General features: G+C 40.4%; 2 protein-coding genes across 3 annotated transcripts in view; both read right to left on the bottom strand.

The window, feature by feature from the left end:
- Positions 1–13,642: 13,642 nt before the first annotated feature.
- On the bottom strand, positions 13,643–47,028 carry LOC124552236. Of its 2 annotated transcripts, none has more exons than XM_047126515.1 (7): positions 46,777–47,028; positions 45,686–45,859; positions 39,707–39,915; positions 36,341–36,494; positions 30,883–31,151; positions 28,467–28,691; positions 13,643–17,072 (listed from the first exon to the last, which is right to left on the bottom strand). In XM_047126515.1, exons 1-7 carry the CDS (start codon positions 46,826–46,828, stop codon positions 17,019–17,021), a joined length of 1,137 nt encoding a protein of 378 aa, XP_046982471.1. In that variant the 5' UTR covers positions 46,829–47,028; the 3' UTR covers positions 13,643–17,018. The 2 variants fall into 2 exon arrangements, with proteins under 2 accessions (XP_046982471.1, XP_046982472.1); XM_047126516.1 differs by having other exon boundaries at positions 28,467–28,682; positions 46,777–47,026.
- A 24,972-nt stretch (positions 47,029–72,000) lies between these two features.
- The window catches only part of LOC124552388 (centaurin-gamma-1A), a 321,735-nt gene continuing 321,646 nt past the window's right edge, over positions 72,001–72,089 (bottom strand). Inside the window, exon 18 of the mRNA XM_047126650.1 lies at positions 72,001–72,089. This exon is cut by the window's right edge and continues 4,145 nt beyond it. The gene's annotated coding sequence lies outside the window, so the exon portion shown is untranslated.

The following is a 72,089-nucleotide window of genomic DNA, read 5'->3' as shown; positions in this document are numbered from 1 at the left end:
TTGCAAGTGGCTGCACCATACTGCACGTGGTACCGACATTGTCGTCGAGTGGAGGCACGGTCAGCTGGGGCGTTGTTTGCTGCCTGCAATGTGGTGCCATGTGCAACCTGCGGCTCAGCTCTGAGAGGAGGAGCTGTGACCTCAGCTTTGCACGAGGTCAGGTGGCTTGCATTGTGTGCCAGCCAGTTGGGTGTGCCACTGAATGTAATCTGTCAGCTAGGGAAAGTTTTTTCATCCAAAGGTTTCACCTCAAGCGAGGTCATTGCGAGCTGTAGCTGGAGCAGAAGTGTAACGGTCTACGACGTCTGTACAGTCGTGTTCGATATTAACGTGCAGTCCATTAGCGAATGTGAACAGCACCGTAATTGAGGAAATCCCTCAGCAAGCTAATTTTCTTAAAGCACTTATCAGACGTGTTGCTCACAGGTGCAAGCAATCCACTGTAGCAGTACTGTTTTTCCCGGATCGTACTTCAGCGGAGATAGGATAATGTCACTGATTAAGTAAACGTGTTCTACGAGGTGACAAATTAGCATCACAAATTTTGAGTTGTCATTTGTGGTGCCTATTGAAGCAAACACGCACTCAGCCATCGCGAACCACACTGACATTCGATTGGGTTGGGAACGTGGGAGTTTAGGATGCTTTGTAGCTCTACAATGTCCTGTGAAGGCCTATAATGGCTGTCCAGCTGAGTCAAATAGCAAGGCAAGACTGGTGCCGAAATTGTTATTCGTGGTGCAGTTAGAGCTAGAAACACGGCATCAACATCATACAGTGGTTGTAAATATGAAGTCATTGGATCATTGCAGAAGACACTGTTAGCATCACCACCACCTGTACGATAATGGAATGCGAATTGTCCTCGAAGTTGGTTGGCGCGTAAGTTCCCTAATAAAGGGTCTAATGATGGCCACTGTCAATTCACAGTTAGTCTGTCTTGTGAGGCGACATTTGTGCAAGCTGCTTGTTCAGTATTCCACACTGTTTGTTGAGAAAAGCAATGAGAATACTGAACCGTATCCAGTGTTGATGAATTTGGAACGGTAGAGCTTAGAGTAACAGCAGTTGGAGTAAATTTCGTGTCCATTGTTAGTGCGCAATAACATAACACGTGACAGTATTTAGTGAATAACTCTGTGTCCACTGCAGCCAGGGTCACCAATGTAAAAGTCCACCCCGGAATGAGATAGAGATGACAGTTGAATATGACATTGTACAAATAATAACATAAATTTTTTCATTCGAAGGGCACATACGAAACACGTCACACAGCTCGGGAGCCATAGAGCGAACTGTCTTTTACGACCAGCGATACTCTTTGCAGGGATGCAGTTGATCGTCAGAGAGGTTGCTGCCTTGTGGTGTTCCCACAAAGGGAAACAGTCTTTTGAATTGTGTTGCACTCTAAACCTATACATTTTTTAATTGGAGATTTCTGTGACAGACTGAACTGTTGTAGCATAACTCAAAGTCTAGGCTAGTTTGTAAGCTGACAGTTTGGCTGTGAGTTGGCAAAGCCAACTAATGTGTTATGATGACCTTTTTTGCATCCATGAGCAAAATCCCTATTTTTCCACTGCTGTGAAATGTACTGAAGTGTCTGAATTTAAAGACATTAACAAGAACTCTTTTGGACCGAAACTCCCTGTTCCCAAGTTAGTTTGTCGGATTTCAGTTTTCTAATATTTTAGTGTTGTTGGTAAAATTTAACATTGGTTGTTCTTAAGATTTGTACCTCCACCATGTGCAGATCATCACTGCGTGTATCAGTGTGTCATTTTGTTGTTAACTAATCCCTAAAATCCTTTGTACAGACCAATAGTCTGTTACTGGAACTTGTGATAAGTATGATAAATATACTGCTGAGTCAGCTGAAACAAGTAATGTTGTCAAGCAATTTAAGTATACACACGCTTCTGACAAACACCCCTTGATTTGCAAAATGTATAGGATTTGTGCACACAATTACAGATGCATAAGTTTAAATTTTTGTTGTGAACTGCAGTATGTGCAGACGTATCCATTCAGGACTAGGTTTTTTTTCCCCTTCGTTTATTGGACTTCCACAGAAATTATGTGCACTGAGAACTCTTTTGTGATGGTATAATTGAAAGTACTATGCAAGAGCACTCTTACGTTGACTTCAGAACAGTTCTGTCACAGAAAAAACATAAAAGTGCTTGGTTGTATTAGGGCTTTCACCCTTTGATTGTCTACTGAAAAATGAACTGCAACATGCTGATGATCTAGCACAAAAGCTGTTCAAAAATGACACTAATTGTTCTACAAGGACAAAGAACACTGTAAGCCCCATAATAAAAAAATTGAAAACTTGAAACATTTTACTCTTTGAAACAGTAACAAAAACCTGAAATTATGCAGTGGTCCACAATCTGGATCATTGGCAGTTTTGCAAAGGAATTTACTGAATAACATTACAGAATAAAATCGTCTGTATTTATTACAAATAATCCTGAAAGTAAAAGTTATGGAAATCCTTTATAAAGGCAAAAACTTCTTTTTCTAATTTACGAATACATATTTTAAAACAAGACCAAAGCACATACTAAGTTCATAAATGAAACATCTAGGACGGTTATTTTACAATGTGGAGCACATTACTCATGCTGGATTGCTGTAATTGGTGTATTATTTTATGAAGATACTTCAAGTGCAACAACAAGGGGCTTTTAAAAGACTAGTCATTGAATCAAATGGTCCTGAAATGATTCATTTGAATCGAGAAACAATCCATCAAATATTCTGAAAACCCAATTCCAGCTACTTACCATTTGTTCATTAATCAAACAATTGGGATTTGAATGTTGAGAATAATGAAAATAATTTTAGATTTATTAGAAGAGTAAGAAATTTACATTAACAGCCATTCAACTCACAAATATTTGATTAATGAACAAATGAAAGTAGCTGGCACTAGTTTTCCGTAATATTTGATGGATTTTTTGTCAATCCAAATGACTAAGACACTTCAAGAACATATGATTTAATTGAATGTCTTTTTCAAATCCCCTTGTAGTTACACCTGGTTTATATTCATGAAATAATACACCACTTACAGTGACCTTGACTTGAGCAGTACTGTACTTCATACAGTAACCAGTCTACAATCTTTTTTGCATTAACTTAATATGTGCTATAGTCTTGTCTTAAAATACGTATTTCTAAATTAGACAAACAAGTTATTGCATGATGTGTAGGCATTTCTATAAAAGATTTTCGACAACTTTTACTTTTACAGTTATTTATTATGAATACAGACAATTTTATTCTCTGATGTTATTCAATAAATTCCTTGTAAAAATTGCCAATAATCCAGATGTAGGCCATTGAATAATTTCAGTTTTTTTTATACATGTATGCTAAGTTATTTACTTCACCAATACCTTCCGTGTAATGCATGCAAAATTCGTATGCTCGGTTCACATATCTGTGCTCCAATTCCCTCTAGCAGGTGCTGCGTCTTCTTCTGCAGTGCAGACAGTTCAGCTTAACACCACATTCCCAGCTTTATACCTGTTGGGTTTCTCATTGGCATTAACTTTTTAATTGATTAAGCTAGAGTTTCAGTTGACGATTTACGACTGGTATGTCACGGCCGTGCTGTACATAATGTACTATGGTAGGTATCAGAGGTTCACATTTTATTACTCGTGACTATTGTTTTATTGTTATGACTGTTATAAGGCTCCTGAAATATCTAAAATATGTAAAAATAAATTTTGTTTATTTATTGGGTCATCAGATGATAGGATAATCCCAAAACATGCCATGACAAGAAACAAAGTAAGTCACAAAAAAAACAGTGAATGTTGTTGACCACCATATAATTTTTAAAGTATATTTGATGATGACTGTGATAATGGTTGCATTCCTCTCTAAGGATTTTCGATCCAATTAAGAAGTATTTTTCTGTCACTGGTTTTCTGTTTTATCAGTTCAAACTTGAAGTGAGCCTGAACAAGAAAGTAGTGTTGTGAATGATATAATGTTATATGCTGCTTCTGTGCATGTTTGTTGTGATTGAAATAGAACAAGGTTTCAGTGTGTCACATAAATTATGCAGCCTTTAGGCATACTGTAGCTAAACTACAGGCTGTTATTTTTAAATACTGAGCAAGGCAAAACGGAGGTTAAGGCACTACACTCACATTTAGTAGGGGCGGGAATCAAACCCCTACCTGGCCATGCTGGTTTATGTTTTCTTAAGGTGATTTCGAGGTGGTTCCACTGAGAAGGCTATTAATTAACAGTTAACTAAATTGATGGAAGTTAAAGAGTCCATTAAAATTTTTACAATTAACTTGAAAGTAAATCTGTTACTTGAAAAGTTAATTTAATCATTAATTAATAAACAGATTAACGGTCTTGTGCCCAGCTGTGCCAACAGCTATCTGTCCAGTGGATCACGAAATGTTAAATTTATGTTAGGAAAAACACACATTTATTTTTTTGTGTGTGTAATAAACTTCACAAAAGTTAAACTAAATATACCCTTAAATGTTCTTCCTAATGTAAAAGCAACAATTAATATTGAAGTTGTTTTTTATTCACCAGGGATGAGGCAAGTAATACTACAATTGTAATTATTAGCACTTTACATGAAGTTTCTATATATTTGTTTGGCACTTTTTTCCTTCAATCCGGAGTTTCGTGGAAACTTACATTCCAGTGTAATAAGTTTTGAATATCAAAATTTACCATCCCTTCAAGCATTTCACTCATATGTGCACAAAGTACTGTGAATGTGATCATCCCATACGCTACAGCCACAAAAGTACCCCGGCAGAGAAACCTGTTTTCTTGCAGCCAGTATTTTATATCTGTAAGTTGTAATTTTTATGTATGAAAGTGTTAAAAACAGTTATATCAACTGTTCACTAATGCAAACACCTAACACAGTCAACTAACTGTTGTAGCAAGAAGTGTTAGTAGCTTCATATTTTGTTAAAAGTTAAGTTATACCTGAGCTTTCTGGCTACTTATCAGAGTTCTTCATAGATAGCTGGGTCTGATGTATGGTATTACACAGGTACTAGTGACAGAAAATTTTCAAGCTATGACAAGTAAAATGTTTCAGTGCACAGCTTTTTCTAGTCAGCATGAAAGAGAAATTTTATTCCTCCACTGAATTAGATGCTGCATTATTTTTTAGTTCATTAACATGATGAAGCTGTCCAAGGAACTGACCGAGTGTGATGTGCACATAAGGTTTTTTAGACTTGCCGACTCGCCATCCAATACAGATAATGATAATTATAGGCAGAAGCATCATCAGTGTAAGATCCCGAGAAACACTTCCTGCAGGTGTCCAGATTTGGTGACTATTTTACCTTCGGAATATTTTAACAGGGCACTGTTATTTAACTGTACAGTTGGGTTGCATGCGCTAGGGAAGTAAAACTAATGGCTGCAGTGGGGCCGGTCATCAGATACGACTTCAAGTCACTGCTGGTAGTGATTGAGGGGTCTCTGACAGCACAACAGTACACCACAGATATTCTGCATCCCCACGTGTTACCTCTCGTGCGACAGTGTCACGCTGCCAGTTTTCGACGGCACGATGTTTGTTTCCACACGACACACGTGTCAATGTCTGCACGGTGTCGAGGTACTCCTCGGCTAGCGAGATCCGCAGATCTGTCCCTGATAAAACGTGTGAGACCAGCTCTGATGTCAACTCCATCCCAGTGGGTGGGATTTCGAGGAGCAGTTGTGGGGCAGTTTCCCTCAGGAGAAGATACAATGGCTCGATGACACCCTTCCCGACAGAAATAGTGCACACATCATGTCAGAGGGTGGTAAGTGGGCTGATACTGCAAACTTCTTTATAAATTTTGCAGTTTTGTAATCACTGAAGTAACATCACCTACCCTGTCCTAAGCCACGAAGTCCCTGTTCTGGCACTCTACTTTCTTTTTGTGACGCAGAATATAATCGATCTGATACCTTTCAGTGTTCCAGATCTCTGAAACGTATACAACCATGGTTCTTAAACCGAGTGTTAGCAGTGATAAAATTGTGCTCTATGCAAAATTCTACCACATGGCTACCTTTTTTAAAATTTTTTTTACTCATTCCACTTATTATTTTTCTCTTTCTTCCTTTTCCTATTATCAAATTTCAGTCCCCATCATAAATTTTCCTATCCCTAACTATCTGAATATTTTCTCGTATCTCATACATTCTACAGTTTCTTCAGTATCTGCACCTTAGTGGGTGTTGACTGTGTCATTCTTGGCATTCGCTTCACTGTTTGCAGTAGCGAACCTGCAGTCCTATTTACTTGTTAATTATTACACCCACTCCTGCATTGCCCCCGTCTGATTTTGTATTTGTAACCCTGTACTCACCTGACCAGAATCCCTGTTCTTCCTGCCATTACCATTTCAGTAATCACCATTATACCCAACTTCAGTGTATCCATTTCCCTTTTCAAATTCTCTAATCTAACTGATTAAGAGAGCCAACATTCTGGTCCACAGAATGCCTGTACTGTGTTCCCTGATAGTATCCTCTCATCTAGTCTCCACCTGTAAACCAGATGGATGATTATTTTAGCTCTGGAATATTTTACTTAACCGAACGCTGTTATTAATCATCCAGCTGGGCTGCGTGCCACTAGCCTTTCGGATTTAGAAGAGGAAAAGGAACAAGAGATGCTATTGGCCTGTTAAGAACTATAGGGGAAAGATATATGGGGAAAGGTAGAGAAATCTTTGTTGTTTTTATAGATTTAGAAAAGGCTTTTGACAGAATTCAGTGGAACAAGCTAATGGATATTTTGAAGAGGAAAGGAGTAATATTGGAAAGAGAGACAACTGATACAGAATCTACTTTTACACCAGAAAGTAAGGATAAGGATTGGAAATGAAATGTCAGAGGATGAGGTGTTAGACGAGGTTGTTGCCTTTCCCCACTGTTGTTTAACGGATACCTTGAAGAGATTATTGCAAAAGGATTAGATGGGAAAAGAGGAATATGTATTGGTGGAAAGAAAATAAAATGTATAAGATTTGCTGATGACATGGTATTAGTGGTAGAAAGTGAGCGGACAGTGAATGACATGCTGAAAGATCTCAATGAAGCTTGTGTAGAATATGGGATGCAAATAAACACAGCAAAAACAAAGAGTGAGGTCATCAGTACAAGACACAGACTGTCCAATATTAAAATAGGACAATCAACCATTAACCAAGTAAGTGCATTTAAATATCTCGGAAGAACAATAACTGAAGACTTGAGATGTCACCAGGAGGTGAAAACTTGAATTGCCATTGCGAAGGAGGCATTCAACAGAAAGAGGAGACTCTTATGTGGCAGATTAGATAAAGGTCTAAGGAAAAGCCTTGGCAAATGTTTTGTCTGTAATGTGGCACTATATGGGGCAGAAACATGGACACTGAGACGAGAGGATGAAAAAAGGTTAGAAGCATTTGAGAGGTGGATGAGAATGGAGAGAATAAGCTTGATGGAAAGAGTGAGTAATGAAAGAGTATTGAAAAGGGTTGGAGAGGGATGTCTGCTGAAGGTTGTAAGAGAAAGGAAAAAGAATTGGTTGAATCATTCATTGAGAAGGGAGAGCTTGCTAGCAGATGCTTTGGAATGATTGGTTTGTGAGAGAAAGAAGGAGATACAAGATGATAGACAACATAAAGGGAAGAGGAAATTATGCAGTCCTGAAGAGGATGGCAGAAGACCGGACAGCCTGGAGAACTACCATGTGAAAACCTGCCTTTTGGCCGAACACTGATGATGATAGGAAATAAAACCGATGGCTCTAGTTTTCTTTGCTTTCAGCCATTCACAGTAACATTACGGCAAGGCAGTACTGGGTAACGATGTGAGGCCAGATTACTCAGTCACAAAGCCTATTGGCCTTGCAACTACTGAAAAGGCTGCTGCCCGTCTTTAGGAACCACACGTTTCTCTGGCCTCTTCACAGTTACCCCTCCATTGTGGACATACCTACAGTACAGTTATCTGTAGCAGTGATGCATTCAAACCCCATCACCTCAGCAAGGTCCACGGTTTATGGAGAAAGATGACACTCTCTCTCTCTCTCGCTCTCTGGTCCACTGATTGAGCCCTGCTTTGGGTATCAGATGAGCAGTGGACCGGGGTTCGGGGTATGTCATCTGTCTTACGTTCTGATTACAAGTGGTCTGTTATTCCTCTTTCTCTCTTCCCCTTTTTATTGTCAGTCTCTTCTAAATCTGCTCGCCATCCACATGTCTACATCTGCCAGAGCATATAAATTACAAATACTATACAGAGCATAATAAATTACAAACACTACATTTCTTTTTCTCTAAGTACAACTAGTACAAAACACACCTTGCATCTCTGCCAAAATTTGGCAAGAAATAAGTTGATGAGAGTTATTAAAGTTTAAAGTTATTTAACTTATTCGAGTCTAAAGAAATAGCTGTTTCACAGTTTGGCTATAACCAGTAGGATGTTAAATGTGTAAGATTTTTCCTTTTGTATTACAGGTTGCCCGTAAAGGACAGAATTAGGTTTGAACTTGACAAACTTCAAACATATTCTAGATAGTTTTTAAGATTCTAAAACTAAACTGTTAATCGTACATGTTAGGGAATTTTGTGATGAACACAGTTAGGAATCCTAACATAATAATTGCAGTTTATTTAAGTGATGTAAGTTGATTGTGTTCGAATATAAGCCCATAAAATGGTACCACAAGATGTGAATTTGGCCACAGTTCTATGCTGTAATGCACGAAAAGCCATCAGAAAGGAGCACTTGCTTTGTGTTGTGAAGAATACGGAAATCAAACTGACAGGTTTGTGACATTACCCTTGTTCTTCTACACGATGATGAAATTTAAGGTGATTGTAAGAAGCTGTAGATGATGTGTTAGTACATTACATGAACTCGCTCGCTCACTCGTGTGTGTGTGTGTGTGTGTGTGTGTGTGTGTGTGTGTGTAAGGGGCAAAGGGGGGGGGGGGGGTAGAGGCGAGAGACCACATGCTCAAAGTTAACAAGAGATATTTTGTTGTTTGCTTTTTGTAAGCAATGTAAATTGAATTCATGCCATTTTTGATAAAGGCTAGCAATGTGACATATTTGATTTGTTCAAGTAATCAGTATTGATCCATAGCTGTGGCATACTCATTTATAGGATTGGGGGGGGAGGGTGTTTCTGCACACATGTATCAAGATTTTATGCTAAACAAGTTACAAACAGTAAACATTAGTAAGATGAATGCAAATCACTGGATTGCCAGAAGAATTAGGAGTCTCCTGTCAGAAAAAATATACTACAGTAGATTATCGATTATATGAATGCCGATCAACTGGAACATACATTAACCGAAAGCACTCCAGTGGGCAAATTCAAATTTGTGCAGACGCAATGTAAACATAAACTGTATAAGCTGATACTATTGTCCAAAACATACAGATATTATCAGTATAAGATAAGTAGGTACATAAAGACACATTTTTCTCAGTGACCTTCCACTGCCACCCATTCGCGGTTGTGGTTGTAGAAAGGCTTAGGTCTCCTGCTGTCAGTACGGGAATTTTGTTGCGGAGGGTGGAAGTGGGTGGCACAAATTGTTTCTTCACACATGCTTATAATTAGTGTCTAAAACGTTTTGAGTGGTGTTTCATGTGCCAATCAGGGACAAGGATGTATTCAGAATTTTCTCGAATGTATCTTTTGAACTGGATTTTTCTAGGAAGTTCCAAACCTTTTTAAGACACATGTGGCTGAAAATTATAACATTACTATCAATCACAACAATTATAAGGTTAAGTTCTCCAAAAAATTGATCAATTTCCGAAATCAGACATCTCTGAATGTCATAGAATATCATCTGAACGTTGTAGAACATTGCGTGCGTATGCACAACCGCACACACACACTACAACTAGCTGTGGCCACTCTGGCCAGACTGCAACAGGACTGCGTCGAACAGGAGCAACACTCCAGAATGGGGCAAGGATAGCAGGGTAGCTGTGCGGGGAGAGAAATCAGCACTACCAAGCAGAGCATGCAAGGTGGAAATGGAGGGCTGTCAGCCGCAGCATCGAGCGGCTGTAGGGAACAGAGAAGAGGGGAAACATGGTGCAGAAAGGAAAGAGCAGAGAAGGTGAAGAGACTGCAGGGTGCACTCGCAGAGTGTGGCGCACGAGGAGAGTGAATGGAGGTGAATTGTGAGGGGGTAACAGGACAAAAGGATAGAGGTGGCAGAAACAGTTGGGTGGAGGGTGTGGGGCAGTAGGTTGAGGGCAGGATGATTAAAGACCAAAGAATGTGTTTTAAGGATAACTGCCATTTGCACAATTCAGAAAAGCTCGTGGTGATGAGTGGGGATCACTGTTAATGCCACTTCCCATATACCAACATCATTCATGCCTGTAGTCTTGCTGCTATTAAAAATTACCTCTCCCAGTGTCCTTCAGGCTCCATACCCACTACCTGATTTCTCATACACCTTACTAACTATATCCTAATACCCAGACCATTTAGAGGAAACCTTCCTAACATCCCAGAACTCCCAACCCCGGATCTGGTACAGGTTCATTGCTGCTACCTTCATGATCTGGAATCAGGGCCAAGACACCCTATCCTCATTTCTTCACAACCTCAACACCTTCTCTCCCATCCGCTTCACCTGCTCATCCTCAAGCCAATATTCCACCTTGCTGCATGTTGATCTCCTCCTCTCTGATGGCTCCATCCATACCTCTGTCCACGTTAATGCTTCAACCGCCAACAGTATCTGCATTTCAACAGCTGTCTTCCTTTCCACACGAAAAAATCCTTCCCACATAGCCTATTGACCTGTGGACAATGTATCTGCAGTAATGGGAGCACTCTTGCCCAGTATGCTGAAGGTCTCAAAGGCCTTCACAGACAAGACACTAACCACCAGGCCTAATCCACAGACAGATTTCTTGTGCCACTTTCCCACACTGCACAAATCTCCCACCATCCCCACAAACCAGCTACAAAGAAGTGCTCCCTTTGTCACCACCCTGGACTGGAACAACTGAACCACGTCCTTCGTCAGGGCTTTGATATTCTCGTGCCCTGAAATGAGGGACTTCCTACCCAAGATCGTTCCCACCCCTCCTAAAGTGGTGTTCCGTTGCCCACTCAACCTCCACATCATTTAGTCCATCTCTATGCCGCTCTCAGTCCCAACCCCTTGCCACAGGGATCACATCCTAGGTACAAGACCTGCCCAATCCACCCACGCAGCACTTCCTCTTCCAGTCCTGTTACGGTCTTACCCTACTCCATCAAATGCCGGGCCACTTGCGAGAGCAGACACATTATATACCCACTCTGCTGCAATCGTTGATCAACTTTATTTATTGGCACGAAACGTCCAGCTGTCCACCAGGATGAATGACCTTCCTGGAACTGTGGCAACGAGTGATGGGGACCGCCCAGTGGGACAACACGCAGCTGAGTATAACGTACTCGATTTCAATGGTTGCTTCACAACCTGCGCCATCTGGATCCTCCGCAACACCACCAGCTTTACTAAACTGTGCAGATGGGAGTTAGCCATTATCTGCGCCCGAAGTCATTCCGGCCCCAACCTATGGTAAACTTGCTGTCCCCACACCCTTCTCCCAACTATTTCTGCCTCCTAACACCCCCCCCCCCCCCCACCACCCCTACAGCCTCACAATGCTGCACACTGAGCCTGGCAACCCCGTACCGCCAGCCCTCATCCCAACACGCTCTGCCAGGCAGTGCCGATTCTTTATCCCTCTCCCTTCCCAGCCTCTCTCTGGACTGTTGCACCCATTTGACACATTTCAGTTGCATTCTGACGAAAGCAACCACAGATAGTGGTCATGTGCTTCTGAATGTGTGCACATGTGGTGTACTTGCCTGTGTGTGACGTGAGCGCATTTCCTCTGGAAGGTTTTGGGTGAAAGCTTATATGTAACTGTCTTTCCATAGTGTGTCTGTGGCTCAACGTGTCATCTTTACAGTGAATTCCTCGTATTGTTGTTGGTATTCCAATGTTTAAAAAACAAATATGTACTTACATTAAAAATTAAATTTCTTATTAAGTAACTATTGATTCTGAGCTGTTTTATTTAAATTATAATATTGTATCGTGTAAGTTATTAATTAATTTAGTGTGCATTATATACATCGTATGTTTAATGGAATATACATCTACATTATCTGGCAGGGAGAATGGTCCTCAAGCCATCACTATTGTGATATATTCCGACCTGGCAATGCCAGGTATTGCAATGTCAATTTTGATCTGACGACGATGCATGCCACCTGGGGGGATAATAGATGTACTGATAACGGTTTAAATGATGTCCGCCAACAGAGACCGCCTCGGAATACCTCCCGGGGTGCCATCTGTGTCTACACTTTAATACAGCATGCTCACGGTCAGAAGGCTCAAGTGTGTTGCACACGTGTAAAGCAAGCAGGAAACAGTGCCATAGAGATACACTCGTGCTTCCTACAGCCAACAGAGTGAGTTCGAAAAGGGTCAGACTGTGACTTTCCGAGTGGTGGGACGGTCCTTTTGGAGAAATGCCACACAAATTGGACACGCTGCATCAGTTGTGCAACAATGTCGGTATCAGTGGTCACGTAGATGAGGTTCTATATGTCACTGCACTACAGTTGCCTTCCAGGATAGTCTTACTGTAAGGGTAGTAGTGGCAGATTTTATAGATACCACAGTACAGATAAGAGGGGGATCAGTTTGAAGACGGAATGGTGTGTCGTGGCCTCCTGCAATAAAAGCAGATTCTGCGTGCACGCACGTGATATTATTTTTTTTTTTTTTTTTTTTTTGCGTAGTGGGGTGCAATAAGCTGCAACTCTTGTCCACATTCGGTGTTTCTAGAGGAGACGCTAACCAGTGCTTGGTATATGCAGCAGGTTGTTAGACCTGTTTCCCCCCACAGGAAAGTGGTGTATTGTTCCAAAAGGATAATGCCCACTCAGATACCGTCTGTGAAACTCAGTGTGCTCTGCAAGATGTGCAACAACTTCGCTGGCCAATACAATCTCCAGACTTGTCTCCAATCAAGCACGTGTGACTCGTCAACCAACTCTTACAGAACTAAGTGAACAGGTCGAGGAACTGTGGCATAACATATCCCAGGAGAGCATCTGCCATTCGTACAATTGACTGGATGCCAGAGTAAGCAGCTTCATTGTTGCCCTTGGAGGCTGGTGTTTCAGCATGGGTAAGTTTCTAGTACTTCAGAAGCACTTGTGCTATTGATCTGTAAATGTAATCATTTCATGTACTCCATATACAATGTTGCAACAATAAATCTTGAGTGAATCGGAAACTGCTAATAGCCTGTAGTAATATTTTTCTAGCAATGTATAAGCAAAACACCACTGACAGTCACCAATGCATCAATCTCACAATTATATATATCGTATCTCGTACAACAGTAAACATCCTGTGCTGAAGGCCAACAGCACATTACAGCATCACAACCTACATACCACCACTAATTTCTGTTCTGTATAACTGAGATTTAATTTTACTTTTCAGAAACAATGTCATTACTGTAAAGTATGTGCACATACAATTAAAAATTAGCCGTCACAGCACTGAGTCATTAACTGAGAAGTATTATTTGAGAAACTGCAAACATTTTTTATTGCATGCGTGAAAATCACAAAAGATCCAACTTACATGGTTACCCTTATACATAGTTGTTCATGATATATAAATTCATTACAATATTGTATCAAATACTGATTTATAATATAATACTATTATATTGAGTTAGAAAAGAACCCTGCACCACAATGACACCTAGAGATCTATAAATGTAATATTGCTCTCTTAAGTACATTTGCAGCTAGCTTCCTCATTCAGCATGGTATTAACAGTGTAAATTCATAATAAAAGAGATGAGCCACATAGCATACATTTCAGCATTCCAAGCATTCAACTGCAGATATATCTTTAAAAATATATGCATATATTTTCTTACAGTTCCATAAGGTTCCTGCTTCAAGAACAAATTTCAGAACAGTGCAAATTTGATATTATTTTTGTTCTCTCTTTAGAAAGAAATACAGCCACGTTACAAAAACAAGCAGGCAATATATCGGCACTTCTAGTGGAAAATTTAGCGAATTGCTAATCACTTTATCAGGAGTTACTATCAAACAAAACATACCCTTAATTATCATTGCTCAAGACAATATTAAAATAAAAATAATGCGCACTTCAATAATAATAAAATTATTACCGTTATAAATATGATAATTCTGAAGCATAGCAATGAAGGTGTCTGAAACTTTCACACTATATCAAAGTGATTCAAATTAAATCATTCATTTGCCAAAGCTGTTAGGGTGCAATATATAATCAACATTCGTATCAACACTACCTCTGTAGGGTCATCCACTATGATCAATTATTACACATGAACTAATAACACAAACTGACTGTAGGAAAAGCGGATACCAGGCTGATTTTAATCTGATGGAAGTGCAATCAAACCACAAATAATGTAGTTGACAAAACTTCAATCCTCTCTAGTTTTTAAGTATTCCTTGTCAGTTTTTGGTCCTTACCAGGTAGGATTTAAAAAATAAATAAAATTAATGCATGTTCTGTCACAGGTTTATTAACTCAGTGGTAGAGCATAGACGAAATGCTCAATTAACTCCAGTGGCAGATACTACAAAAGAACTCTCGTGGCCCACACACCAGATCACGGCAGACATCTGACTGTGCTCTCGTTTTAAGAAATCGGGCTATGTAATCTTTACTCGACAAATGATTAAGTAGTATGGTGCATAAGAATGTAGGTGTAGATCAGCAAATTATGAAACCAGGAAGAGTGGGGAAACAGGTGGCAAAAAAGAAACTCTCTTCAGCTCTACAGAAAGTCAAGTGAGATGAAAATTTGAATAAAACGCTGAATGAAAACTTTCAAAATGTGATTAAGGATACTCAATAGGTATGAAGTAATTAGCAAATAAATCATATGACATCTACAGTTAACTCTAAATAATGAAGAGTAAAGTTAAAAATTCAACAAATAGACGAGTCATTGATACAAACAGAAACAAGAAAGAGAATGTTTATTAGCCTATTGGCGACTCTACGCCTCAACAGAGCTGTTACCATTACTCACATTCAACCAATGACTTCCCATTGATGTACCTCCAATGAAGCCTGATAACAGGCAGCAAGGTAAACCAACAGACACCTTCAACAACATGCTCCAGTGTTTTCTACACCTCTTGCTCAGTGTAAATAGGTTAGTTCTACAAATTACAAACAACAGTAGTAACTGATCTTCAAATAACTTAAGACAAGTGAATAAAATTATGACTTACTCCATAATACAGAGCTTCAATGGAATGTTTAGTTTTTCTTTGACTAGTTAATCTTTTTTGACTGTTTCTGACCTACAGAGGAAAGAAAGGCATAAAAGGTTACACAAAACTCACAGCCTCTGTATTCTTGTAAGATCTTCAAAATTTGAATGCTACTCATATTGCACAGCTGTGAAAGAATTTCTGAAGGAGAACTTCCAAGTCTCCAGAAATGTACAAAAACAGTTACATGATCCCACACACGACCTCGGCGAGGCAAGTCGACTGCTCTCTTAGAGCTCTATAAAGAACTACAAAATTGCACAAAAAAGTTCAAATCCAATTCCATAAATTTCTAAAAGGATCAAATCTCTTTTCATCAAGCCATACTACAAATCATTATTGCAGCACACAAAGTATTATATAAAATGGTCAAAAAAACAAAAGAGTTTAGCAAGTGGATACATTTTTGTCCACAGAGAATACGAAACATTTTCTTTTCTTTGGTCAAGAAAGAAAATATTACATATTTTTTGCTGTACTAATACTCGTTATCGCCATTCCCAAAGCCTTTGCACGGCTGGAAGTTAAGTACAGCCTGAAACTAAGTACACGTGAAGTACAAATTGGTGTTACTTCTACATGAATGGAAAGAACACACTGTACCACTGGTATTCATACATATGTAACTCACAGATCAAAATAGTAAACTGTTCCAAATGAAAATTTCCAGAAAAGCAACCATTTCCAAAAAAATCTAAAGGCCTGCATGGGAAACAAGTAGTCATTCATCTTACCTACTACCAAAAAAAGTGACAAAGCAAAAAGCTATAGAACACTTGCGGATCGTTCCATTCTTCCAGTCTTTCCTTCACTTGCAAGAAATAAATGTGTTTACAATTACATAACAGTCACATTATGCAAACAACATCTTAAGTATCACCAAACAATGTTTACAATACATACGCATTTGTATATTAAGAATATAACATTATATTATTCTTACTTTTAAGAGATCTGGGGTGATTTGTCAATTTAACCTTTGGGAACCACCTGTGGAACAATTCTTAGAAAGATACAGACTCAGCTGGTGGGAATGAAAGATTTTATTGTTACGCCTTTAACAGGGGCACGTAAAAACAAAAGTTTAAACTTACTGCAACAGCGCAGAAACACGACTTTAGCACTGTTTTTCAATGCAACACAACATAGTGGGAGGGGTGGGGGACTAGTAATTTGTAGCCTTGTACTAATCTCGCAGATAAGCACCACATAATCACATTATGTTCACAGGTATAACAATTTTTTTCTCCACTAGAATTCACAATGGTAAAACTAAACCGAAGTCAGTAAGGCAGCCAGCACAGCTATAGGAGAAGCCCTCTCAGAAGCGAAACATTCATCGAGCTAGCACAGGGGGACCGCGGGGGTAGAATTCGCGGGTCCGGTACCCACAGCTCCGACAAGGAAGCTGTAGCAGGGACGGGGGAAAAAATTGAACGGGAGCCGAGAAAGGGTTCGCACTTCGGCACCGCCGTGACTCTCGGTATATCGCCGCTCGGCTTCTCTGGAGCGGGAGGGACTACAGTGACCGTCCCGAATCCACATCGCAGGCTGGGCTAGCAGGTGAGGAGCGGAGAACAGCACAGCACTCGTGACAGACTGCGGCATCACAAAATCAGGGAGTGCGGGAACAGCTTCATTGACGAGTAGTCTGTAAGGATCTGAAACAGTACGAGGAATTCCACGTCAGGTGGGGGAAAAAACAAACAAACAAACAAACACACACACACACACACACACACACACACACACACACACACACACAGAGAGAGAGAGAGAGAGAGAGAGAGAGAGAAAATGGCGTTGCTTTCATCATTGTGGACACCCTGCATAGTGGTAGGCTACAGCTAGATGTTTTACAGAAACTCCTTTGAAACATAACTTTTATTAAAATATCTGATCTGAATGTCAGAATGGTGTGTATAAAGCCCTTAGGTTCTTATGTACTTCTTAAGTGGACTTTGTAATATTTTAGCCTATTATTATTCTAATGTGCATGGTAAATCTTTTCATAAATAATGAATCAATGTTCAGCAAAATTTGTCTTGAACTGGCATTTACTCAATAATCAGTACACTGTTGGGTCACTGAAATGTGACACATTTAAACAGTTACAGTTCACACTGTTGTTATTCAGAATTTTGGCCAGAAACGTGGTTTCCCTGAGTGGACAAGTGCTACTCGTGGTCCAGAAACTAATTACATATTTAGCCAAAGCGCAGAACTATGAATTCGTAACATGAGGATTTTTGTCGCGTTTGAAATCACCGATTGTTACATAAATACGACATTTAAAGAATATGGTACAGTGATAACAAACTGTGCAGAAACGTGGGGTTATAGTTTTCCTATGTGCCGTTTGTATTTCAGCTGTCTGCGGCAGATCAGTCCGACCCAACAGCCCCAGTAAGCGTGCCACTTGGTCAAGCCACAGCTGTGGTTGCCTGCATGTGAGCTCCACACATAAACTGAGACAGTAATCTGTAGCAATGAATGGAGGCTCAAATGGAGGAGGAAGTAGAAAATCCCTCTACTGTATTTACCCGAGTATAAGACGACCCTGAATATAAGGTGACCACCCCTTTTTTAAGAGGCTCCTTGAGAAAAACTTATTTTTAACATATTTTTACTAATCAAAATTACAAACTGATTTATTGACATTATTACAGATACTGTAAACTTATGCCATATATGATTGTCTACATTTTGATAATACCAGAAGAAACAATTTTGATAATACTAGAAGAAACAAATTAAGCAAAACGCAATGATTTAGATTAATGTATGGACCATTCTCTTTCCCAACTTTTTTGCTTATTAACTCTGTAGGCTGTGGCATCACTGTTTTCACAGTCATCATCTTGATAGCACAGTTGTAAAAATTTTACCTTTGTTGTCACAAATATTTGGCTCTTTCTTCCACATACGAAGAGGTACCCAAAAGTAACCGGAATCGTAATGCTGCACATCGTGTACTTGTAGTAGCAGGTTGTGCCACCAGAGGGTTGTAGTAGGAGCTCTGCTGAGTCATTCTCCCACACGGCGTCACCCAACAGTGAGAAGTGTGATTTCTTTGGCAGTTCTTTGAGTGTGCTTACAGTGCAGACATGACACGAGGAAATAGCTAGTACTTACGAACAACGTGTGGCAGTGAAGTTTTGTTTCTTGCTCGGCAAGAATGCAGCAGAAACTGTTTCGATGATTCAGACAGCCTACAAAGACCATGCTCTTGGTAAAACACAAGTGTACGAATGGTTTTCTTGGTTCAAAAAGGGAGAAATGGTGGTTGAAGATCAGCCCCATTCTCGTTGACCTTCAACTGCTCGAAGCGAAGACAACATCGACAAAATCCGTGATCTCATCAGTGAAGATCGACGCAGGACAATCGACCAACTCGAGAACTTGTCCGGGTTGTCCTGGAGCTCAATTCAGCGCATCTTGACCATCGATTTGGGGATGCGAAGAGTGGCAGCAAAATTTGTGCCGAAGCTTCTTACCAGAGATCAAAGGCATCGTCGCATTCAAGCCTGTCTCGAAATGAAGGAGGCTCTCAGCGTTCACCAGTTTTTGGCCTCAACGAAGATGACTACCTTGACCCATGCGCCCCCTATTTGCTGGATTTAGCACCCTCGGACTCCTTCCTATTCCCGAGGATGAAAAGAGACTTGAGAGGGAAGCGTTTTGCGGATGTGGAAGACGTAAAATGCAATGTCATGAAAGTGCTAGCAGGTACCAAAGAGGAAGAATTTAAAAGGTGCTTCAAACACTGGAATGAACGTTTGGACAAGGGTATTAACGCTAACAGAGAGTACTTTGTAGGAGATTAAGGTTGTATTTGAAAACAATAAAGTATATGCTTTCTAGAAAGAAATTCTGGTTATTTTTGCCCCCCCCCTCTCGTATGCTGCTATTTCTCAAGTGGTAGTAATGATGGGACCTGAGAACACAGCTGTTTTTTCTGAATACATATCAGATTTCACTTCTACAATGACATGAGAACGTTACAATGACTTTCAAACATATCACCTGCCCACTGCTCTCTCGCTGGCTGTGTAGAACTAGCTGACCCCCCCCCCCCCCCCTTTTCATTCCATCACACGTCACAGTTAGCATCAATAACGTTGCAGCAAAAAACACGTGAAAAGACTTACTGTCTCCTGCAGAACTCAGGGTGTATACGACCCGGGAGATCCGGGAAAAACCCGGGAATTTTTTCATCCGGGAGAAAACCGGGAAAAACGCTGGAATTTTTTAAAATTCCGGGAATTTTTCATTGTTTTAGTTTGCAGCTAAATTTTTGTGATCTTGACTGGTAAGAACCAATACTCTAACAAACGATATTACTGTATCCCGCTATTGCAGAATAATACTGCAGCAACAAAACATGAAAAAAAAAAAAAAAAAAAAACTAAGTTGCAAAGGAAATGCGCCATATAGAACAACAAAACACAGTGCTCATACAAGCGTCTCCCAACAGCAAAGTGTGTCAAAGGCTTTAGGAAGACAGGAATGCTTCCTAACAACAAATTGCCTCCGATGACCGTGACGTGACAACTGTTTAAATTAGATTCGTCTGAGCAGTGGCGGGCGGGCTCTTCCACAAGCGCAGTTGAGTCTCATATGAGTAGTACCTTCTTTCGCTCCTGGTTACAGAAGTATGGCTGGGTGCCACTACTTAATATTGTCATGGTTCGGAAATATAGTAAATCTGGCGCTGATGCCCAGAACAGTCTGAGTTGTGGTGGGGAGGTGGATCGTCTCCACCTGTCCTGTGTTCACGTTCAGTGATTTTGTTGTTTCCTACTTAGTTTAATGCGCTCACGCTAAATGATAACAAACGGATTTTTGGCCGGGAGTTATCAGATGAATTAAAATACTTCGCATAATTACGGAAGGCTAAAATATGTTATTAGTTTTAGATTTTATTTCCACCTTCCTGATATTCAAGCATTCGCCTTGCAGAACAATGAAGTTATTTTTGTCGGTTAGCTAAAGAGAAACGGCTGAAAGCAAGGGGAAACTACAGCCGTAATTTTTCCCGAGGGCATGCAGCTTTACTGTATGGTTAAATGATGATGGCATCCTCTTGGGTAAAATATTCCGGAGGTAAAATAGTCCCCCATTCGGATCTCCGGGCGGGGACTACTCAAGAGGATGTCGTTATCAGGAGAAAGAAAACTGGCGTTCTACGGATCGGAGCGTGGAATGTCAGATCCCTTAATCGGGCAGGTAGGTTAGAAAATTTAAAAAGGGAAATGGATAGGTTGAAGTTAGATATAGTGGGAATTAGTGAAGTTCGGTGGCAGGAGGAACAAGACTTATGGTCAGGTGACTACAGGGTTATAAACACAAAATCAAATAGGGGTAATGCAGGAGTAGGTTTAATAATGAATAGGAAAATAGGAATGCGGGTAAGCTACTACAAACAGCATAGTGAACGCATTATTGTGGCCAAGATAGACACGAAGCCCATGCCTACCACAGTAGTACAAGTTTATATGCCAACTAGCTCTGCAGATGACGAAGAAATTGATGAAATGTATGACGAGATAAAAGAAATTATTCAGGTAGTGAAGGGAGACGAAAATTTAATAGTCATGGGTGATTGGAATTCGTCAGTAGGAAAAGGGAGAGAAGGAAACATAGTAGGTGAATATGGATTGGGGGGAAGAAATGAAAGAGGAAGCCGCCTGGTAGAATTTTGCACAGAGCATAACTTAATCATAGCTAACACTTGGTTCAAGAATCATAAAAGAAGGTTGTATACCTGGAAAATCCTGGAGATACTAAAAGGTATCAGATAGATTATATAATGGTAAGACAGAGATTTAGGAACCAGGTTTTAAATTATAAGACATTTCCAGGGGCAGATGTGGACTCTGACCACAATCTATTGGTTATGACCTGTAGATTAAAACTGAAGAAACTGCAAAAAGGTGGGAATTTAAGGAGATGGGACCTGGATAAACTAAAAGAACCAGAGGTTGTACAGAGTTAAGGGAGAGCATAAGGGAACAATTGACAGGAATGGGGGAAAGAAATACACTAGAAGAAGAATGGGTAGCTTTGAGGGACGAAGTAGCGAAGCCAGCAGAGGATCAAGTAGGTAAAAAGATGAGGGCTAGTAGAAATCCTTGGGTAACAGAAGAAATATTGAATTTAATTGATGAAAGGAGAAAATACAAAAACGCAGTAAATGAAGCAGGCAAAAAGGAATACAAACGTCTCAAAAATGAGATCGACAGGAAGTGCAAAATGGCTAAGCAGGGATGGCTAGAGGACAAATGTAAGGATGTAGAGGCCTATCTCACTAGGGGTAAGATAGATACTGCCTACAGGAAAATTAAAGAGACCTTTGGAGAGAAAAGAACCAATTGTATGAATATCAAGAGCTCAGATGGAAACCCAGTTCTAAGCAAAGAAGGGAAAGCAGAAAGGTGGAAGGAGTATATAGAGGGTCTATACAAGGGCGATGTACTTGAGGACAATATTATGGAAATGGAAGAGGATGTAGATGAAGATGAAATGGGAGATATGATACTGTGTGAAGAGTTTGACAGAGCACTGAAAGACCTGAGTCGAAACAAGGCCCCCGGAGTAGACAACATTCCATTGGAACTACTGACGGCCTTGGGAGAGCCAGTCCTGACATAACTCTACCATCTGGTGAGCAAGATGTATGAAACAGGCGAAATACCCTCAGACTTCAAGAAGAATATAATAATTCCAATCCCAAAGAAAGCAGGTGTTGACAGATGTGAAAATTACCGAACTATCAGTTTAATAAGTCACAGCTGCAAAATACTAACACGAATTCTTTACAGACGAATGCAAAAACTAGTAGTAGCCAACCTCGGGGAAGATCAGTTTGGATTCCGTAGAAACACTGGAACACGTGAGGCAATACTGACCTTACGACTTATCTTAGAAGAAAGATTAAGGAAAGGCAAACCTACGTTTCTAGCATTTGTAGACTTAGAGAAAGCTTTTGACAATGTTGACTGGAATACTCTCTTTCAAATTCTGTAGGTGGCAGGGGTAAAATACAGGGAGCGAAAGGCTATTTACAATTTGTACAGAAACCAGATGGCAGTTATAAGAGTCGAGGGACATGAAAGGGAAGCGGTGGTTGGGAAGGGAGTAAGACAGGGTTGTAGCCTCTCCCCGATGTTGTTCAATCTGTATATTGAGCAAGCAGTAAAGGAAACAAAAGAAAAATTCGGAGTAGGTATTAAAATTCATGGAGAAGAAATAAAAACTTTGAGGTTCGCCGATGACATTGTAATTCTGTCAGAGACAGCAAAGGACTTGGAAGAGCAGTTGAATGGAATGGACAGTGTCTTGAAAGGAGGATATAAGATGAACATCAACAAAAGCAAAACAAGGATAATGGAATGTAGTCTAATTAAGTCGGGTGATGCTGAGGGAATTAGATTAGGAAATGAGGCACTTAAAGTAGTAAAGGAGTTTTGCTATTTGGGGAGCAAAATAACTGATGATGGTCGAAGTAGAGAGGATATAAAATGTAGGCTGGCAATGGCAAAGAAAGCGTTTATGAAGAAGAGAAATTTGTTAACATCCAGTATTGATTTAAGTGTCAAGAAGTCATTTCTGAAAGTATTCGTATGGAGTGTAGCCATGTATGGAAGTGAAACATGGACGATAAATAGTGTGGACAAGAAGAGAATAGAAGCTTTCGAAATGTGGTGCTACAGAAGAATGCTGAAGATTAGATGGGTAGATCACATAACTAATGAGGAAGTATTGAATAGGATTGGGGAGAAGAGAAGTTTGTGGCACAACTTGACCAGAAGAAGGGATCGGTTGGTAGGACATGTTCTGAGGCATCAAGGGATCACCAATTTAGTATTGGAGGGCAGCGTGGAGGGTAAAAATCGTAGAGGGAGACCAAGAGCTGAATACACTAAGCAGATTCAGAAGGATGTAGGTTGCAGTAGGTACTGGGAGATGAAAAAGCTTGCACAGGATAGAGTAGCATGGAGAGCTGCATCAAACCAGTCTCAGGACTGAAGACCACAACAACAACAACAACAAGCTAAAGAGATTTGGCTTTCATTAATCTTTTCTGTTTTATTTGAAATGAAGTGTTTAATTTCACACTATTGGCTAGTTTCAACTGTTCGCTGCATTTCAAGTGCACGTATGGTATTATGCCATAATAAAGAACCAAACATGAGATAAATACTGGTACTCCAAGAAAATTTACATCCGAATCTGGACCTAAGAAAGAATTCAAAGAATTGACGAGTTTTACAGTGTCGAGGAAGAGTATACTGTCACTTAACACAGAAAAAGTGTATTTTCACCCAGGAGAAAGTGTATTTTTAACCGGGAAATCCGGGATTTTTCCTTTTTTTTTTAAGGTAATTACCTTTCTAACAGTATATTCCATCCAAATAAAGCAGAATTGGAATACATGCATTTGTGCTGTGTAACAGTCCAGACGGATTACATTGTTAATTTTGGGCACACAACAACAGAAATTGGCTTCTACATATTGGAAAAAAGCAGCAAGATACTGGCAACACTTGCGACAAGCAGGTGTATTCTTTCCAGCTGTTATGTTTTTCTTCCCCGTTTTCTTGTTAATACCTTCAACAGTGTTATTTTTGGGCTGGATGAGGTCAATCTGGATGTAAACATTGGCACCGACTTGGTAGTACAAGCATTAAATCGTGTGATCTCAATTGCAGTGCCTAGGGAGAGAGGTCGTGGGCGTCCACCCGGCCCCACGGTCTCGAGAGCTAACTGTGCTCCGCAGATAAGTGCGCAGAGCAAGGAAGAGGTACCAAAGGACACTGAACCCCGAAGATTGGGCCTATGGACTAAACATATACCGGAATCTCCGGCAGCGATATAAAGATAGGCTAGAACAAGTTAGAGAGGAAATCGGCAACGTTTTGTACAAGATCAGCTCTCCAATAACCCTTGGGATATTCCATATAATCTAGTGAGATTCAAAATTGGAGCACCAACGATACTGTCGTCAATAAGAAGACTCGATCGGACATTTACCGAGACCAGGCAAGAAACAACGGAAGAATTAATTGAAACATTATTTCCAGATGATCACCCCCAACGGGGATTCACCAGATCGGGCTGAAATAAGAAGAGAAATGGAAGAGCTGTACAATAACGACACTCCGGTATACCCTACATCAACAGAAGAAGTCGCCGATATAATTGCAACGTCAAAGAAGAGGAAGTCTCCAGGACCAGATGCGATTCCGGCGGAAGTTCTGCAGATGATCGCACCTAAGCTGGTGCCAGTACTCGCACAGCTATACATCAGATGTTAGGAGACTGGAAGGTTTCCGAATTGATGGAAAAATGCCTAAGTCGTTATCATCACGAAGCAAGACGAGGTTCCTGTCGAACCCAAGTCATACAGGCCAATATGTCTACTGGACACCCTACGTAAAGTTCTTGAGAAATTGCTCTGTGCAAGACTGAGGAGTCACAGGGAGCTGCACGGTACGCACGAATGGCAGTTCGGGTTCCGTCAAGGGAAATCGACCGAAGATGAGATCAACCTAGTGGCTGAATTTGTCGCTTCGTCAACCTGGTGCTACGTAATCGGAATTACTGTGGACATATCGGGAGCCTTCGACAATCTGTGGTGGCCCGCACTGTTCTCCCAGTTACTGGAGATGCTGTGTCCTTGGCCACTAGACGATTGATTGAGGGACTACTGTAGAAACAGGGTGCCTCGGATGACGACTCACGAGACGGCTGTCTCTAAGAACGTCACCAAGGGATGCCCGCAGGGATCGGTGTGTGGCCCCGTGTTTCGGGATATAAAAATGGTCTCAGATCTCTGGGGGAGGACGCACGCGTGTTGGGGCCGTCCCCTACACTGATGACCTTCTCATCCCGGTGCGAGGCAATAGCAGGCTCCAACTGGAGCAGAGATGCAGACTTGCAATAGAAACAATCTCAGAATGGTGCAGGAAGTCTAAGCTGAGTGTTGCACCAAACAAAACGGAATACGTAATATTGAAAGGGAGCCTAAACAGAAACCCATCTAAAAGAATCAATGATTTGCAGGTATCTCGGGGTAATCCTGGACCAGGAATGGTACTTTGGCCCCCACAGTGAGTGTATCAGTGCAAAGGCGACTGTGTGCTCAATAAGTTAATCAGGATTGGACAACAAAAATTTCATCCGGTACCTCGAGTCTTAAGATTATACCACAGGAGTTTGTTACTCTCAACTGTGGGGTACGGGCCAGTGCACGGGCACACAGACTGTGCAATGTGAGGCCCTCCATGGCCATAAGATGTGTGCAGAGGGATATCTTACTCAGATCAATAGGTGACTTTGGTACCTCTCCAACAGATGGACTACTTGTAATAATGAGACTTTGTCCGTTAGATTTACTTGTACAGCAGAAAGCTGCACATTATTGGTTGGAACAGGGGAACACAGAATGGGTACACAATATAATGGGTAAACACCAAATTAATAAACGAGAAATAAGGGAAGAGGTCTCAAACATACGGCAAGCGGATTAGGATAACTCCGATACAGCTCGGCGAGTGCGTAAAGTCTTCCCGAATATAAGGGACAGATTAAGGGTTAAACATTTCGAAGCAAGTGGCAGGGCATAGTACATTTTCTTAGTGGCCACGGCCCTTACCCTGAATATTTATACCAGACAGGGAAAAGGGATTCAGAATTCAGATATGTGCGACTGTGGTGTCCGTCCGGGAGCCCCCAAACGTGTCGTGTTTGGGTGTGCTTCCCTCACGGGATCAGTTGGAGAAGAAAGGGATCTGCTAAGAACAGAAAATATCAATGAAATAATAGAGGATAATGAACAGTTCATAAACTTTAAAAGACTAGTAGATATAGTATCTCACATAATGTACAATCAATATGTCAGAAGATAGCTCAAATTAGTAGAGTACAACAGCTAGAAAGAGATGGGGAAATGAGGACGGGATGAGAGCTGGCACTGCCCCCCCCCCCCCCTTAGCTGCAGGGGAAGGGAGTGATAGAAGACGAACCGACGGGGGCCACTGTTGCGGAGGGTGGGACGGCGGGAAGACCACACTCCGTGGGATCGCTGGACTGTCCGACCACCCACGAGCTGGATCGCCTCGTCGTCGTCGGAACCTCGCCCCGATCTCCCCAAATGCAGACGATGTAGAGTAAAAGCAGTGGTGGTGGTGGTGGTGGTGGTGGTGGTGGTGGTAATGTCGTAAAGCAGTGGAACAGATAGTAGAAGGCCCAGCTCCACGTGCCTAGGGACGGGCAATACGTGCGCGGTTCAACCGAGGCTGGACAGCGCATGCCTATGAAGGCCGGAACGTAGATATAGCGTAATCGAACTAATTCAACATTAAAATAGATGAAGATCGAGGCACAAATTGAATTGTAATTGGAAATGAAGAAAAGTAATTGTAACATTGTAAGTAGGAAACTAAACTCTGTAGATACTTGGTTCTAGAAAATGTAAAGTTAAGTAGAATCTGTATCCACTGTATTGTAAATTTTAGTAATGGCGGTTAATGTAGATAAACGCTCCATTGTAGCAACAAGGTAATGGACCAGCATTGTAAATAAACATGAAAAAAAAGTACCAAAAATAAACATTATCTCAGGGCTTAGCCATATTGATTTTACTATGCCTTAAATTCATTTGGTTAGGTGGAACTCCATAATTTGACAAATTAAAGGACATAATCCTATAGCAACTGCTGTTTTATCTAAAAGTCTGCAGTCAAACAAATCTTATCCATTACTCAGTTAATCAGGAAAGTAATTCCCGTAAAATGACAGCAGTTGAATGTATTGCTAATTACTGCAACGTTAAAACACAGAGGCTGCTGGGAGCCGTTTCATTCAGTCTGTGGAAGGATATGTCACGAGAAAGATCTGTGCCAAAAAATTATTGCACAATGTACGCAGACAAGTTTGCACGAGTCACAAGTTGCAAGAAGATGCCGAGTTTCATCTAAATTCCATGCTCGAGAGTTTGTAAAGTGATTGTTTTGGAACCATTTATTTTGAACAAGCAATTAATCTTGAGAACTCTGTTATTTTGAAATAATATTTACTGTGCACATAATTTTCGTTTTGATATAACAATCTACTTGAAAGGACAGTGATTCAAGGATGTTAATTAAATGTCTGCCCCCACGTAATCTTCTGTCACCGCACTTGAACACTCACATTATAGAACATCAGTTGAGTGTAGTATGCAGCTAGCAGTTTATAGGTGCATAAATTATAGTGAATGAGACTCAATCTGGATATAAACCTTAGGTTATTCAGTGACAAAGTGCACTTAAATGTTTGGGATAAAAATGTGGTGTAGGCCACATAATATAAAATAGCCTACTACAGACAGCCAATTTTTGGCCAGATTTGACAGAGGCACAGCTACTGGAGGCATATTAGCAAAGGTAAATATGGCTACCCTCCACATTCACTAAACCAATTTCAATCGGAGGCACACTATGTCAAAAACTGATGTTCGAGCTCAGAAACGAGTGCAAAATGCCAAAACGACAGAATCTACCCACGCACCATGTACGAGCCGCTGTAACAGCACCACTCTTGCTCCTAAAGCACTGCCACTAAAGGCAAGGTCCCAGGTTCGAGTCCCAGTCCAGAGCACAGTTTTGATCGGATAGAAAGTTTCAAAGCAGTGCGTACTCCACCACTGAGGAAAAATTTCATTCTGGAAACAATAGCCTGTGACGGAACCATTTTCCACAATATCCCTTCTTCAAGACTGCTAGTCCCACAGGATAGGCAGGACTTCCGTGAAGCTCGGAAAGTACAAGTGAGGTGCTCGTGGAAGCGAAGAGGGTGGCTTGTGAGTCGTGCCCAGGTAGCCCACTTGATATAAGTGCTGCCCATGAAATAAGAGGTTCCGGCTCGACATCCTGACCCGACAAAAAATTTTAATCTACCAGGACATTTCAAAACAGTGCACAAACTCCTTCCGAGGAAAAAGGACAGACATTACATTACTTTTTAGCTGTCCTCTTTGGAGTGACTTACGCAGAGTTACATCGCCTCACCTCTTTCAGCTTATCTTTTGACAGCCTCGGCACAGATAGTTCGAAGCCTGTGCTGAGCAGCTTGCTGTTGTCCAGGTAGAGGTGCTTGTTGTACAACAGCTCCTGGTCAATGTACGGCGTCAGAGGAGTGTTCTCCACACCGTCCCGGGCACAAGCCTCGGCCCACGGGCCCATGTGCTTGTCGTTCACCTCCTCCACCACACTGGACATGTCCGCCTGGAACAACTGTCGAAAAGTCAAGAATGTCGCGATGTGGGTACTGGGGACAAAAGGCCACATTAAAATGCACATTTCAATATAACAGTAATTGAAGCTGATAGCCAGACTGAATGTTTACTCACAGACATACAGAGTATGAACAAACTGAGAAACACAAACACAGTAAGCAGGTCTCAGCATATGGACTTAAAAAGCACTTTGAGTAACAGCACACACATGTTGTCCTGAATGGTGAGTGATCATAACAGTGAAATGTGGTGTGCAATGGGCAGCAATCTGATGACAATGTCTGCTGACAGTTGTCACATACTAAAGTGTTGTAACTGAGAGAATTGTAAGGGGATTTGTTTAAAGTTGGAGAGAATTTCTATTTAGTGCCAAGAATGTCAGCTCGCTTTTAATGAGGATAAATGTAAATTAATGTGGATGGGGAGAATATATGTTCGTGTAATGTTCGAATACAATATTAATAGCATGCTGCTCAATAGGTTCCCGTCGAATAAATATGTAGGCATAACATCACGTGAGCTCAGTTGTAGGGAAGGTGAATGGTCGAGTGCAGTTTATTAGGGGAGCTCTCAAAGTGCAGGTCATCCATATAGCAGACCGTGCACAGAATACTTGTGTGACCCATTCTTAAGTATTACTCTAATGTTTGGGATCCCCAGCAGGTCAAATTTCAAGATGAGATGGAAGCAATTCAGAGCTGCTGCCATTTGTTACCATTTGATTCAACCAGTATGATAAAGTTACAGAAATACTGATGTGTGACATAAGCAGCACTCAAAATTTGTGAACTACGCTGACAGAACAGAAAGCTAGATTTCATCTATGCCCGTTTTGTAGCAGTATTGTAGAAGTATAACACTAAAGTTTTTCCTTACTTAGATACAAATTTCCGCATAAGACAGCAATATCAGATTTCAGAGAAAGAAACACACAGGTGAATTCATTTGTTCAATATATACAAAAACCACTGCTGTTCCATTTGAAAAAGCCAAGTTTGTTATTCAAAGCTCTGTAATTTGCATAGCTACCCAAAAAAACTACATCGCAATTGGATAGATTAAAAAATCTACTCACCAAGCAGCAGCATGAGAACACACACATATAAAGAAAAATATTTTACATATCCAAGCTTTCCGAGCCAACGGCTCCTCCTCCGGGTAGAAGTGCTGAGGGGAAAGAAAGAAGGGTGAAGAAGTTTAGGAAAAGCGGTAAGTTTGAAAGAGTCACCCAGAACCCCAGGTTAGGAAAGACATACCGGACGGGATGACACGGAAAGCCTCATCGTTGTGGATTGCACCCGAGGAGATTTGCAAACCTGAGAGCTTAAAAGTTGGAAGACAGGGTAATATACAAGACAGACATTACTCCTCAAACATCGTGCATGAATTTGAGTGAAAAGCTTAGTGCACTGTACGTAATAGATCTGGGAGGGAGACTGCAAAAAATAGATTCAGAAAATGAAAGATGTAGGAAACTGAAACGGAGTGAAGAAAAGTGTATAGTTATCCATCTCTATTACATACAATGCACTTAGGTTTTCACTCTTTTAACTCGTGCACAATGTTTTAGCAGTTATCTCTGTCCTGTATATGATGCTGTCTTCCACCTTTAAGCTCTCAGGTCTTCAAATCTCATCTGGTGCAGTCCCCAACAATCAGGCTTTCCTTCTCCTCCCGTCCAATAGGCCTCCCATGAACCAGACTTCTCGATGACTTTTTGAAACTCTGCCCATTTTTCTAAACCTTTCCGGTACTTTTCCTTCACTCCTCTTTCTTCTCCTTCAACCCTTCTGCCAGAAGAACGAGCCACTGGCTTCAAAAGCTTGCATAAGTAAAACCTTTTTTGTACGTGTGTTCTCTTGCCGCCGGTTGGTGACTCAATTTTTTTATCTATCCAATTACATTATATTGTCAAAAATTGATTGTTTTTGTTGTTAAAAATATACATTGTTTAGTGAGGATTTCCTTACAATTCATATGGGTGTAAACAGCATTACTTAGTCTTAAATGGTTCCATAAATATTTGGGCTTAACAGCTCAGCTGAATCACCCTGTATGGGAATACTGCACGTAAATACATTACTCATAGCGTGGTCAAGTTCCACTACTGAAAGTCCAAAAGACAGGTGTTCTGGAGAGTTTTAAACGAATTATTTCTGTCAAGTGATAGAGTGCTCGGGTGCTCTCACCTTGCAGATGCTGGACAGAGTATTGCCCCAGTAATCGTGATTGATGTCAAAGAGGTCTGACACAACGGAGCTGATATCTCCTTGCGTCGTATCTCCCGAATCGACGACATGGTAAACCTGTCCGACAGTGTCATCGCGTTGTGCCAAGTGCAATATCGCGCGGCAAACGTCTTCCACGTGGACTGTATTCATGCGTAGGTCACGACCCCACAGCAGTTTCATCATCTCTCCGAGGTGCCTGTATACGGCACCGATGACCAGCCTCGGAGCTGAAACAGATACACACTTCTTTAATATGTCATTTGTGAGATACAAAATCATAAAGCCAATGCTACAGTAAAGAAAGTGCGCTTTGCTCTGATTTCCTTAAATTTAAATTAGAGGATGAAAACACAATGTGACATCCTGCAGCAACTTAAATAACTGCCGCAAAGGTGTGCGAATCATTTATAACAGAAAAGCTTTACAGTTTGGCGATATTTCTCACTCAAAACTTAACTGTAAAAAATATTGAGATGTATTTTGTTGCCACAAAACAAGCTGTAATCTGCACCTACATCTACATATATATACTCCGCTAGCCACCAAGCGGTGTGTGGCGGAGGGCACAGTTCGCACCAAAGTCATATTTCCTCCCCTCTGTTCCACTCGCGGACCGTGAGAGAAAAACGCCTCAGTATGAGCTCTAATTTCCCTTATCTTTCAATTCATCCTCAGTGAATATCAGATTTTGAAATTTAGTGAGTGGCCCCTTCCGGGGTCCCACTTCAAACTATCTATGAGATTTTTAACACTCTTGCAATGGCTAAATTTACCAGACACGGATCTTGCTGCTCTTCTTTGGACTTTCTCAATCTCTTGAATCAGACCCAACTGGTAAGGGTTCCATACAGACGAACAATACTTTAAGACTGGACGAACTAACATATAGTAAGCAGTTTCCTTTGTTGAAGGACTGCATCGCTTCAGGATTCTACCAATAAACCGCAATCTAGAATTCTCCTTGCCCATTACTTGTATAATCTGATCATTCCATTTGAGATCATTTCAAATAGTCACACCAGATAGTTGGGGGATGTTATCAAAGACTGGTCATATATTTTGTACTCGTACATTAACGGGGATTTTCGCCTTGTTATACGCAGTAGGTTACACTTACTAATGTTGAGAGAGAACTGCCAGTCATTACACCACATATTTATTTTCTGCAGATCCTCATTGCTTTGTTCACCTCTTTCGTGTGATACTACTTTTCCTGTAGACTACAGCATCACTGGCAAACTGTCTAATGCCACTGTCAATACCATCAATCAGATTGTTTATGTAAATCGTGAAAAAGCAGCGGACCTATTACGCTGCCCTGGGGTACACCTAAGGTTACGCTTGTTTCTGTTGAAGTCACCCCATTCAGGACGACATACTGCTCTCTTCTGTTAGAAAACTTTCTATTCAACCACATATGTCATCAGATAGACCGTATGTGCGCACTTTTTGGAACAAGCGACAGTGTGGAACTGAGTCGAACGCCTTTCAAAAGTCGAGAAATACGGCATTAAACTGGGAGCCGGTATCTAGAGCCTGTTCTATATTATGCACAGAGGGCCAGCTGTGCCTCGCATGACCGCTGTTTCCTAAAACCGTGCTGGTTTCTGCAGATGAGCTTCTCAGAATCATTATGTCTGAACACATATGTTCCACGGTTCTACAAGAAATTGATGTCAGTGAAATTGGCCGTACTTACGTGTATCAGATTTCCTCCCCTTTTTATAGATTGCTATGACCTGGGCCTTTTTCCAGTCCCGTGGAACTTTCCGCTGTTCCAATTATTATCCAATTATCTCTGATAGATGACGGATAAGAATGGTGCTATATTTGTAGCATAGTCAACATATAATCTTACGGGGATACCGTCTGGGCCAGATGCCTTCCTGGCATCTACGGGTAAGCGCGCATGTACAGAATAAATTTTTCTGGGCCTGTGACCATGTCATCATGATGTTTTATAGACCACTGTTTTGGCTACAGCACCAGTTGGGCTTCATTATGGCAGTGTATTTCCTACATGGCCCTATTATTTTCACATATTTTATAGGATAATTCCATTCTTGCTCCTAGAGTCACCTTACCAACATCAGTGAACTCTATTTTTGATTGAGTGGCAGGGGTGAGAAAACAGAGATTGAACCCATCCCTCCACCACATCTGTGGGGGTCACGTGTGTTTCAGTTCTTCATATTATGTTATTCTCTCTTCCTTTCCTTCCCTTTGTTGTGTTGATTTTCCTTCTCCTCACACAATTCTGAACCTATTTTCCTTTCCTTTCTGGATCTGGAATGCTTCCACGAGTAGCACAATTATTCTAAACTAGTGCCTGTATGTTGTTTGATTGTTAATTTTTTTATTGATCTCTTGAATTCAGCTTGTAGTTTACTTCTTCTGCCAAAGGTTTTTCAGAAACGGTTTAGTTAATTTGTTATCCATCTTCTATGAAGAATATTAGTCTCTGCTTTCTTTTTGTTCTACATTGTTATATATTTCAACATATTTTTTAATTCCCAGATGTCTATCACTTTTAGTGGACCCAGTGTTTTCCTTACTATTCTTTTCTTCAATGTTTCCAATCTTATCTTATCTGCAATCGAATACTAGGTGTTCGCTAGCACAAAGACAGTCCGGCTTCGCCATTGTACCGTAGTACTTAATTTTAAGATTCTTAGATAAGTATGTTTTCGTCAAACATTACTGTTGATAATGAAAGATCTTTCCATTCTGTGGATCCTTTCCTCAGGAGCAGATTTTTCTACACCATTTTCTTGGTTTATTTGTCACAAATATTTGAACTGTTTTTACTTAGTACAGTTGAATCAACATTTGTTACTTAAATTTCTGGAGATTTTTTTTTCCTTCAGCTTTGTCATTGTTATAATTTTTTCCCCTCCAATATTCTTAAGCCTGTTATGTCGGCTACCTCCTCCTGGAGATTATTTTGTATCACTGCATTTGTTAGACTATCTGAAAGTATAGAAAAAATCAATAGTAAGTGGCAGAAAATTTACTTTAACACCTCTGTTCTTTTTTGGATATAACTCTACAGTTGTGCATTTTGAGGTTTTTGCAGTGGCAATGACTGGTGCATTAAATTTTGGGCAAAATTTTGGGGCCTACAGCCACATAAATCCTGCTTCTTGTAATTTTTCAGCTGTACGTCATTCAGTCATCTTCAGAGTCGGCCGAAAGACCGACGCTCCGGCTCTCGCTTCATCCGTTTAAACTCGCAGACCGTTCCACGCGCATGTGGACACAGATACACAAGCCCCAGAAATGTCATTTAGTGGCAAAGAGGTGCACACGTGGCTGCGTTGGGATGTCAATGTATCACTGTGAGCTGCACTCTGGTGAAAAGTCTATGGTACAAAGCACCGGATTCTATTTCTTTTAATTAAATTCATTGCCAATTTCAATTGCTTTTATCACTATCGAGTTTCGACATTTTCAAACAACATAGTGTGACCAGCATCAATACAGTGCTCTCCACAATCTATTTACTGGGCTGTAAGAGCCAGGTGTATCAACAGTGTTACGTACATCTTTCGTGGGGTATGCCAATCGTCTGTCTTGCCTACGGAACGCCATATTTGCAAGAGACCATTGTAAACTCCAACCTTCTGGAGCATCAAACCGCCATTAATGGAATCTAAAAGCGCTGCTGTCTTCAGTGGAGGGCAGAAATTCAGTTTTACTTTGTGTCTGCGAGCGTGCTTCCCACATACAGTAGGAAAATCTTTCGGTGTCTCCTTCTGTATCCCTTACACCCACCTCCGATTTAACCCGCAGTGACTCACGTATCTGTTCCGGAGAATACCCGTCGGCTTCAAAACCTCTCTTCGGAAGTAGAAGCTCGTCCTACAGACTGCTCTCGTCAGTAATTAAGTGTGCCCCGTCAACCGAAGTTCCGTGAACACTCTTCTTCTGGAAAGGACGGTGGCAGCTATTTGCACGTGCACGTAAATCTGTATGTGTAGTTTTCTAATAAACTGCATGTCCCAAGGTGCCACCATCTTTGCACTGAACCGAAACATCAGAAAATGGAAGGCACCCTTCCTTTTCAATTTTCATTTATGTACAGTAGGAAAGCCACACCTGTTACATCTTTCAGTCTTCTTCTTCTGTGTTCCTTTTGCCCACATTTGGGTTCATTTGCAGTGAATGCTGGAGTATCATTTGGCTCACGCTGAAGATGGCTGACTGATATACAGCAATAAATATTAGAAGAAGAAGCAGAATTTATTCGGCTGCACATCCAAAATTTAATGGATAAACTCCTACAATTGACCCCTTTTTAATTTTCAGCTGGTATTAGCAAACGTGGGCCAAGTCAGTACAGTGATACAGTATTTTAGTGGCAGAGAGAGACACGATACAAGATATAAATTGTGAAGCAGCCAGCCGACACACATCACAGTGACGGATACACGCTCCCGACATCTCGACTGCCGTACACGCTCCCGACATCTCGACTGCCGGCAACAACTGGCCTAATGGTTAACAATGCTTGCAAAGGTTGCCCCACTGGATGTGGCAGTAAATACAACAGCCAAAGGCACACAACTTACAGCACAGCTCTATCTCGGCTGACTCTGTGCACTGAAGTAATAAAATACTACTTGCTCCTCACACAGGAGTAAAATAGTACTTGCTCCTCACAGGAATAATCCTAAACAACCCTCGTAGTTTGAGTACTACCACATCTCATCTCAAAAGATTCAACATCTTTTAACAACTTGTGTACAGGAGGACAGACTGCACGAGCAGCACTACCTGTACCAAGGTATTAAATGGCACTTTGTTTCATACCAATGAGTGACAAGCACAAACGATGCAACCTGAGCTGCGATCACAATGGTCGGAGTGCGCTGTAGTAAGAGAAGTGCGTTCACAGTCCAGAAAGAAAGTGGTTTACATCACATTGAAAATATGTGTTGCTGCCAACACTTATCATCCCTATAAGCAAGTAAATCAGTCTTTGGTGATCAATGCCAATGTAGAGGTACATACTGTGGGTATAAAGTCACTTGAGCAAATTTGTCACCATCTATCACAGTAGGTTGTACAACACACCTTTCAATTTACCCAAATCTCAAATAAGCCCCACATATCCACAAATGGCAAATCAACCCTTATTAAGAATGCACAATACTGAGTACAGTGCCAGTACAAATACACAACAATGAAAACCAGTGTCAGTCACAGCTTTCAGAAAAGATAGTAGGGGATAGGGATTGTGACATCGCCTAGAACTCAGACCGAGACAGACACACTGTATAGGAGGCATACGAGAGAAGGAACCGAGGCGAGAAAAGGGTCAAATATTGATCTGATGGATGTGGTTCAAACAGTGTTTTAAAGGACAAAATACGTAGGTCGGAATGCGTAACTTCCCCGTACGTGCAGTACTTACCGAGGCCGTGGCGATCGCCGAGCCCGTACACGATGCCGGGGCGCACCACGGTGTACTTTAGATCGGGCACGTTCTTCAACTCCTCTTCCACTTGGCACTTCCACTTAGCCACGTACGTCCAGGGTTCTGGCTTCCCATCCTCCTTGAAAGGTGCCTGCAGCAGAAAGCAGCAGCAGTATAGACTGCAGCTTCCGACGACACACGGAAAAGGCTCGAGAGAGGTGTGGAGCAAAGAATTTGTTATTGTGGCTTGTGCAGTATGACTCAGACACTTCCAGGCTTCGCAGAGGTGACGGCACCCGTCCGAGGGGAATTGACAAGTTCGTCATTTATCGGGCATTCCGCCATTGTTCGGGGCCACCACTGAGGAATGTCACATCACAAATATCGACTGTAACACTGACAGGGTGTATATACACAAAAAGAGAGAGAGAGAGCCAGATTTCCCTGTCGAAAATAGACTTCTTCCTGGGTGCAAACACACTTTTTTTCCACGCTAAGTGACAAGATACTGTCTCTCAGAGCTGTGAAATTTATGAATTCTTTGAATGCTAAAGTTTTTATATACCGGTTCAGAACTTTCCAGCACTTCACCCGGGGGGGAAAAAAAAAAAAGAGGGACGCATTTTGGAAAAAACTTTCACTTGCGGCAATATTTACACTGAACATTTTCATATTACGGAAGTTTAAACATGAATTCCACCAAATACAGCATGGTAAGCCGTGTCCATACTCTCACTGGAAATGTGTTTCAATTGGAAACATTGTTTTCTGCAGCATTCCTCAACTGTTTCTGGCTTTGTTCCTTGGCCGTCTTTCTGTCCACACTGGAAGCAAATTTTTCTCAGTGTATTCATACCGTCTGCAACACTACCTGTCTTCTTTTCGTTCTTTCTTTCTTCCCCCCCCCCCCCCCCCCTCTTCCGTCCCTGTGACTTCTTGCCTGTAGGCCACACAGCCATCTCTCAATCCTTTGGAGTTTTACAGAAGAAGGTTGCATTTATCAAAGAATTACATACTTAGTCTTAAAACTACGATACTGTTTTGATGAAGGAGAGTTTCTATAAAAGTTGGTAATGGTTGATGACATCAAATTAATTGTACGAAACTGACTTGCTGGTTTGCATACATTTGTCATCATCGGTTAATGGAAACATACTATTTAGCAATGGAAGAGCCTTCAGTATTTCACATTTCTAAGCAAGCTATGGCAAATGAACTGTTTTCTTTTCTTCTAAAAAAATAACCTCAGTTTTCCCCAGACAAAGAAAATTCCTGCATGCATTTTCCCAGGACATATTCACCCTGACTGACGACACGTAAATATTCTGCTCTCTGTTGTACGTAGGCCTGGCAGCGAGAGGAGTGAATGACGTAGGGCCTCATCTGTGCAGTTGAAATCTAAAGTACTGACTCTAACAATGTGCACGCATACACGTGCCAGACAAAATGGGAACACCATTGTAATGTGCATGGTGGCCCCAAAGAACTCGTCACTAGAAGTACCCCATCACATTTTTGTACTGCCAGGACATATGAAAATGGGGTATGATATTGCAGTGTCTTTATTGTTAAAGGAGAATGACAATGTGCCTTCAAACAATGGAAAACCAGGATGGAATGTAATAGTATTTTGAAAAGGAAAGTTGACACGCACTGTATAGTGGAGATGCTGAGTCGCCGATACGCACAACAAAAAGACTGCCATAAATTAGCTTTTGGCCAGTATGGTCTCAGCATCTCTGCTATATGGTAAGTGGTAACACTCTTTTTCTCAATGTTCCTTCAGATACGCACACACATCCGAAGGAAAAAGGCACTGCAGCGACTACAGCTGTTATGAAATACATGAAGTGTATTCACAGTTGCGAATAAGAACAACTGTCAACAGTACAAGAGACGGATGACAGGGGAAATTTGTGTCTGACTGGAACTACAACCCAGGTTTCCCACTTTAAGCGAGCAGTCTCCTTAACCGATTTACCTATCTGTGCACAACCCATAGTCAGACCCAAACTTCATACGGCATCGTTCCTGCATTCAGTACTTGTACACACATCATGTCATTCTCATATTAGGGAGGGCATTATAATTTAAAGATTTTGCCTGGTATGTTGCTTGTACAAGTACAGGTTGCAACACAGGAATGACGGCATACGGAAGTTTGGGTATGGCCACAGATTGTGCACGGGTAGCCAAAGCAGTTAAGGCAACCACTCGTTTGAAGCGGGAAATCCGGGTTCGAGTACCGGTCTGGCCACGATGACAATCATTATCTTATGCAGCTGACAGTTGTTTGTATTCACAACTGTGAATACATTTCACATAATTTATGAAAACGAGAGTGTCATCCATTGCATGGCCTGAGCAGGAAGAAGGAACCATTTGCACAGATCTACTGAGCATCCCCACAACTAGGCACAGTTGATCTGGGAATGTGGCAAAACGAAGCTAAGCACTGTTGAGGAACAGTCTAGTGTCAGGAATTACGCATGGAGAGCACTATGAAGCTTTCCACATGTGCAGTTTTAAGGCTTTTCAAATGTGTTTTTTCCCCTCGGTCCCTTTCGCAATGGCCAGTGACCGAAAAGAGATGGACATACTCCTTCAATATAAATTACTGTTTATTATAAAAAATAATGCAGCTAATTATTCATAGTAAAAAGAAATTTTAATGCACTCTTAAAGAGAATTTTAACATCCAATAGTCATTTACCAGAATTAGTGATTACAATTTGTCTACCCGGAGTGAATTGCAGAATGTCTACATCACACGTGGACAGTGAATAAACACTTCAGAATGCCTACACAGCTGAAACTGCACATCAGTACTAAATGTGAAGTAGAAGTACATTTTTGTCCATTTATTTACAGAAAAACCAAAAAGCTGGTAGAAGACACCCTCAGAAAAGATCAGTTCAGCTTCCAAAGAACTGTAGGAATATGTACAGCAACACTGATCCTACGAATTATCTGGGAATATAGACTGAAGAAAGGCACATTTATAGCACTTTTAGATTAAGATAGTGCTTCTGAGCATATCAACTGATATTCGCACTGTGAAATTGTAAAGTATTATGGATAAAATATAGTGAAGGAAAGGTTATTTAAACACATACAGAAATGGGGGAAAAGTCCTTACATGGCAGTGCAGGGTAGGCCAGTCTCCTGAAAATGTCAAACCTTGGAGATGGGCTGATATCATGATAACAGAAGCATTGAGAACCAGGAGAACAGAGACAATGAAAAGGCACGGGAAGAAATAAGTACTGAACAAGTCACTTGCAGTACTAAAGAGTCAAAACTAACCAAATAAGTAAATAATACCAATAAAAAAAAGTAAAAAGTGATACAACTACCATTTACCTTGTCAGATGAGCACATGTGGCCATCTGAAAGCTCAATGAACCTCTTGACGCCCTGTTTTGCTGCTTCATTGGCACAATTAATACTCAATTTCAAGATTCCTTCTTTATACACAGGGTCGGTCTGGCCGGGTTTGGTCTCGCAGGCACAATTGACGGCGTAGTCGAATGGACTGTCTCCGTTGGGTGCAAAGGCAGCCTCGCAAGAACCTGGAAAAAGGAAAAATGTTAGATTGATTCAATGTTGTACAGCTATTACAGAATCATAAACGTGTTTACACTGCACACATCTGAGGTAGCCATCCTTTTTCGTCTTTGGATTTTCTGTTGTACTATGGAAGAGTTCCAGCTGTGGTACTGTCTTTGCCACGTAAAACAAACAAAAAATGACTCTCAGAAAAAATACTGTAGACAAACTTGAATTAGTTGTCATTAATGATTTACTGCTGAAAGCTACAGAAACTATCACAATCAAAACAGCTGACGAAAGTGACCTACGGAGCGCAGTAAAAAGTAACTGTGGAATCTGACGGAAATAGTGGGACACAGAGAACAATCTAAGCATATAAAATGTTTCCCCATTTACCACTAGTGGGCTCAACTACTAAGGTCATTAGCGCCCAGTCACAAACGTTAGCGCACTAATAGCATGGAAAAACCGCAAGGGGGCAACACCAGAAAGTACTTACAAAGACGCAGAGGCAAAATAAAAGAATTAGATCTTTTTGGACAAGTCCGTCAATGTAATAAAACTAAGGACACGAGCAGCTGCTTGAGTGTCATCAGCTGAAAGTTCCTGTAAGGTAGACACAAAAGGAAGCTGTCTGAGGCAGGAGGACAGCAGCCTTGGCCGCAGCATCAGCAGCTTCGTTCCCAGCCACACCAACGTGGCCAGGAATCCACAAAAAAAGGACACGAGCACCGGTATCAGCTAGTGACTGAAAGGACCGTTGAATTCGTTGCACGAGAGGGTGGTCCGAATATGGGTCACAGAGACTCTGAATGGCGCTCAAAGAATCAGAGCAGATGGCAGAGGGAGAATGACGATGGTGGCGGATATGCTGAACAGCCCGATAGAGAGCAAAAAGCTCAGCCATAAAGCTTGAACACTGGTCAAGGAGCTGGTATTGAAAGGTATCATCCCCAACGACAAAGGCACATCCGATACCAGCAGTAGTCTTGGAGCCATCTGTGTAAATAAAGATGTTATTTGCGAGCTTCGAACGAAGTTCGACAAACCTCAAGCGGTATATCGAATCCACAGTCCTCTCCTTTGGGAGCGAGCTGAGTTCAAGGTGAACGCAAACCTGAGCCTGCAGCCAAGGTGGCATCTGGGTCTCACCCACTTGAAAAGTCGTAGGGAGGGTAAAATCAAGTTTCTGAAGCAGGCGACTAAAGCCAACTCCAGGAGGTAACTGGGCAGAGACATACAGCCCGTATTGGCAGTTGAGAGTGTCGTCAAAGAAGGAGAAATTTGACAGGTGAGCGGGGATTGACATCAGTCAGCAGGCGCACCGCCAAAGCAACATATCGCGCCGGTAGTTTAGCAGTAATTCGGCAGCTTCGGCATACAGACTGTCAACAGGGCTGGTGTGGAATGCTCCAGTAGCCAGACGTAACCCTCAATGGTGGATAGAGTTTAGACGGCGTAAGATGGGCAGCCGGGCAGAAGAGTAGACAAAGCTCCCATAATCCAGCTTTGATCGGACAATGGACCGATAGAAGCGAAGCAGGACCATTCGATCTGCTCCCCATGACGTACCGCTGAGAACACGGAGGACATTTAGAGAACGGGTACAACGAGCAGCCGAGTAAGACACATGTGGAGACCAGCAAAGTTTCCTGTCAAATGTAAGACCTAAAAATTTTGTTGTCTCCATGAATGGGAGAGCAACAGGACCCAGATGTAAGGATGGTGGAAGAAACTGTAACACCAGAAGTTCATACAGACCGTTTTCTCACCAGGAAAACTGCAACCGTTGGCGGCACTCCAGGAATATAGACGGTCTAGACAACGCTGAAGACAGCACTCCAGGAGACATGTTATCTGAGCGCTGCAGCAGATCATAAAGTCGTCCACGAAAAGGGAGCCTGAAACGCCAGCTGGAAGGCAATCCATTATTGGATTGATAGCTATGGCAAAAAGGGCCACGCTTAAAATGGAGCCCTGGGGCAGCCCATTCTCCTGGCAAAAGGCATCTGACAAAACAGAACCCACACGTACCCTGAACATTCAATCCATTAAAAATGCATTAATGGAAACAGGGAGGCGACTGCGAAGGTCCCAAGTGTGCATGGTGTGGACCACCCTCCAACAGGTGTCATAAGCCTTCTCCAAATCGAAGAACACAGCCACCGTCTGGCACTTACGCAAAAAGTTGTTCATAATGAAGGTCGACAAGGTAACTAGGTGGTCAACAGCAGAGCGGCGACTACGAAAGCCACATTGGACATTGGTAAGGAGGCGCCGAGATTCAAGGAGCCAAACCAATCGAGAATTTACCATGTGCTCAATCACCTTGCACACGCAGCTGGTAAAGGAGATGGGGCGATAACTGGAAGGAAGGTGTTTGTCCTTTCCTGGTTTGGGTATGGGAACAACAATTGCTTCACGCCAGTGTGTGGGAACATGACTTTCAGTCCAGATGCGATTATAGGTGCGAAGAAGAAAGTCTTTACCTGCAGGAGAAAGGTCCTTCAGCATCTGAATATGGATACCATTGGGCCCCGGAGCAGAGGATCGGGACCAGGGGAGTGCACTTTTGAGTTCCCGCACGGTGAAAGTGGCATTGTAACTTTCACGATTCTAAGACTGGAAAGAAGGTGGCTGTGCCTCCTCTGCTTGTTTTTGGGGGAGAAAGGCAGGGTGTTAATGGGCAGAGCTCGAAACCTCCGCGAAAAAGTGGCCGAAGGCATTCGAGAAAGTGGCCGAAGGCACTCGAGAAAGTGGCCGAAGGCATTTGGGACAGCCTCAGGATCCACAAGGACTTCATTTGCTACAATCAGGCCTGAAATCGGGAGTGGACCTCGGTGCCAGATAGCCGGCGCAGGCCACCCCAGACAACCGAAGGAGGAGAAAAACTGTTGAAAGAGCTGGTGAAAGCCACCCAGCAAGCCTTTTTGCTTTCTCTGATAACACGACGACATTGTGCACGGAGACGTTTGTAACCGATACAGTTCGCCATAGTAGGGTGGCGCTGGAAGGTGCGTAAAGCACGTCGCCGAGCACGAATAGCGTCGCTGCATGCTGTAGTCCACCAGGGGACTGGGACTCGACATGGAGAAGAGGAAGTACGAAGGATGGAATATTCAGCAGCAGTGAGAATAACATCCACGAGGCATGCGACCCGACTATCGCAACTGGAGAAGTTTTGATCACGGAAGGTTGCCAGGGAGGTGAAGAGCCCCCAGTTGGCTTTGGAGATGTTCCAGCTAGTGGAACGTGGAGAAGGGGTGTGGAGATGGATTACGCAGGGGAAATGGTCACTCGAGTATGTGTCAGACAGAGCATACCAATCGTGCAAGTTGGATAGTGGATATTGAGAGGTCCAATTGGGAACAGGTATGCATTGCATCCGAAAGCAAGGTAGGTGCACCGGTATTTAAGCAGACTAGATTGAGGTGGTTGAAAAGGTCTGCCAAGAGGGAGCCTCTCGGGCAGGATGCTGGAGAGCCCCAAAGGGGATGGTGGGCATTAAAGTCTCCAATCAACAAAAATGGTGTAGGAAGCTGAGCAATCGGTTGTATCATGTCTGCCCTAGTAAAGGCAGACGATGATGAAATGTAAACTATAAGTATTCCAACATCTGTACAAAAGTACTATATGTCATTCCAACAATAAAAAAAGCAGTTTTTTTTTATTTCTGGCATATAGACCTCATCCTGCAGAGAGCGGCCTTGACCATCCCTTACCATTCTCCCATTGGCTCCCTCAAGTTAAAAGAATGACACACACTCAAATATGTGCTTTAGACCGTGCAATAAGGCATTGTATTGGCAGTCTGGGAGTTGGTTGTAAGATGCCACCCACCTGCTCTGACCCGTGACACAGGTGCACTGTGCCGTGATGTGATGTACGACGTCATTGAGCCGCAGTGGAGTGGACGTGAAATAATGTAGAGAGCACATGGTGTATGAAGAGGTGGTGTGCTCTGACGGTTTAATTATGTTGTAGCAATGTGTTTGTGAGGTATGTTAGTCTGCCATTTAGTGTGCTACAGCCATCTTGATGTGGAGCATACAGAATTATGTGGTGGCACAATGGAATATACTGTGCAGAATGTTGTCATATAAAACAGAATATGTCAAAAATGTTAAACTGTTCTCTTAGGTGCTTGCGTAACCACTGAGTATATGGATCAATGTTTTTCATTAAATCATGGAAGAAGGAAGAGTGTTGGTTTTATCACTGAATTTTTAGTTTGCAGTTTGCCCCACCCAAAACACCCTCCTTCCCCCATGGTTCTCCCACTAATTTCATTGGGTTTAGTCAGTATATTGGTTGATGTGGTATTTGTATTTTTGGGGGTGTTATGACAGACGATTTGGTCACCAAGTTGAATATGCTCGAAATAGGGGTTATAGGCATGGTGATGAAATCATTGGTCAAAACAGATGGATGGTACTCCCATCTCTGGTAATCTTGACAGTCCTTTGGAGGCTTTTAATTGATGGGATGTTCTACTGCAGATGGGGATCTATTAATTATTATTCGCTCCAACTAGGCTTATGCTACAATGACCAGTTGGTGAAATACTTAACAAAATCATCTTTTTAGCAAAATCACACTAGTCACTGTTATATAACTGCTACCAAAATGTCCCACTGCAAGGGATTTCAATACAGCAAAAACTGACAAGAGTTAGTTAATTAGACTCATGTTCCATGGATTATATTGCACAATAGATTCTACTGATGTGTAATGTGTCATTTTGGATTATTTGTACATGTGGTTACATTCTGAACATTTCTAAGTGCTAAAGACAACCTTAATATCGAGTAATGAAGGTCAATTTTTGCTTGTGGTATTGTAAGTATGAACATCATCGTTCCGTCTGAATTGCAGTGGATTATACACAGCGAACTTCACGAGGGAATAAATATACTGTGAAGCAGTAGTCAGAATGCCCAATTCCTGAAACAGGTGCCTACTGGGTGATGTAGGTACATAGTGCTTATCCACAATCAGAACAGCATGCAGGCAGATTAGAAAATATAACTTTGTGACAGATAGGTCATATAGAAAGCCATTTGTTGACAAATCAGCATCTATTTTCAATCACAGTATCCTCCTAGGTAACAACCAACAATAACACTCATTCAGAGTTGAGTGCCACAAACAAACACCAAGAGTTGAGAAGTTCGTTTGATAATGCCGACTGCAGTTCACTATATCATTCTAATCCTTTCCAGAACACACCATCACTATCCATTTTACTAGTGTTACAAATAGTGAGAAGATATATTGTCAAAATCATGTCCCAAATATGACACACTAGCCTCAATTGTACATTATAAACAGTACATCCTACCGTTATTTTTATTTATTCATTCAGGGATCATCCCACAGCGACAGGATTTGTAATCACATAAAGAAAATAAACATCCCAAATATATGGGCAGCTACAACATAATATAAGAATGTTTTTACAAGTTGTATGAAAGTTGTTAGCCATGGCCTTACTGAAGGAACCATCTCGGCATTTGCCTGAAATTCTTTAGGAAAACCACAGAAACCTAAATCAAGATGGGCAGACAGAGCAAACTTAATCTTACCGAACATGATGTCAGTGTCTTAACAACAGCATTACCTCAGTCAGTTGCTACCTATTGTACAGTGTTCTTTAGATCATGCACGATTTGCAGTAGGGGCCTACATAACTTTTTAATAATATTATAATCACATGATGCGGGATGTGCAGATAAATGCTGACTGTAACTGCCTCAATATGAGCACTGAAAATGATAAAATGAAACTTACCGGAATTAATCAGGTTGGCACTCCGAAAAACGACACGTGGATCATCAAAGGTCTTCTGGTGCTTTGGATTCAGCCAGGCTGTTTGTGGTGGAACCTTGTCAACTACTCTTATTTCTGAAGCTATGTCATTTTCTATGAGGTATTGCACAAAATTCCTCCCTATGAATCCACACCCTGGAACAACAAAAAACATTACTGAAACTGTACAAAACCAAGCCAAGCATACTTCCACTGCTACTAAATTGTGTGCTTTGATTGACAACAGATATTGCACAATTAAGGTACCATCAGCCATTCACTCATGCATTTCAAAGGCATACTGTTTATAAAACCACGTTCCGTACTGCTGTTAATGGGTGATCGCAAAACTTTTATCGTGTTGATTAACGCCATTTCCGGTATGCATTATGACTTTGCGAATATACGAAATCGGAGAATACACGAAGTATAGCGTTACCTTACTACATGTTAACTCTCATCCATTACCATTAACTTATTGCCCAAAGTATTGTAGTCAATTAACATACAACGAAGCATTGAAGAAACATGATATTAAAATATTGTTCTATCATGTTCAAACAAAGTAAAACATATTTCGACTTGTAAAACGCTTGTGGTAGTCTTCTGTAACATTAATGTTTACATTCGCTGCACACAGGCGACCATTCGAAAGTGACAATAAAAGCGAATGTCCTGTTTAGCACTCTGACCCCTGAAAGGCAATATCGGGCTTCAGTGCTGTATTTATTTAACACGATTCACCCCTCAACACTATCACTTAACTGTCTTAACGGTTAAGCGGCAACGCCTTTTATAATTTCTCCCCTCTCAAGCAAAAATGCAAAACGTACACGCAATAACATACCTGTCAACTCATGGATACTTGGGTCTATAACACAACGTAGCTTTAAAGTACAAAAAAATATTAAGAGAATTGTGGCAGGTGACAGTACCGATCATCACAATACACCTAACCTGTCAACAGCACTTATCGTGGCTCTACATTGTCACTATTATCCATAAAGAACATTTTACGCAGGCAGTACTTTTAAACATTATTGCTCGAGTACTAAAGCTACAATTAAACTTACCTCCCAAAACAATAAACCTTGGTTTACTCATAACACCTACATCTGCCGCCATTACAAACCCAACGGAACCGGAAGACTAGCACGCCCTTATCTAATCTTGCGACGCACCAGACGTCAAGGTTTCTTTCGACAGAGCTAATTCACAGTTTTATTAACAGGGTAGTCGTATGATCGCCATACTGGATGGCAATACAGCCAAAAGCATCAAGTGAACTTTCGCGAAAGGATACACTACTCAATACTACGACACCTTGAAGTGACACTGTCATTCGGAAAAAGATCACAACTTGTTCTGTCTTAAAGGGCCTGTCGTGCCATCATAGCCCCTTACGGTTGGTGCACACGCTATTACTAATACCGGGTCCGAACTGCAATTAATTTAATATTTTCCTTTTTTATTCTTTCCCGACAATAACTACATTATCAAAGATTGAGAGATACTGTATCAAATTGTAGAGCGGTAGCGAACGCATCCGGCATCGGCGTAGGGGCGTTGTTTCGTACCTGTGCCTTCCGCTTCGGTTTGGAACAGTCTTTGAAGACAACACCAAGACAAACGAAATTTTTGACCGTCGCTCCACCAAACGACTCGTAGCCCATACTAACCTTGCTCGCGTTTCTGAAGTGGGAAAGTAGCGTGCAAAATTTCCGCATAATAAGTGGTGTTCGGCCCGCCTTAACTGTGCCTTTGTCAATGACAGCGCTGAATAGAAAAACAATTATAAAGAGCTCTTCACACTTAGCACAAAAAGTCGTGATGCACTGTTTAAGGATCCTGCCTTTCTCATTTAGGCTGTTCACCTAAGGTGCTTCAATTAAATGCTAGTCCATTTAAACAAGGCCTTAAATTTTTGCTTTCCATTCTTCAAGCAACAGAAATATACTGAGTATGTAACGTCACGATGATCTGTTTTTTTGAAAGTTTGTATTTATGCACGCCAAACCAAATACCTAATTTATTCTAGACACATTAAAGTTGTGCAAACAAAGAAGACTACTGTTGTCCTAGTCAGAATCACCCAAAAATGTACATATTTACTTACATGTTATTTCTGTGTTGTAACAACAGAGACAGCAAACTCAAGATACTTGAGATGGACTGCCAGATGGTGCAAAGTCCCCCCCCCCCCCCTCCCCGCCCATGGTGATTAACATGACTTTCACCTATGACAAAATGTGGTACATATGAAGCAGCAAAGCTGTTCTCACATTCAGCTTCCATGGTGAAGGAAGAAGATGATCATTTCACTCTTAAGAGACACTTAAAATGTCGAAATTTCAAAACTCAGATTACCAATGCACAGTTCCACACTCAATAAACACACACACCTGTTTTCATTTAGTCAGCTGATAAGATTTCATTAGAAGAGTAAACACAGCTGTGCTTTGTCTTCTGTCATTTTGCAACAATGATTACCAAAATACAAAGAGTAGCTAAAGCAAGTAGAAAGGTTTACATTTGCAGGAAAATAAACAGCGAGACAACAGTGTCTTATCACACGGAGGAAGTTGAAATATTTAGCTCTGGATAGGAGCTTGTAGAACTACTATGGCTCAGGTTTAAAACAAATAGCTGACCAACTACGGGATATATATGCAACCAGGCAAATTCATGATATGAGGGGCCCTCCGTGCCGTGCACCCATTGTGAAGACAATTACAACGAAACAGAGATTAGTACACAACATAGCATAAGGCTTTAGATTGAGATTTGCTAAATGCAAGGTGTGGGGCTGTCAAAATGGCAATGCTACCACACCAAAATTTGAGTTCTCTCTCACAAAATACAAAGAAATTCTGGTTGTAGGTATTGGCTGTTAGTGACACCAAAATTAGTATCCGGGCACTCATGGATGGCAAGTAGTGAATATAGAACCCCATTTTTGAATGTTCCTTTGTTGTTGTTGTGGTCTTCAGTCCTGAGACTGGTTTGATGCAGCTCTCCATGCTACTCTATCCTGTGCAAGCTTTTTCATCTCCCAGTACCTACTGCAACCTACATCCTTCTGAATCTGCTTAGTGTATTCATCTCTTGGGCTCCCTCTACGATTTTTACCCTCCACTCTGCCCTCCAATACTAAATTGGTGATCCCTTGATGCCTCAGAACATGTCCTACCAACTGATCCCTTCTTCTGGTCAAGTTGTGCCACAAACTTCTCTTCTCCCCAATCCTATTCAGTACTTCCTCATTAGTTATGTGATCTACCCATCTAATCTCCAGCATTCTTCTGTAGCACCACAAAAGGAAAATCAGAAGTATTTCTCCAATTTGATTCTGCTGCAAAGATGAGTGAAATAGGTATTAGTGCGAGTGGTTTTGGGAAACTGCTGAAATTACTAAAACTGAACAAAGCTCCAGAGGCAAATGGAATCAGTCTCTATACAGATTTTTGCAGCTGAGTTAGCTCTCATTTTAAGCACAGTACTGTATACTGTACGATGCAGTGTGTTATCTTGTATGGAGAGTCACTGACAGATGTGGAAGTAACTTCAGTTGTACCACCCCAGGAAACTTATGTTGGGGTCCTTGCTGCCCATACTGTTCATTAGTGACATGTGAGACAGAATTAGTAGTAACCCTAGACTTTTTGCAAAAAGGTTAAGTGATGTTAAATTCAAATAACTGGTCACTAAATGCAGTGACTTCTTTGTAAAAGTAGCTCAATACACAGGGAGAGAAAAACTATCGATCAAAGGCAGATCAATTATATTTACTTAGTAAGCAAAGTGTTGCTTACTCCTCCACCACACATCAGTTCTAGCAAACCATCCATTAGACAGATCACTAAAAGTCAGTATTCTTCTAGCTACAACTAAATCAAAGTACTAAAATCTTGTACTTAGTCCTGCACCCCCTTAAGTTACCTTCGTAATCTGTCGACAGGTCAAGTGTTATTTCCTGAAAGACTGCAGCGTGGTGCAGTAAAGACAACAATCTATCAATGAGGAGGTAAACAACGGGCACCTTCACCCACCTCCCTTTGTTGCACCCTTTTTCTTTTTAAATCTTACCAGTTAATTCTTGTAGAAGTAAACAAAAAATTACCTTACTTACATTCTCTGTGATCATACAAAGGCCTTTGATTATTTATATTGTAAAGTTCTATTAGAGAAACTAATATTATATGGCATTCAAAGCATTTGTCTGACATGTGTAGAGGCATATCTTAACAACAAAAACAGAAGATCACAATAACAAATTGTACCACAGGGGTAAGACCGATTTTAAAGTCAGATATTTTAAATGTGGTGTACCACACGTTTCGGTACTGAGCTCGCTCCTGTACTTGGGTTGCACAAATGGTTTGCAAAAAAATATTTGCAAAACATGTTGGAGGGTGCTTTGCTGTTGACATTACAGTGAAAAGGGCTAAAAATGCATCCATACCAGAAACAGCCAGGAGAATAATGCAACGAGCTTAAAAAAATAACTTACAGGTACCAGAAGTAGAGATCAGTGGGTGCTCAATGGGTGAGGCCCCACGTGAGAAGTTCCTGAGCATCCAGATGCATAACGAACAGAGGTTGTGTCAGCACACTGATGAACAGATGTCTGAGTTCTGCCTGTTTTGCTCTTTGAGATGTTTCTCATTTCTTGTCCCGAAGACACAGTCTTCTAGAGCAATGCAGCTGAAGCCAAAAAAATAATTATTCTACAGAAGTGCAAAGTAAGGTTTTTATTAAGAACTGAACGTTTTGCAGAAGACTCATCAGAGACCTTAGGTTTCTTACAGTCACGTGTCAATAAATTTACCCATTAATGTTATTTGCACTTAAGAGTAAGACTGAATATAGCATAAAGTGTGTAATTCACAGCAACAATATTAGATGTAAAAATAATTTTATATAGACTATGCACTGCTACATAGGTTTCAGAAAGGAGTTTTATATTCTGGTGTGTATGTATACCAGCTGAAAATGGTCCTGTCAAGAGTACAAAAAAGGTGAATCTGCTCCTCTTTAAAGGAATCTAACATCAGAATGGGGAATCTGCTGCCACAATTCTCTTTCCACCTTCCTCACCAAAAATTTTGGCAAGTGAACACATTCAGGCTTTTTTAAAACAGAACACTGTAAATCCTTTCACCCAGTCTCTGTTTCCAGAGAAACCTTCATACTCGGAATCTCCTTCTTGCTGCCACTATTTGTTTATGTTTCTCTCCCACTGTCTCTTTTTTTTTTCTCCTACTGGCACTTTCTCCTGTTCGTCCCTCTCACTGTCATTGCCTTCATCCCTTTCTCTCGCTTTTCCTTACCACTGTCTCCTTCTTTGTCATTTTCGCTATCTCTCTGTCCCATTGCCATTTCCTTTGTGCAATTCTTTTTGTCTCCCATTGCCACTGTCTCTTTCTTTCTAGCTTACAGTCTGCTCTTTTTCTAGCCACCACTGTCTCCTCTCCACACATGTCCTCACGGATGGTTTGTTTCGGATTTTAACACCCCCTCCCTCCTTTTGCAATCTTATGAATGGTCACAACTCGTCTTTCCTCTTCATTTCCACTGTCTCCTCTCACTTTTTCTCCTACTGCCACTGTCTCTACCCGTCTCTCTCTCTCTCTCTCTCTCTCTCTCTCTCTCTCATTTACTGCCACTATCTCTCACAGACCATCACTATCTGTTCATCTCCCCCTGGCAATGTCTCCTCTCTCCTCTATTATCACTGTCTCTCTGTTACTCTCTTTCAACACAAAAAACCTCAAATATGTTTGTGTTCCAAAATTTTTGGTGAGGACAGCAGAATGAGGATGAGGCAGCTGGTTCCACACTTTTCTATCAGACTCTTTTAAAGAGCAGTATACTGGCCTTCTTTGTGACCCAACAGGGCCATTTTCAGCTGGTTTCCTTCTTTCCTTGTTATAGGAGGGTGTGCTGCTTATATAAAATGAATTCTATAAGTCAGTAAAGTTTTTACAGTTTATTTATATGCTTTGACACATTCATACACTTTGACTGAGTGAGGTGTTTCATATGTTTATTTATTAGCCGTTCAGCATGTTTACCGTGCAACTGGCTTCGTCAAAATACATTTTACATATTTCGTATAAGTATAGTTGTTGCTATTTTTTACATTATACATTATGCATACATATACATACATATTTTTAGTAGTTAGTAATTTGTACATTTTACTCACATCATCATTATACATATACACAAATACATAAACTTCTTACTAATCAGACAATTTCAGCAATAATCATTATACAGTTTACGTTCAAGAATTAATTATATGGTTTTACACATTTAGTTAATGATAGTTACATTATTTCATTGTTTATACATTCCTATCAAATTACTTCCAAGATATTCTTCAGCTTTATTCTTGAGCCATGTGTCTAATACTTCCTTAAATTTAAAGTGAGTGAGGGTTTTGACGGATTGTGGCAATTTATTGTATAACTTCAGACTTATGTGTTTGTGACTGTTGTGTGTCAGTGACAGCATAGAATACGGTATATCAAGCATGCAGTTGTTTCGAGTGCTGTGCCAATGTAAATTCTTTCTCTGTGTAAATTATTGTATATTCTCTTTTATCTATATTAAGCAGTTATACATATAGAGACTTGGGAGTGTCATTATGTTTAATATACTGAAGTGCTCCTCACAGCTTTCTCTTGGACCCAATCCTTGTAAACATCTAATTGCTTTTTTTTGTCATTTGAATACACAGTTTGTGACTGGTGAATTACCCCATAACAGAATCCCATGCTATGACTGAAAGAATGCATAGCAGCAAAGCATCAATAAACTTTTACCGATGGAATTTCTTAGTTTATACAGCAGGAATATTACGCGTGCAAGTTTTCCTGTCAGATAGTTTATATGGTCATCACATGAGAGCCTTTGGTCTATTTGTAGTCCCAGTAGTTTGACACTGTGATTCTCTGCTTTTCGTACCTTCAGATTAAAATAAATTTCCTCTGTTTTTTTGTTGTTTATACATAACTCGTTAGCAATAAACTACACCCTACATTTTTCAAAAAGTTCATTTTTTTTTGTTTACCACCTGTGGAGAACATATCATCAGCATATAAAACATTTTTGCAGGCTATATAGTTTGAGAAGTCATTAACATAGATAATAAAGAGGAAGGGTCCAAGAATGGAGCCCTGTGGAATTCCTCTCTTACTTTTCATTAAATCTGACCTTTCATTGTTCACATACACTGACTGTTACCTGTTATTTAGGGATGACTTAAACAAATTAAGTGGTTTGTCTGCAATACCATAATATTCTAATTTTTTTAAACAATTATCCCATATGATACTTAATCAAATGCTTTGCTTAAGTCTATGAGTGTTGCACAGGTGGTCAGTTTCCTTTCAAAAGCGTTGCGCATTTCAGTTATCGGGCTTTCAGTAGCTTTTATGGTTGACTGATTAGTTCTAAATCCAAACTGGTTGTCATTAAGTAATTTATTGCTCTCAAAATACTTGTAAATCTCTGTGTGTGAGCAGCTCTCTATGATTTTGGCAAGTAAAGGTACAATTGATATTGGTCCATAGTTATCTGGCATTTCTCTGTCACCCTTTTTGTATATGGGGAGTGTAACTGTAATTTTAAGGCAATCACGGAAAACGCCATCATCAAGGATTTTATTTGCAAGGTAGAGTAGAGGACTTATTTCCTTAATTATAGCCTTTATTACAAAGTTATCCATAGTAGTAATCTGTGCTAAGAGTTGTTCAACTTGTTTACAGAGTTATTTATATCTGTAGCAGTTATTCTACTCCAGGTAAATCTTTTATCTGTTTTATTCTGTGATTGCATCAGTTAAATCATCACTTTTTGGTACCTGGGCATTTACTGAATTTATGAAGTGTTTGTTGAGTGTGTTGCAATTAATTGGGTTACTGATTTCGTCTTTCCCCATGTTTATCTCACTTTTAACTGTGTTCCAAGCAGCTTTACATTTGTTTTTAGAATTTAAAATATACTCCTCATTTGCTTTCATTTTTGCTGCTTTAATTTCAGATTTGTACATTTTTCTTAAGTTTATATATCTATTCTTGTTTTCTTGATTGCCTTCAATTTTGTCCTTCAGCATGAGTAGAAGGATTCTAATTTTATTGAGGTGCAGGGTGTACCACTTTTTTGTGTGTTGTGCTTTCTGCATATTGCTACTGTTACATGTCTTAGTAATAAGAGGGCAGTTACTGTCTAATGTATTTTTTATATTGGATATTAATGCAGAAAAGCTTTCATTTATATCTTTGTCAATGGTTAGTATTCTAGCCTATTCTATTCTACCCAGTTCATTTCTCATTACTTCAATGTTCTCTTCCTTAAGAGCTCTATACGTAGTTAGCATCCTGGTATCATCAAGTGTCAGATTTCCAATTTTGAGCCATATGCCATCATGGTCAGATAGTCCTAATTTGATGGTATCTCATTCTACTTGATTCCTACACACATTGTTAATTATATTGTCAAGGTATGCCTTCATTCTGGCCGGTTTTTCATTTAATCAGTAGTAATTCATTGATCTTAAGATATTGAGAATGTATACTACAGTTTTTCTCTTTGCTCTTACATCTATATTAGTGTCTCCAGTGATAAATGTTTTATACTGCTTGTATTTGGTAGTCAGTAAGATTAATTCAGAGAGTTTTTCTGTGAATATCTCATCAGAAACTGGTAATCAGTAAACTGTTGCAATTAGGAGTTTCTGAGTGTGTATAACCAAGGCAGATGCTTCGAATAGTCCTTCAACAGACAGGCTTGTGAGGTCTATGACTGAATATTTTAGATTCAAGTTTTTGTTGATATAAATGGACACTCCATCGTGGGCATTGTTGCCAGTGAGTAGCCAAATGGTACAAATAGAGTTATTTCTGCACTTTTAATCAAATGTTCATTCACACAGAGAATGCCACACTGAATTTCCTCCAGCCAGTACTGTAGTTCACTGACTTTGTTTCTGAGGGACTGTACATTTATACATAACAAAAGTAATTCATTTTTGCTGCAAGGTGGTACATTGCTTACATTGCGCTTAGTTTGATTATTTACTTTAAGTGTGTTTTTTGTATTATGATCTAAAGCTCTTTGTTTTATACATTTCCCTGATCTGGTTCTGAGTTTTGAGACATACGTTCCAAATTGCTGAAGCAAGATAATTTGTTGTTTACCATACTCAGTATTTTTTTGGGCCAGCAGTGTCTTTCCTAAACCACTTAGGCCTTGACCATGTCTTGTATGACAAGTTCTTGAGCAGTAACAGTTGTCAAGGGGTTGATGGTTACAACTTATACATTACTTAATATATGAAAGCATTACATTTTTAAACTGTTTGCAGATTGTTTCAAAATACTTGTTAACTTTGATTATTTCTCAGTTTACACATGATGTTTCAATTAAGTACACTGAACTCACATTCAGGAGGACGACAGTTCAAACCCGTGTACGGCCATCCTGATCTAGGTCTTCTGTTATTTCCCTGAATCAGGCAACTGCTGGGATGGTTCCTTTCAAAGGGCGTGGCTGACTTCCTTCCCCATCCTTTGCTAATCCGATGGAACCGATGATCTCGTCTTTCTATCCCTTTCACCAAATCAACCAACCAATGATATACTTTGACACATACAGGTATTTCAGAAATGATAGTCAATGTTCAGGGATATGACAGGAATGAGCATTTGAAACAAAAATGTCGAGTAAACATGGAGTCTAAAACACATACCTTAAGAACTATTAGCAATTCTTGATCTATGATACTGTGAAACAAATCTCTTTTACTGCAAGCTCTTTGCTTTCCATATTTTGGAAAGTGGCAGTATGGACCAAAACAAGAAAAAAAGGTCCAGTAAACATGTGTTATAAAATGCATACCTTAAAAATTATGAGCATTTGTTCATTAGAAGAGTTATGTTTCAAAATAGGGAAGATGAAAAAGTGCTCATAGCTCTTAACGTATGCATTTTAGAGCACATGTTTACTGGACTTTTGTTGTTGTTATGGTTCATACTGCCTCTTCCCAAAATATGGAAAGCAAAGAGCTTGCAGTAGAAGAGATTTGTTTCACAGTATCAAAGATAAAGAATTTCTAATAGCTCTTAAGGTATGTGTTTTAGACCCCATGTTTACTAGACTTTTTTGTTTCAAATGGTCATTCCTGTCGCACCTCTGAATATTGACCATCACTTGTGAAACACCCTGCATAAACAACAAAACAGTATCCAACATAAGTTCACTTTACACTGCTTTACGTGAAAATGCATAACATTTTTAGACTACACCCACAGTATACTAAAAACGGCAGTTTTTGATTTGCAAGTACAAAGAATTTCATATAGAAAAATGACTTTTTTGTAAGGTGCTTACCCCACCAGATGCCACCCTCAAGACAGCCAGTGTCGGTGTGAAATGCCCCTTATGTAGAGACAAGGGAAGACAGTGAAGGGGGAGGTATGTTTATAGCGATAAAAAGTGCAATAGCATCGAAGGAAATTGATGGAGATCCAAAATGTGAAATAATTTGGGTGAAGGTCATGGTTAAAGCAGGCTCAGACATGGTAACTGGATGTCTCTATAGGCCCCCTGGCTCAGCAGCTGTTGTAGCTGAGCACGGATAATTTGGTACAACAACCGAGTTAGAAAACTGCTGCGGAAGCAAAGGGAGCTTCACAGCAAACATAAACACAGCCAAAGCCTTGCAGACAAACAAAAATTACGTGAAGCGAAATGTAGTGTGAGGAGGGCTATGCGAGAGGTGTTCAATGAATTCGAAAGTAAAGTTCTATGTACTGACTTGGCAGAAAATCCTAAGAAATTTTGGTCTTATGTCAAAGCGGTAGGTGGATCAAAACAAAATGTCCAGACACTCTGTGACCAAAATGGTACTGAAACAGAGAATGACAGACTAAAGGCCGAAATACTAAATGTCTTTTTCCAAAGCTGTTTTACAGAGGAAGACTGCACTGTAGTTCCTTCTCTAGATTGTCGCACAGATGACAAAAGGTAGATATCGAAATAGATGACAGAGGGATAGAGAAACAATTAAAATCACTCAAAAGAGGAAAGGCCGCTGGACCTGATGTGATAGCAGCTCGATTTTACACAGAGTATGCGAAGGAACTTACCCCCCTTCTTGCAGCAGTGTACCGTAAGTCTCTAGAAGAGTGTAGCGTTCTAAAGGATTGGAAAAGGGCACAAGTCATTCCTGTTTTCAAGAAGGGACGTTGAACAGATGTGCAGAACTATAGACCTATATCTCTAACATTGATCAGTTGTAGAATTTTGGAACACGTATTATGTTCGAGTAAAATGAATTTTCTGGAGACTAGAAATCTACTCTGTAGGAATCAGCATGGATTTCGAAAAAGACAATTGTGTGAAACCCAGCTCGCGCTATTCATCCACGAGACTCAGAGGGCCATAGACACGGGTTCACAGGTAGATGCTGTGTTTCTTGACTTCCGCAAGGTGTTCGATACAGTTCCCCACAGTCATTTAATGAACAAAGTAAGAGCATATGGACTATCAGACCAATTGTGTGATTGGATTGAAGAGTTCCTAGATAACAGAACACAGCATGTCCTTCTCAGTGGAGAGAAGTCTTCCGAATTAAGAGTGATTTCAGGTGCGCCGCAGGGGAGTGTCGTAGGACCGTTGCTATTCACAATATACATAAATGACCTTTTGGATAACATGGGAAGTTCACTGAGGCTTTTTGCGGATGATGCTGTGGTATATCGAGAGGTTGTAACAATGGAAAATTGTACTGAAATGCAGGAGGATCTGCAACGAATTGACGCATGGTGCAGGGAATGGCAATTGAATCTCAATGTAGGCACGTGTAATGTGCTGCAAATAATAGAAAGAAAGATCCTTTATCATTTTGCTACAATATAGCAGGTCAGCAACTGGAAGCAGTTAATTCCATAAATTATCTGGGAGTAGGCATTAGGAGTGATTTAAAACGGAATGATCATATAAAGTTGATCATCGGTAAAGCAGATGCCAGACTGAGATTCATTGGAAGAATCCTAAGGAAAGGCAATCCAAAAACAAAGGAAGTAGGTTACAGTACACTTGTTCACCCATTGCTTGAATATTGCTCACCAGTGTGGGATCCGTACCAGATAGGGTTGATAGAAGAGATAGAGAAGATCCAATGGAGAGCAGTGCACTTCATTACAGGATTATTTGGTAATCGCGAAAGCGTTATAGAGATGATAGGTAAACTCCAGTGGAAGACTCTGCAGGAGAGACGCTCAGTAGCTCGGTACGGATTTTTGTTGAAGTTACGAGAACATACCTTCATCGAGGAGTCAAGCAGTATATTGCTACCTCCTACGTATATCTCGCGAAGAGACCATGAGGATAAAATCAGAGAGATTAGAGCTCACACAGGGGCATACCGACAATCTTTCTTTCCACGAACAATACGAGACTGGAATAGAAGGGAGAACCAATAGAGGTACTCAAAGTACCCTCCGCTACACACCGTCAGGTGGCTTGCGGAGTATGGATGTAGATGTAGACGTAGAAAGTTTTATCGGTGAAAAAATGGTGACTAACAACATAGTTCGATGACCTCAGACCCCTTGCAACGACTCCCGAACTCTTGCCATGTGTACACCACATCAGTTAAAACTACGTTTATGCATCAGACTGGATATTACCATAAATGCATATTTTATGTACATATGTAAATAAGTTTGAACCTCTGGATCTCAGTAATGCATAATGATATCACAAAATGTTTCGAAGGTCCCCAAGAACATTATGTTAAGAACATATGTTCAAAATTTTGATGATTTGCCATGAACAGAAATTATATAAATAGGCATCCCCACAATTGGTACTTATTGTACCTAAAACTGATGTTTTTTGGGGATTTTCTCAGGAACTTACCATGAAAAAATACTGCTTTTGTAAGTTGCCTAAGGCTGACCCTAGACCACATCTACTGCAATAGAACCAACCGATATGTTAAATTTTCCTGGGCTGGAGGAAGTGTGTATTGGTTTGCTCTGTATTACAGGACAGCTACAGGCAGAAAACTGAAAATCTCCATGTATTCAAAAACATGTTGGTAGTAAAACAGTACCTTATCAGCCACTCTTTCTCCAAGAGATAGTCATAAAAGTTTCATCATCATCTCAAAAAAATAAAGCTTTATAATTAATTCCAGAATGATATTTTCAGTCTACAGTTCTGCAGTCAGCTACAAATGCCAGTTCTCTGTATTTTCCCAGCAGTGTTCCTGAAAAAGAAGATCGCCCTCCCTTCAGGGATTCCAATTGAGTTTCAGAAGCATCCCTGTATCACTTGCACTTTTTTCGAATCTACTGGTAACAAATCTAGCAGCCCGTCTCTGAATTGCTTCAATCTCTTTCTTCAGTCCGAGCTGTACTCAAGAATAGGTCACACTAGCATTTTATGTGCGGTCTCCTTTACAGATGAACCACACTTTCCTAAAATTCTCCAAATAAATCAAAGTCAATAATTCACTTTCCTTACTGCAGTCTTTATGAGCTGATTCCATTTCATATTGCTTTGCAACATTACATCCAGATATTTAAATGACGTAGCTGTATCAAGCAGCACACTAATAATGTTGTATCCAAACATTATGGGTTTGTTTCTCCTACTCATCCGAATTTACTTACATTTTTGTATGTTTAGAGCAACCTGACATGCATTACACCAATTATAAATTTTATTTAAGTCATGTTGTATCCTCAGTCTCTCCTGTATACCAGCAAACAACTGTAGGCCACTGCTCATCCTGTAGAATCATATCATTTATGTATACAGATAATGGTAGCAGTCCTATCACACTTCCCTCGGACGCTCCTGACGATATCCGTATCTGTGACGAACATTCGCCCTCGAGGACAATGTAATGGGTCCTACAACTTAAAGGTTAACAGCCTGCAGTGGGACATCGTTCAAATGTTTTTCAGAAATCTAGAAATATGGAACCTGGCTGTTGCCCTTCATCCATAGTTCACAGCATATAATGTGAGAAAAGTTTTGTAGGAGCGATGCTTTCTAAAAGCGTGCTGATATGTGGACAGAGGCTTTTCCACCTCAAGAAAATTAATTACATCAGACTGAGAAGATATTCGAGACTTTTGCAGCAAATAAATGTTAAGGATATTGCTCTGTAATTTTTCAGGTCTGTTCTTGTAGCTTTCTTATATCCAGGAATCACCTAGTCACCTGCACTTTTTTTCCGTTCACTTGCGGATTTGTGCCGGGTGAGAGATTCACGACAGATGTGAGCAAGGTAAATGGCGAGTGCTGTAGAGGACTCTCTGTAAACCTGAAATGGTCTGGATCTGGTGACTTTATTTGTTTTCAATTCTTTCAGTTGTTTCTCTGCACCAGGGATGCATGTTACTATGTTGTCCATACAGGAATCTGTTCAGTGGTCAAATGATAGTATGTTTGCACAATTCTCCATTGTGAACCGTTTGTTACATACAAAATTTAAAATTTTGGTTTCCATTTTTACCATTTTCAGCTGCCACATAGACTGGTCGATGAGTGACTAGATGGAAACCTTAGACCCATGTAACAATTTTACACGGGACCATAATTTTCCAAGTTCTCTGCCAAATCTTTTGCTAAGGCATGACAGTGGTAGTTGCTGTACACTTTGCGTGTAGATTATTTTCCAGGTGCTCAAATCTCTGCTAACCTTTGCCTATCATCATTTGTGCTTTTGAACCAATAACGCAACAGCCTTTGCTTCCTCAGTTGATAATACCTGTTCGAAAAGCCCCGAGAACTGATTCGGCAGCAGAAATGTTCCAGCTGTGTGTCGAGCCAATCTGGATGACTTCTCAGCACGTCTAACCACCGTGAACAAGTGTCGAGTGTATTATTGTCACTTGAGACAAAGCAGTGGAAACACATGGATTCACCATCACTGTGAAAGACGAATACGTGACTGTCATTGGGTGAGGTGATTCCAATTGTTTTTTTGGACTGCTACAGTGTGCTGCTAACAGAATGTCCTTGTAAGAGACAAACTGTGACAGGAGCATTTTGCCAAAATCTTCTGATGACGTTACAGGAGGATGTCGAGACAAAGCTACCTGAGGGGATACTTTTGTTCCACGAGAGTGCCCCGGCTCAATGTATGCAGGTCGCAGTCACACACGCTCCTTTTCTGGGGTATAAAATTTAGCCTCCCCCCGTCTTCTCCTGATGCAGCACTGACTAGCTTCTTCCTTTTTCCTCAGATGAAGAATCCACTGTGTGACACGCAATTACAGAGTGACGACAAGACGTTTTTTTGTGGCGGTTCCTGAATAACTAAAATGCAGACTTCTATCGCTGGGGTCCCTCGTGTAATTTATCAGAACAGTTTGGAGCAGTGCTGTAAACTGTACTTAACTCTTATGCTTGTATTAAACACGATTTGATTTGCCAATATATAAACAACTGATGTTTTTTTAAAGTTAATGCTTAGTTTGAAGAAATAGCACCTGAGTTGTGCTAGAGGAAAGGCAATAGTTGCTTTCAAAGTTGCTGATTTTTTGTATATATATACCTAGCAAACTTGGCATTGTTTCCTAATTCCTAAGTGTGTAAGGGAATTGGATATGCTTCCTACTGGCCTTTTCCATCCTCTCTCTGCATTACTTGCTCCCCCACTCCCTGGCCGTCTCCATCTTCTCCTGTGCACCCTCTCTCTGTCTATGTCCTCCTCCCCCATCACTATCTCTGTTTCTTTCTCCTCCCCCCTCCCCCCTTTGCATCCCATTTTCCCACCTCTTTATGACCTTTAGCCTTGTTTATTGTTCTTGCAAACAAAACTTTGATTTTGAACTGAGATCGCGTAGAATGAATTGGTAAATTGGTTGTATACAGGTATGAGAGAGATCACTATGGCTGTTAGATCTGTGAGGATAGTAGCTTTAACAGTTCTAATCCACGAATGAGTAGTATTTCAAAATTAGCAATAAATATAACTTTTGTCTTTTCTGTTAAAAGTGACTGTAGGGAAGAAAAAAAAGCACATTTTTGTGTGCACAATGTTTGTTTACATTATACATATATAAGGAGAAAGAATGTACAGGGTGAGTCACTAACTATTGCCACCTAGAATAACTCCAAAAGTATAATAGGAGCTGAAAAGTTTGTGAGACAAAAGTTACATTGGACAACGAGGGCCATGATATGGTGTTGGGTTTTTGTTGCTAGGTGGGGTCACTTCAAAGATATGAAGATCAACTTTGTTTTTTAAATGAGATGCTGTAGTTTGGTACTTATTTTCTGATAGCGGCTATGGAGGTGAATCCAATCATGTGTAACAGTAAGGTCTTTGAAGGTCAACAAAGGTCACAAAGGTGACTTGAACGTCCATTTACAGAAGGTGTTTGAAGTGATGACCATTGGTATCAATGCAGTGCTGCAATCTTCTTATCACGGATTGAGTGGTATTCCTTATCACATCGACACTTGTCGAAGCACGTGCCCTGACAATTCCTTCTTGCATGTCTTCAGGTGTAGTTGGAACGTTTTTATAAACAATTTCTTTTACAAATTGCCACAATAAAAAATCCAGAGCCGTCAAGTCTGGCGAATCAGCCGGCCATGACACATTTCCTCCACGTCCAATCCGATGATTTAGGAATTGTCTCTGCAACTCATTTCTAGCCATCAGCAAAAAATGTGCCGGACACCCATTGTGTTGATACCACATTCTGTTCTTTGTTCCTAAAGGTATTTCTTGCAATAACAGACCTAATATTTCTTGCAGGAATGTGATGTGCTTCCTACCATTAAGATTTCCTTCCACGAAATAGGGGTCTATAATTCTGCCCTCCAGAATCCCACACCAAACGTTCACCGACCACAGTTTTTGGTGTGCAACTTGCCGCAGCCAACATGGATTTTCAGTTGCCCAATAATGCATGATATGCAAATTAATGTTTCTACGGTTCATGAATGTAGCCTCATCAGTAAATAAAATCACATTAATAAATGTGTCATCCCTCTGTATCTGAAGTTGAACCCTTCGGCAAAATTCAATGTGACGCATACAATACGTACCAGTTAATTCTTGCTGGAGTCTGATATGGTAAGGATGATATTTATGGTGATGCAGAACATGAACAACACTACTCTGGCTCATGCCAGATTCCCGTGCGATTTGACCCAAACTAACGCAAGGATCTCTAACCACAGTGGCAAAAGTACCACTTTCCGTTTCCTCGTTACTAGCTTTCCTTTGCCAGATATGTTTCTGATGCATTAAAAATCCAGTTGTTCTCAATTTATCATACACATATTTAAATATATAACATGTATGACTACATTGAGGATATCTTTTGGCGTATAAGTCTCTAGCTCTCACTGAATTTCATTGGCATTCTCTGTAAATGAGAAACATATTGAATTGTCCTTTGAATTCACATTCACTTGATTCAACGATACTAGTCTTACCATTCCTATCAGTGTTGTACTGTAAAAATGTGGAATGGTGTTTACATGTCAATGGCACGTTAGATGGATATGCCATATTCGGCGAATATTTACTGTTTGCACGATATACGAGAAAGAGTTGTCAGATCATGTGCTTCGATAAGTGCTGAAGTGATAAGGAATACCACTCAATCTATGATAAGAGGATTGCAGCACTGCAATGATACTGATGGTCATCACTTTGAACACCTTCTGTAAATGGACCTTTGTGACCTTCAAAGACCTTACTGTTACACATGATTGGATTCATCTCCATAGCCGCTATCAGAAAATAAGTACCAAACTATAGCATCCCATTTAAAAAAAGCAAAGTTGACCTCCATATCTCTGGCGTGACCTCACCTAGCAACAAAAGACCAATGTCGTATTATGGCCCCTGTTATCCCATGCAACATTTGTCCCACCAACTTTTCAGCTACTATCATACTTTCGGAGTTATTCTAGGTGGCAATAGTTAGTGACTCACCCAGTATATGGGAGAAACAATCTGTCTAATCATTTAAATGCCCTGTAATCATAGTTCACATTAGCTGCAAGAAAAAAATCTTAACTGCACAGTTTCACAGTACAGCATTTTCTTTCTCACAGTCAGTTTGAACAGACAACCTGCACATTGTTGTTTTATAAAAATATGGTGTGTATGTCTATGGAAATGTTTATTAGAGAACCATGTAAAAACCTGAAGTCAATCAGTCAGAAAGTTTTCAAGGTTTTTGGAAGCATTGCTCTCCCATTGTATACTAAATATATACTTTTATATTATGCTTATGTCAGTCCAAGCAGTGTGTAAAAATTTGAAGTAAATCAGTCATAAACTTTTCAAGATTTTTGGTAACAACATTAAACAACTTGTCTTTATGGAGTTGGCTCTGAGCACTATGGGACTCAACATCTATGGTCATCAGTCCCCTTTATGGAGTTGTATAGAATAGATAGGCAAATTTATATACCATATATATTTAAAAGTGTGTAGTCCATATCCATCTGAATGTTTATTAGGCTATAATGTAAAAATATGATGTGAATCAGTCAAGATCTTTTCGAGATTTCTGCTTTTGATATATTGTCTACACGAATATTATTTATATGCCATATATATTAAGAAATATATACAACCTATCTTCACCCAAGTGTTGACTAGGGTATAGTGTAAAAAGTTCAAGTAAATTGTTCAATAACTTTTTGAATTTTTTTGCTAGCAATGTTTACCTTTCATATTACTTATAAGTATCATGTATATGTTTAAAAAATGTGTGGCCTGTATCAATCAGAATAATTGTTAGAGTATCATCTAAAAATTTTAAATAAATTGATCAAGGAATTTTTTTAGATTTTTGGTAACAACGTTAAATGATGACTTGTCTTTATATGGTAGTGTAGGTAATCTAGACAATTTGTAGTGCAGACAACCACTCACTCAAAATTAGTTACATTCAGCAAGAACTTTCCTTACTACATTTAAAATAATCTAGAATAATTCCCATAATATTATAAGTGTGAGTCATATAATTTGTTGTTAGTATGCTTCACAGAAGTAGACGGCAGTGGCTGCTTGTGCCTGCTAATGTAGGAGTGGACTAGTAGTTCCATATTCTTTCAGACCCCACTTCATTACAAGATTTACAGAACATTACACGTAAATGGAATAAAGTCAGCTTTGATCTTAAGAGTGCTGAAATCTCATGCATCCTGTTTACACTGCTACTCACAAAGTGATGCATTTTTTAACTCTGTTTCTAAGAAAATTTATGATTCTCAAATAATTTGGGCACAGTAGTACCACTGATCACATCACATACCTATTAAAAGTTTTGATTGAAAACAGTGATAACTGTTGAGTTACATAGCAATTAGACAAACCTGGAGCTTTGGATTTGTAGCCAGACAGTTACCCTTTTGAGCTAAATATATTAAACATTTTTTTAAAAAATTCCTGAAATGCTTTTACAATTTTCTTTCTGTTGTTAAAATACTGTGCCCCCACCATCTTAAGTGATGAATTGTGAGGTTTACCCAAGAAAAGTTTCTGTTTCACCTTCTTCATGATCATGTTGTTTTCTATTAACCCTCAAGTAATTCCTGAAAAGGTAACTCGCGTGAATAACAGGTGTCATCCACAACATAAAATGGTGAAAATGGTGTATTTGGACACATTGAGTGGTGTATATGGATGATTTTAGAAGCAGTTGATTTAAATCTTAATATAATAAATTTAATACACAAATATGATAAGGTATACACTAGGTGATAAAATTTTGGCAATTGTTCATAAATAGCTTCAGTACCTGTAGATAGCAGCCAACTAGTCATTCCCTCAGTGAACACCTCTATCAAGGATACTATCAGACCTGAAACATCTCAAGTGCAACCTGAATCAGTTTCTACCCGTACACAAATAACACAGTTCAAGTCTGTTATCCCACAACTTCGATAAAACCTTTCTTGAACATCTCAGAGATCCACACAGACATTACAAACCAATAAGGCTCTCAGCTCTATAACATCAGTTTCCTTAGCACCCTTTTCCCTAGAAAAGTTACAACGAACTTCACTGATGTAGATATTAGTACATGTCGCAGTAATGGGCATTATATTTTCATTTAACAATGTTTGTAATATCTGTTTCTGTCTTTGTTATATGAGCTTCATTTTTTGGTCCACATAAATGTATGATAACATAACAAGCTCTTATTCTTACGTTGGTAGGATATTTATTTATCGCCCACTGAGCAATTCTGTCTTTTCATAAAAGGAATATGTCCTTTTGAATTACTTCTTCCTGTGATTCTTGTTCCGTTCCTGAATAATAACCACTTTCATGCACACAATCCTCATTCTTCGAGTCAATAATATCGCTGTAAGCATCTTCATCACTCAGCTCTTGCAACTGTTCCATACACACATCTGGATCCGTGCTAAACTCTGTTCTCAGTTTTTTTACATTTGACATTTATTCCAAATACTAAAAGCAAAGAGAGTATTTACTTTTTATAGGGAAGTATGCTAGGTAAACATCAAATTACCTCTAATTGGTTTAGATACAACTAATATTACACACATGAAAGTTGTATTGAATATAGGAAAACAATTATTTCAGACTGCAGGAGTGATGCTTGTGCGGATGACCAGTGCCCTCCAGGCTACAATAATGGTTGTGTAACTGAAAGTCAATGACAGCTGACAGCAACGGATGGAGAATTAACAGAAAGGTACTGCAAATGGTGTGAACTCAGTCTGGCCCACACAGACAAAATTTAGTGGGAAAATCACATTTATGAGGTGTATCATTCACACGAGCAATGGAAGGTTAATAGGAGTAGTACAGGTGACCACTCATCATACAGCTGAGGCGTTGAGCAAGAGACTGACATGTAAGTATGACTGGTGGAAAATGCTGCTGAGCTTTCAGCTAAAAAACAGTCACAAGGTCCTGATGTTGTTGCTGACAGGATGAATGTACTTCCATGTTGTATGAAGTTTCCTGTACTGATGGATCCGTAGGAACCAATTTCTCCATTTCCTCTTCCATCTCCTCCTCTCCCACAGCTAGTACCCTGTGGTTCTATTGATTTTCTCCTTGTTTCTTTCTTTATCTTCTCTTTTTTTCTCCTCCTCATCTCCCCCCCCCCCCCCCACTCTCTCTCTCTCTCTCTCTCTCTCTCTCTCTCTCTCTCTCTCTCTCTCTCTCTCTGTGTGTGTGTGTGTGTGTGTGTGTGTGTGTGTGTGTGAGAGAGAGAGAGAGAGAGAGAGAGAGAGAGAGAGAGAGAGAGAGAGAGAGAGAGCAAGACAAAAATCCGATTCCACAATGAGTGACTGCTAGTATTTGTACTTGGCCACTTGTCATTTCCTTGCATTCTGCTACAAGTTTCTGGGTGTAGTAATTCCCTTGCACTGACACAAATTTTCTTTGCAGTTATGAGAGCAGTCTGAAAAGTTATCAGCCTGGAAGTGAAAACGACAGTTTATACTTTCAAAGAAGTTTTATTTTTCAACATAATCTCCTCTGATTTCGATACGTTTCACTCAGCAGTGTTCTGATGCCATTATCACTTCTCTATAGTATTTCCGAGAGTGCTGTAAAATACCGACCTACAGCCACAAAGGCTTCTCAACTGGACAAAAAGCACTCACGAGTGAGAAATTTCTTCGGTTCTGAGAGTAGATGGAAGTCCTAGGGAGTCAAATCTGGAGAATAGAGTGGATGTTCCCACACTTCATAGTGCAAATCCTTCAATTTCCTCATTGCCAATACACTTTCATGAGCAGGTGCATTGTCCTGATGGAAGAGGACTTTTTTAAGGCGGGTCTGTTTTTCACAAATGCTTGCGTCCAGTTTTGTTACGAGTTGAGGGTAGTATTCTCCAGTTATGGTTTTATCTTTTTCAGCACGGTCAATCAACAAAATTCTTTTCGCATTCCAAAACACTGACGCCACAATGTTTCTCGTTGATGGCAAAATCCTTGACTTGTTTGGATCTGAAGAACTGGTTTCTGTCCACTGCATACACTGCTGTTTGCATTCAGGTGTGTAGTGGTGGATCCACATTTCACCCACTGTTATGTATCGCCACAAAAAGTTGCTTCTGTTTATTTAAAAATGCAGCGAGCACTTTTCGGAAAGCGCCGTGCGAAAGCATTTGCAATTCGCAGTGAGCACAGACAGCACCCACTTTGTGCTAAACTTCGTCACATTCAATTCCCAGTGCGAGATGTCACCGACACGTCCCTTTGATATCCCTGGAGCATTAGTAATTTCGTACGCCTTTATATGCCGATCTTACAAATAATATCGTGCACTCTGTCGACGATTTATAGTGTGCTCGCACTTTATGGGTGGCCTTCACACAGATCGTCTCGGACACTTTTGCAGGCACATTTAAACTTGACCATCCATTTCTTCGTGGTGGAAAACTGAAGGAGAAGAGTCGCCATACACATTTACAAGCTGCAAATTAATTTCGGTCAGTGTTAAACCTTCTTTTATGAGTTTTCAATGCTGTGTGCACTAAAACTGCTTCAAATGACTGCCTACAGTCAACTGCTGCCTGGAATGACTTGCAGTTTTATATGGTGTGTACTAAAACATGTACCAATATAACGAGTAGTTCACTAATGTGCCTCTTTCTGTATTTGACGGGCAATGAGTGTCTTGTCTGAACTATCCAATCACTGTTGCACACTTACTTTACTTTTTCAAATCCATTAATACACACTTTGCACCTCACTTTAAAGTTTCTGCATGACCGCCACAGAACAGCACTGAAACTATTAAGTGGCTGCTCTCTGGAAGTTTTACATGTGGCCTATACGAGAGTCTCCCACTACACAGATTAACATCGCAGGGAGACAGTGGCTGATCAGTACATTCATTAGCGAGGCAAAATAACAGAGTACTGCTAACTGACATATTTGAAAGCTGAGAAAAACTGTAGCTAACTTTCAGTACTTGAGTTTCTTCGTCACAGAGGAGAACAGGTTCACCTGTAGTGAAGCTGTTGGGAAAAAAGTCATAGTCTCCCCCCAGGCAGTATTACCTAAACTTTCCCTCTTTCATCCCCAAGGAAGGAACCCACAGATCTGAAAGCTAGGAACAGTTTTTTTTTCTGCTTTTAAATGTGTTTGTCAGCAGTATTGGAATTCAACCCTTTAATGTAACTTACAGTTAGCCACTCTGTCGCCTTCTATTTCTAGTTTCCTTGTGTGTTTCTTCCATTTGATACTATACAGATTCTGTGTACTATGTGGATGTCCACTCACTCACTGTTCATACCTACTTGCATTATTATTATTGTTATTATCATTATCAGCAACAATATCTCACAAACATTCATAATTTCTTCACTGAAATCAAGTAGACTTTAGCTTTTAGCTGAAATTTGACATAGATGTTATCTTTGTAAATTTTTGGGTGAGTTATTCTGGTGGGCAAGTGTTGATGGGCTGAAGACTTGATGCCCTGTATTTAGGTTCTAGTAAACTTATAGATTTTCACACTTTTTTCCTTTTCTTACAATTTCATCACTAGAATTCAGTAAAACACACACACACACACACACACACACACACACACACACACACACAATTACATGTGCATTATTTTCTACTTTTGTATGTATCTACTGTCAGTATTTTGTATACAGAGTATAGCAAAGTCTTTATGTTCTTTTGAAGAGTTCTTCACATCTGTTGTAGAAAATTATGTAGAAATGCTATATGCTGACTTTATAGCTTATCCTTCACAAATTGAATACTTTTAGAGAGAAATGTACTGTGACATAAAAAAGTTAAGATGGAACTTTTCTTTTTCCTTTTTTGGAGAAAGTTCTTTGAAATTATCTGGCGCCCTCCATGCAGCAAGTGGTTAGTCAGTGCTAGAAGGTTCGTTTGAGCAGTTACCAGCGGGTTCACGTGCCTGCGCAGAGCTGAAGTCGCATATGAGCAGTGTTTTCTCCTGCTTTCTGGCTACTTGAAGTGGGGCTGCTTGCTGTACGAGCAGTAGCAGTGAGCTGCCAGACGCTACCCAAAACAATTTTTCTGGTGGGCCTAAGCTGCCAGATTCGTGCATGCGCAGAGCAAGCTGAGTTGTAGTGGGGGGGGTCCTTCTCCACGTGACCTGTGTATATGTTTCGTCATATTGCTGTTCTGTCTTCGTTTACAGCTCCCACGTCAAATGAAAACAAAACAGATTTCTGTGGCCGGGAGCCACCAAGTGAATTAATATACATTCTCATAATCATGAAAGACCAAAATAAGTTGGTAGTTTCAATTTTCTGATTTTATATTATTTCCACGTTATTAGCAATCAACCATTAATGCCTTAATGAAGCTATTGCTGTCAGTTTTGTAGAGTAATTTGCTTCTTTTTCTGTGGAGACAGTTAGTTTATTTGAAACGAAGTGTTTCATTCCGCACTATTGGCTACTTTCAACTTCGTTCAATTTCAAGTGCAAATTTTTATTTTCTGGGATGAATGACATTACACCATAATAAAGAACCAAACATGAGAATACAGTACTGGACCTCCAAGAAAATTGGTATCACGAAAACCACATAGAAAAGCTGAATATCAGGTACTTCAGAGTGCATCTGGACATAGAAACATGCAATTAGATCAGAATGAAGCATTTTAGTACGGTTTATGAAATTATGATGCTGCTGGAGTAGTCTCTGATATCCTGTTCCTTTTATGACACTGTAAGATCTCTTAATGGTATATACATACGAACTTACATAAACATTGACTTGAAGCTGACTAAGTAGGCAAATTTGGTCAGTTGTGTTGAGCTAAATATTTTGTTTCAAATATATTGACAGCTGTGGCAGAATTTTACAAATCTGCCTTCTGTGACACAGTGTTTTTCGATCACAAGGCACTTGTCTAGTACTTCCTCTAGGCCTGAAGTTATTTCTTAATTTGTGTTTACATCTTAAATTTATAGAATGCCATTCTATGCTAAAGTGTAGACTGACAGCATACTGTGTTTTATCGTTTTAACTCCCGACATAGCTTTACATTTATTCCTAAAGTAGAATACAAACTGTCAGTTGTACAATTTCTTTGCCTCAAAGACAACCTTGTTAATTTTTTACACATTTTGAAATAGTCATGAAATTTATTGTCCTTTATTCTGGTATAAGCTACACAAGAAGCTGTATATATAAAAAACAAAGATGATGTGACTTACCAAACGAAAGCGCTGGCACGTCGATAGACACACAAACAAACACAAACATAAACACAAAATTCAAGCTATCGCAACAAACTGTTGCCTCATCAGGAAAGAGGGAAGGAGAGGGAAAGACGAAAGGAAGTGGGTTTTAAGGGAGAGGGTAAGGAGTCATTCCAATCCTGGGAGCGGAAAGACTTACCTTAGGGGGAAAAAAGGACGGGTACACACTCGCACACACACACATATCCATCCACACATATACAGACACAAGCAGACAATTCTTATATATATATATATATATATAAAAAAAATAGAGGGAAACACTACACGCGGGAAAAATACATCCAAAAACAAAGATGATGTGACCCACCAAACGAATGTGCTGGCAGGTCGACAGACACACAAACACACACACAAAATTCAAGCTTTCACAACCAACGGCCGCTTCGTTAGGAAAGAGCTCTTTCCTGATGAAGAGGCCGTTGGTTGCGAAAGCTTGAAATTTGTGTGTGTGTTTGTGTTTTTTTGTGTCTGTCGACCTGCCAGCGCTTTCGTTTGGTGGGTCACATCATCTTTGTTTTAGATGTAAACCTGTTGGAAATGCTACATAACAATATTGCAGATTTAAAAAAAAAAAAAAAAGAAGAAGAAGAAGAAAAGAAAATCTGTCAAAGTCAACCCACAGCAAAATGTTATGGTACTTCGAGCTGTGGAGTCTAATTTTGAAATGATATTTTGCCAATAACTGCTTCCTTATTTGCATCCTTTATCCGGATGGGATATGATAAAACAATTGCTCTAAGTACAGCTCTGTATGTCATCTCAACAACATGCTGCAGGGCTGCACATGGTCACGTGATGCCCCACCACGCACGAAATTCCACCAGAAATGCGATGAAACATGTATGAGCAGAGCAAGCACCAAGCATGGGCTGCCTATGTCATCGTAGCTGTGCATGCGCAGTACAGCCTGTTGTCTGGCGCTGTCTGGTAACTGCTCAAACGAACCTAGAGACTCAATTGCATAAATTGTAACTAAACCGACTCACACACATTACCTGGAAACTGGTGTGGGGGATGGGCAGTCACAATGAGAAGAAAGCAGCTTATGTCATTCATTTTATTGTAACAGCGTCAGGCATAATAAAAATGACTGGTATTATTTACAAGAATCTTTGGCCAAATTTTACACA

The sequence above is a fragment of the Schistocerca americana genome, chromosome 10 (assembly GCF_021461395.2).
Source record: "Schistocerca americana isolate TAMUIC-IGC-003095 chromosome 10, iqSchAmer2.1, whole genome shotgun sequence".
Classification (NCBI taxonomy): Eukaryota; Metazoa; Arthropoda; class Insecta; order Orthoptera; family Acrididae; genus Schistocerca; species Schistocerca americana.
Note: the sequence above shows the minus strand (reverse complement) of the source record. Positions and strands in the feature narration are given on the sequence as shown.

Excerpts from the sequence above, each read along its gene's own strand:
- LOC124552236 (XM_047126515.1), bottom strand. The coding sequence starts at position 46,828 with ATGGCGGCAGATGTAGGTGTTATGAGTAAACCAAGGTTTATTGTTTTG. Across the intron at positions 45,860-46,776 it reads AAGGTTTATTGTTTTGGGAG|GGTGTGGATTCATAGGGAGG; the intron begins GTAAGTTTAATT and ends TTGTTGTTCCAG. Across the intron at positions 36,495-39,706 it reads ACATGTGCTCATCTGACAAG|GCACCTTTCAAGGAGGATGG; the intron begins GTAAATGGTAGT and ends TTTCTGCTGCAG.